Raw genomic sequence first — 71558 nt, 5'->3', positions numbered from 1 at the left:
GCGTGTTCGGCTGGCTACAAGCCGACACTGTTGCAGCTGTTTGGACTGCTGCAGCTGCAATCCATAGAGAGAAAAATACTGTAGAAGCCGCAGCCGCAGCCGGATTGCAGCCGCAGCAAGCCGCAGCGAACAAGCTGGTAATCTTTAGTGCCACTCGTGAGAAAGGGAGAGAAAAAGTTTTAAAGATTCCAACAATGGCTGCAGCCGAACATATGCACTTCAACGATTCCAACAAAATTAATGGCTAATGTGAAGTTTCTATGTAAAGGGAGAGGATGATAATTAAATAAACAAGGGCAATTCAGTCAACATTGAACAGTCAACATTCAACGGGGCTGGTCCGATCCAAATTAAAAAGGACAAAACAAATGCAATCTGCACTAGGGCAATTCCAGATTTCCAACTGTTCCAGGCTATGGCCTATGGTCCACTCTAGAATTCCTGGATTTTTTGGATTGCGGTCGTGATTATTCTATCGGTGGGTGGTGTCGTTTTATCAGCTCCAGGGTTCACCAATTGCAAGTTGAAAACCGTCGCCTACAGATAACCGGCTAATCCTGATAAACCGGTAGACACAGACCGAAATCAAAATCTCTAAAGTTTTGAATTCGAAGCGGTTCGAGATCGATAAATCAGTTGATATGGCCAATTAATCGGCTCCTGGCATGATAAACTAGCGGCATAGAAGCAGAAACCGAGCCATATGTATTTTTTTGCAAATAAAGCATATTGAGGTTACATAATTTAAACAAAAAATGACCCTAAACATTATCGCAAGTCCAATAACAACATTTAGCAGTAACCCACGGAACGTTGCGACAACATTGCATATTCTCCCACGCGATGCAAGGTGTTGCTTGAAACGTGTAGCACCACCCTCTTCTATTGTTTCCTGCAGTACTTGCACTTGAATCCAGAATATTTGTCGTCCTCGTGTAGCCATACTGGATCGATCCAATCCGACAACCCTGAAAATAGCAACAACAACTACTATTTCAAGTATTATTAGCCTACATAACAAGTAGCGGTGCTGATTTCAAAGGATTTGAAGCCCAAACTGAAAAAATCTTCCTAACCATATCCCCTACTCGACAGGCCGGCTTATCGGCCTCTCTGGACGATTAATCGGGCCACACGCTCGGTAATCGGACAAAGCCGATCGATTAGCCGATGGCTCATCTAAGCCGTGATGACTGTGTAAGCTGGTAGCTAGCCGCCCAATTTAACGGACAATCGGCGATTAATCGGTCAAACCAAGCGGCTTACGTACTGAGCGGGGGAGAAGAGCTTACCGTCGGCTTTCCAGCCTAGCTGACGTCAGAGGGCGGCTTCGCGTGCTCCGGCAGTAGACGAACGGCATTTTTGGGTGGACGCGGCGGAGAGGAGGATAAGGAATGCCCTAGCAAGGGTCACGGCGTGTTAGGGTATTGTATGGAGCTTAGCGTATTTTTAAATTTGGTTTCAGTGGAATGTCTTAAAATAATTCATAGTATTTATAAGAAAATTGTCATTAAAATATTTAAAAATTTAAATTTTTTCACAAATTCAAAATATGAAACCGGTCGTCCAGTCTTATCGGCTAGGACTGATTACCAGCTAGCCCGAACGGTTTGGTGAACCTTGATGAGCTCCATGCGATCCCTTTGACTTGTGTTCCCACTTTCAACTACCGCTGCAGGTTTGCTCGCAGGGCAGCATTTAATGCACTTGTTTGCAAGGTTTACTATACCGTTTTTACTAAAAGAAATCGTCGGCACCTAGTTTGGACGTTTCAAATTTATAAAATTTCGTTGAAAAAATCTGCCGGTTTTCCCAGTAAAATAGACTGATTTAAATATTTTTACAGAAAAAATGGCAAGGTTTATTTGTAAATTGCTCAATTTACGTTGCAAAGTACATATTAATTGATCCACTCAAAATATGTTCACCAAAAAGATATACAACATGCATATACAAGCACAAATTCCAAATCTCATGCAACAAACAATCATCGTACTTCGCAATACTCAAATATAAGTTTCTTTATAGAGTTCTCTCACAACATATTGGTCAACATGTTTCCCAATACTTATGTATTCAGCTCAAGTCATAGTACTCAGACATTGTCGGGTACCGTAATTAGGGGTACCCCCAACACTCCTAAACACGGCTGGAAAACATCTTCGGAACAAACCATGAACAGCTGATAAAGCGCGGTTCAAGTCAGGGCCTCGTCTACCAAGGGACGCGACCTCATCCGAGCCCAGCCTCGGCCTCGGGCGGGAACAGTAGTCCCGAGCGGATTCATGCCTCGCCCGAGGGCCTCCTCAGGCAGTGAGCGCACCCTCGGCTCGCCTGAAGCCCAGCTTGGGCAGACTTTGTCGTGCAGCGACCTCGGCCGGATCGCCCTACCAACCGACCGTATCGCATGCGCATTTAATGCAGGGATCGCCTGACACCTTATCCTGACACGCGTGCCTCAGTCGGCAAGGTCGAAGTGACCGCAGTCACTTCGCCCCTTTACTGACCGATCTGACGAGAAAACAGCGCTATTCACCCCGTTCCGACTGCTGTGCCAACCACCAGGGTAAAACTGAGTCACGATCTTCCACGAGTTCGGCCTCGGGCGCAACAGGGAGCTCCGCCTCGCCCGACCCCTGGCCTCGGCCTCATCCTCAGCCTCGGGAGAAGGTCTCCACCTCGCCCAACCCCAGGCCTCGGCCTCAGGAGAAGTCTCCGCCTCGCCCGACCTCAGCCTCGGACCGACTACGCTACGGGGGATACATCATTACGCTACTCCTAGCTAGCTGCCTCAGGCTATGAAGGAACAAGACCGGTGTCCCATCTAAGGTTACTCCGGTAACAGGTAATGATGGTTCCCCGCGTGCGCCCATGACGTCGGTTGCTCTCAAACCCCCTACGGAAGCAAGCAAACGTCAGCAGGATCCATGCCGCCCGACAGTTGTGCTTCTACAGGGCTCAAGGCACTTCTCCGACGGCCACGTTAGCTCGTGTACAGGGCTCAAGGCACTTCCCCGCCAGCCACGTAGCGCATAACTACACCCCGTTGTACAACTGGACATCTCCTTACATCTATAAAAGGGAATGTCCAGGGCCTTCTTAAGAGAGGTGGACGTTCAAGTTGAGGGAGGACACAGGGGGCACATCGAGAGACAGCGGTGGAGATTCACGTTGACACACGCAGACACGTTGACAACAGGGCCTCTCTCTCTCTCGCTCTCGCCCTCGCTCCCTCGCGATGCTTGTAACCCCTACTACGAGCACCCCGGTGCAGGATAACATAAGCCTCATTTTCCCTCTTGTGTTCCATCTTGCATCAACCCATCTGGGCAGGGGCACGCAGCAACAAATTCACTGGTTAGCTGACGGACCTCGCGGGTCCGAAATGCCGACAGTTGGCGCGCCAGGTAGGGGCTCGCTGCGTGTTTACGAATACTTTCTCGTTGAGTTCCAGATGGGTAGCCTTCAGCAGCCTCTTCGGCCGGGGATGGTGCTCCGCTTTGGGAGTCTCGAGTTCATGTCCCACGACGACGGCTATGACATGGTACTCCTCCCCTCGCAGCGCGACAGCAACGACGGTCGTCGGCTCGCCTGCCGGCGGCGAGTTCGACGACGGCTTCCCACCGTGGCAGAAGAGGAACACCCAGGTTTTCCCCGCCACCCTCCTCGCCGGAGGAGGAGGAGATGGGGCAACCGTGGCCATGCAGGAGGCGACACCTCGTCGGCTGTCGGGCCAGAGGGAGTCGACGATGCCGGCACCCCTGCGAGGGCCATGTCGGGTGTTGTCCTCGCACCTGAGACAACGACGGGTGTTGCTTCCCCGCAACGCGCCAACCCCGAACGGATTGATGACGCCAGCACCCTCGCGAAGGACTTGCTGGGCGTCAGCCTCGTACCTGAGATAACGGTGCAGTCCGTCCCCGACGCGACTTCCCCACCGTCCATCGACCAAGAGGTACCGTCCGTTTTCCACCCTGTCCCTTTTAGATTCAGCTTCGATCCACCAAGCGACCCCGCTTCGGTAAGCGCTTTCGTAAAGGCATACCCTAACCTTCCGAGGTACCATATGTGGTCATCTTGGGACCGACCGACGGCCTTCTCAACCTTCGGACTCGCGGGTTCCAAGGAAGACGACGACTCCGACTTCGGTTGGGATTTCTCCGGGCTCCGTGATCCCAGTGCCATGCGAGACTTCATGTCCGCATGTGACTACTGCCTCTCCGGCTGCTCTGACGATGACCACAGCCTCGGCGACGAGGGTTGCGACCCGAGTCGCGAGTGTTTCCACAGGGGGATCACGGCGGAGACAACCACCTCGGCATGCCGGAGGATGACAACGCCCCTGTGCCTGTGTCTCGCGTTGACATCTCGCGGGAGCTAGCTGTGGTCCCAGTCCCTGCGGGGGGTCAGGACACACAGCTCGAGCAATTCCACGAGATGCAGGCCAGGCTCGACGAAGAAGCAGGGCGGCTTGTGCAGCTCCGACAAAACATCGAGCAGGAATGGGCAGGCTGAGCACTCGCCGGAGGAGCATGTCATCGGGCTCGAGACGTCCACCGCCATATCGTTGACGGTGCCAGGGCAGGGCTGCTCCCGGCCTCCAGCGGGGTTGGCCAGAATCTAGCTGCAGCAGCGATGCTGCTTCGAACGATGCCGGAGCCATCCACTACCGAGGGGCGGCGTATCTAGGGAGAGCTCAAGGATCTCTTGGAAGATGCCGCAGTCCGACGAGCTAAGAGATCTGCCTCCCGAAGGCAAGGATGCCCCTCGGAGCATCGCTCAACGCCCTCCCGACGCGTATGGGAGGCCTCGGTCCGCATCGAGCGCACACGGGACGAGACGCCCGCGGCCCCGGATCGCCTCAGCAACGAGCCACACCGCCGCGACCGTCAAGCCCGCCTCGAGGAAAGGGTGCGCCGAGGCTACCACCCCAGACGCGGAGGACGCTACGACAGTGAGGAGGATCGGAGCCCCTCGCCCGAACCGCCAGGTCCGTGAGTCTTCAGCCGGGCCATATGACGGGCGCCGTTCCCGGCCCGGTTTCGACCCCCGATTACCATCACCAAGTACTCTGGGGAGACAAGGCCGGAGTTGTGGCTTGCGGATTACCGATTGGCATGCCAGTTGGGAGGGACGGACGACGACAACCTCATCATCCGCAACCTCCCCCTCTTCCTCTCCGATGCTGCCCGGGCATGGCTGGAGCATCTGCCTCCTGCGCAGATCTCCGACTGGGACGACCTGGTCAAGGCCTTCGCGGGAAACTTCCAAGGTACGTACGTGCGCCCTGGGAACTCATGGGATCTCTGAAGTTGTCGCCAGCAGCTAGGGGAATCCCTGCGAGAGTACATCCGGCGGTTTTCGAAGCAGCGCACCGAGCTGCCCAACATCACCGACTCGGACATCGTCGGGGCATTCCTCGCCGGCACCACGTGCCGGGACCTGGTGAGCAAACTGGGGTGCAAGACTCCCACCAAGGCAAGCGAATTGATGGACATCGCCACCAAGTTCGCCTCTGGTCAGGAGGCGGTCGAAGCCATCTTCCAGAAGGACAAGCAGCCTCAGGGAAGACCAAAGGAAGACGCCCCCGAGGCGTCCGCCCCGTGTGGCACAAAAAAGAAGGCCAAGAAGAAGGCGCAAGCAAAGTGCGACGCCGCTGACACGGATCTTGTCGCTGCCGTCGAGCACAGGAACCCCCAGAAGCCTCCTGGAGGAGTCAACACGTTTGACAAGATGCTCAAGGAGTCGTGCCCCTATCACAGGGGTCCCGTCAAGCACACCCTTGAGGAGTGCGACATGCTCCGGCGCTACTTCATCAAGGCGGGACCCTTGGCAGAAGATGGCAAGGACCAAGGCAACAACAAGAAGTGGGGCGACAAGGAAGAGGAGTTCCCGGAGGTCCGCGACTGCTTCATGATCTACGGTGGGCAGGTGGCAAACTCCTCGGCTCGGCTCCGCAAGCAAGAGCGTTGGGAGATCTGCTCGGTGAAGGTAGCGGCGTCGGTCTACCTAGACTGGTCCGACAAGCCCATCACCTTTGACCAAGGCGACCACCCCAACTATGTGTCGAGCCCAGGAAGGTACCCGCTCATCGTTGACCCCATCATTGGCAACGCTAGGCTCACCAAGGTCCTCATGGACAGAGGCAGCATCCTCAACATCATCTACGCCGAGACCCTAGGGCTCTTGGGGATCGATCTGTCCATGATCCGGGCCGGTGCAGCGCCCTTCCACGGGATCATCCCCGGTAAGCGCGTCCTTCCCCTTAGGCAACTTGATTTGCCCGTCTGCTTTGGAACTCCCTCCAACTTCCGAAAGGAAACCCTCACGTTCGAGGTGGTCGGGTTCCGAGGGACCTATCACGCGGTGTTGGGAAGACCGTGCTACGCCAAGTTCATGGTCGTCCCCAACTACACGTACCTCAAGCTCAAGATGTCGGGCCCCAAGGGAATAATCACCGTTGGATCCACGTACCGCCACGCTTACGAGTGCGACGTGGAATGCGTGGAGTACGCTGAGGCCATCGCTGAGTCCGAGGCCCTCATCGCCGACCTAGATTGCCTCTCCAAGGAGGCGCCTGATGCGAAGCGCCACACTGGCAACTTCGAACTAGCCGAGGCGGTTAAGACCGTCGCCCTCGACCCCAGCAACGACGCCTGCAAGCACGTCATGGTCGGCTCCGAGCTCGACCCCAAATAGGAAGCAGTGCTCGTCGACTTCCTCCGCGCAAATGCCGAAATTTTTGCGTGGAGTCCCTCGGACATGCCAGGCATACCGAGGGAGGTCGCCGAGCACTCGCTGGGTATCCGAGCTGGAGCCCGACCCGTGAAGCAGCACCTGCGCCGCTTTGATGAAGAGAAGCGTAGGGCCATAGGCGAGGAAGTCCACAAGCTGATGGCTGCAGGGTTCATCAAAGAGGTATTCCATCCCGAATGGCTAGCTAACCCTGTGCTTGTAAAGAAAAAGGTGGGAAATGGAGGATGTGCGTAGACTACACTGGTTTAAACAAAGCATGTCCAAAGGTTCCCTACCCTCTGCCTCGCATCGACCAAATTGTGGACTCCACTGCTGGGTGCGAAACCCTGTCATTCCTCGACGCCTATTCAGGTTATCACCAAATCAAGATGAAAGAGTCCGACCAGCTCGCGACTTCTTTCATCACACCTTTTGGCATGTATTGTTATACTACAATGCCATTTGGCTTGAGGAATGCAGGTGCAACCTACCAAAGGTGCATGAACCATGTGTTCGGAGAACACATCGGCAGAACGGTCAAGGCTTACGTCGATGACATCATTGTCAAGACAAGAAAAGCCTCTGATCTCCTCTCTGACCTCGAAGTAACTTTCGGGTGCCTACGTGCAAAAGGCGTGAAGCTCAATCCCGAGAAGTGTGTCTTTGGAGTCCCCCGAGGCATGCTCCTAGGGTTCATCGTCTCCGAAAGAGGCATCGAGGCCAACCCGGAGAAAATCGCAGCCATCACCAATATGGGACCCATCAAGGATTTAAAAGGAGTACAAAGGGTCATGTGATGCCTTGCGGCTCTGAGCCGCTTCATCTCGCGCCTTCGCGAGAAAGGATTACCCTTGTACCGCCTCTTAAGGAAGGTTGAGCGCTTCACTTGGACCCCCGAGGCCGAGGAAGCCCTCGGAAACTTAAAGGCACTCCTTACTAATGTGCCCATCTTGGTGCCCCCCGCTGCGGGAGAAGCCCTCTTGATCTACGTAGCCGCAACCACTCAGGCGGTCAGCGCCGCGATCATAGTCGAGAGACGAGAAGAAGGGCATGCGCTGCTCGTCCAGAGGCCCGTCTACTTCATCAGTGAGGTACTATCTGAGACCAAGATCCGCTACCCGCAAATCCAGAAGCTACTGTACGCAGTAATTCTGACACGGCGAAAATTGCGACACTACTTCGAGTCTCATCCGGTGACTGTGGTGTCATCCTTCCCCCTGGGAGAGATCATCCAGTGGCGAGAGGCCTCGGGTATGATAGCAAAATGGGCGGTGGAACTCATGGGCGAAACAATTTCATTTGCCCCTCGGAAGGCCATAAAATCTCAAGCCTTGGCAGACTTCCTGGCTGAACGGGTCGACACCCAATTGCCGACAGCTCCAATCTAGCCCGAGCTTTGGACCATGTATTTCGATGGGTCACTGATGAAAACAGGAGTAGGTGCTGGCTTGCTCTTCATCTCACCCCTCGGGAAACATGTGCGCTACGTGCTGTGCCTCCATTTTTCGGCGTCAAACAATGTGGCCGAGTACGAGGCTTTGGTTAATGGGTTGCGCATCGCCGTCGAGCTAGGGGTTCGGCGCCTCGACGCTCGTGGCGACTCGCAGCTTGTCATTGACCAAGTCATGAAAAACTCCCACTGCCGCGATCGAAAAATGGAGGCCTATTGCGACGAAGTTCGGCGCTTGGAAGATAAGTTCCACGGGCTGGAACTCAACCATGTTGCTCGACGGTACAACGAGACCGTGAATGAGCTGGCGAAAATAGCCTCGGGGCGGACGACGGTTCCCCCGAACGTCTTCTCCAGGGACATATATCAGCCATCCGTCAAACTCGACGACGCGCCCGAACCCAACGAGACATCGGCCCAGCCTGAGGTACCCTCGGCCGCCGAGGGTGAGGCCTTGCGCATCGAGGGAGAGCAGAATGGGGTTGCGCCAAACCAAAGCTGGCAGACCCCGTACCTGCAATATCTCCTCCGAGGAGAGCTGCCCCTCGACAAGGCCGAAGCTCAGCGACTGGCTCGGTGTGCCAAGTCGTTCATTTTATTGGGTGATGAAAAAGAGTTGTACCACCGCAGCCCCTCAGGCATTCTCCAACGATGCATATCCGTCGCCCAAGGACAAGAGCTGTTATAAGAAATACACTCGGGGGCTTGCGGCCACCACGCAGCACCTCGGACCCTCGTCGGAAACGCTTTCCGACAAGGTTTCTACTGGCCGACCGCAGTGGCCGACGCCACTAGGATTGTACGCTCCTGCAGAGGGTGTCAATTCTACGCGAGACAGACGCACCTGCCCGCTTAGACCCTGCAAACAATACCCATCACTTGGCCGTTTGCCGTATGGGGTCTGGACCTCGCCGGTCCCTAGCAGAAGGCACCCAGGGGCTTCAAGCACCTACTGGTCGCCATCGACAAATTCTCCAAGTGGATTGAGGTCCAACCCCTAACCAGCATCGGGTCCGAGTAGACGGTGGCGTTCTTCACAAATATTATCCATCGCTTTGGGGTCCCGAACTCCATCATCACCGACAATGGCACGCAGTTCACTGGGAAGAAGTTCCTGGACTTCTGCGAAGGCCACCACATCCGTGTGGACTGGGCTGCCGTGGCTCACCCCATGACAAATGGGCAGGTGGAGCGCGCCAATGGTATGATCTTGCAAGGACTAAACCCGAGGATCTACAACGACCTCAACAAGTTCAGCAAGCGGTGGATAAAAGAACTACCCTCGTTGGTTTGGAGTCTGAGGACGACGCCGAGCCGGGCCACGGGATTCTCGCCGTTTTTCCTAGTCTATGGGGCCGATGCCATCTTACCCACGGACTTGGAATACGGTTCCCCGAGGACAAAGGCTTACGACGACCAAAGCAACTAGACCAGCTGAGAAGATTTGCTGGACCAGTTGGAAGAGACTCGGGACGTGGCCTTACTACACTCGGCACGGTATCAGCAGTCTCTGCGACGCTACCACGCCCGAAGGGTTCGGCCCCGAGGCTTCCAAGTGGGAGACTTGGTACTTCGGCTGCGACAAGACGCCCGAGGGCGCCACAAGCTTACTCCTCCCTGGGAAGGGCCCTTCATCATCGCCAAGATTTTGAAGCCCGGGACATTCAAGCTGGCCAACGATCAAGGCGAGGTCTACAACAACGCTTGGAACATCCAACAACTACGTCGCTTTTACCCTTAAAAATGTTTCAAGTCGTTCATGTATCTCGCTTTTCTTTACATGCATAAATAAAGTCTAACCGTCAAGGAAGGATCAGCCTTGCCTCGGCAAAGCCCGACCCTCCCTCGGGGGCTAAAAGGGGGGAACCCCCTCTGCGTTAAAATTTTCCTCGGAAAAGTCTTTTACTAGAACGTCTTTCGTGCTTTTCGACTGTGTTGATAACAGAATCCTAACGACGAGCGAGAGAGACCTTGAACGGCAAGGCCGACCGAGCCAAGGGACTCCTACGCCTCCGGGATATGGATACCTCACTCATCACCTTCCGCGAAAAGTAGCTCACGCTCGGATAAGTGATTCTGCTACCGAACAAGTCCTAATGCTCGGAAACTTTTCTACCAAAATGACTTTCGTGCTTTTCGACTGCGTCGACAACAGAATCCTAAAAACGATGAGAGAACACGTAAGTGGCAAGGCCGACCGAGCCGAGGGACTCCTACGCCTCCGGGATACGGATACCTCACTCATCACCTTCCGCGAAAAGTGACTCACGCTCGGACAAGGGATCCTGCTACCGAACAAGTCCTAATACACGAAATGAGAGGAAAACGCAGCTTTATAATCCGACAATTGCAATGTTTTGGCCTCAGTGGCCGCAAAAAACATACGCATACTTCAAGCAAAATGTTCTTGCAGGCTCAGACATCGGCAGGGGGAGGAGCAGCACGCTCGGCGTCATTTCCACCCTTGGCAGAAACTGGCCCGGCTTCGGACGGTGATACGAGCGGAAGGATCTCCACCTCAAAGGAGGAAGCCAGCGCCGCACTTGGGCCCTCGACAGCCGCGTCAAGCCTCTGGACCTCGGCTAAGGCAGCCTCCTCATCGTCGGGTAAGCAGTACCCCTTGCTAACCCGCTCCAGATCCACATCATAGTGGGAAGCGAGCACGGCGAAGGCCCGCCTAACGTCGTGGTGCAGCGCCCCGCGGAGTCTATCGCGCACATGGCCGCCCAAGGCCCGCAGATGACTCTGGGGGGAGCTACCCGAGGAGACGCCGTCGAGGCCGAAGGCCTGGCAAAAGGACGAGATAGCCTCGGACATGGCCACAAGGTTGGCCTCTTTCTGCTCAGCCGCCTCGGCAAGCGCCTTGCAGTTCTTGACGACCTCGTCAAGAGCCGTCTCGGACCCTGTAGCCAGCAGGACAACATTCTTTAGACGCAAGGAGAAGAATGGAGACAAAAACAAAGTCGCAAAGCGGGCAAAGCATACCTTCGGCCCGGGCACGCTGCTGCGAGGCCTCGGCTTGGGCGGACTCGGCAGACCTGACGGCCTCGGCCAGGCTCTCCGCAAGGGTCCCGGCCCGAGCGGACGCCTCGGCTAACCGCTGAAAGGGAAATAGGCTTACACCTTTTCCTAATTGATTTTGGTGGTTGAATTGACCAACACAAATAATTGGACTAACTAGTTTGCTCTAGATTATGAGTTCTACAGGTGCCAAAGGTTCACAGCAAACCAATAAAAAGGACCGAGAAAGGATTCAAATATAGATAGCAAAAGTCTGCCGAAGTGTGCCCTGGTCTGGCGCACCGGACTGTCCGGTGCACCACTGGACAGTGTCCGGTGCACCACTGGACAGTGTCCGGTGCACCAGGGACTCCAACTCTGAACTGCTCACCTTCGGGAATTCTGGGAGCCACTCCGCTATAATTCACCGGACTGTCCGGTGTGCCAGCAGAGCAACGGCTACTTCAGCGCCAACGGTCACCTGCAACTGCATTCAATGCGCTACAGTGCGCGCAGAAGTCAGGCATGCGCCATAAGGCGCACCGGACAGTCTACAGGACCTGTCCGGTGCACCACCGGACTGTCCGGTGGCCCAGAAGACAGAAGCTCCAACGGTCAGAATCCAACGGCCAGATGACGTGGCAGGCACACCGTACAGTGTCCGGTGGCGCACCGGACTGTCCGGTGCGCCATGCGGCAGCAGCCTTCACCAAACGGCTAGTTTGGTGGTTGGGGCTATAAATACCCCCAACCACCCACCATTCATTGCATCCAAGTTTTCAGACTTTCTACACCTTACAAGAGCTATAGCATTCATTACAAGACACACCAAAGAGATCAAATATCTTCCAAGTCCAAAGATCATTCCCAATCAATTAGTGACTAGTGAGAGAGTGACTTGTGTTCACTTGAGCTCTTGCGCTTGGATTGCTTCTTTTTCTCATTCTTTCTTGTGATCAACTCAATTGTAACCGAGGCAAGAGACATCAATTGTGTGGTGGTCCTTGCGGGGACTTTGTGTCCCGTTTGATTGAGAAGAGAAGCTCACTCGGTCTAAGTGACCGTTTGAGAGAGGGAAAGGGTTGAAAGAGACCCGGTCTTTGTGACCACCTCAACGGGGAGTAGGTTTGCAAGAACCGAACCTCGGTAAAACAAATCCTTGTGTTTCACTCTTTATTTGCTTGCGATTTGTTTTTGCCCTCTCTCATGGACTCGTTCATATTTCTAACGCTAACCCGGCTTGTAGTTGTGCTTAAGTTTATAAATTTTAGATTTGCCCTATTCACCCCCCCTCTAGGCGACTTACAATTGGTATCAGAGCCGGTGCTTCATTAGAGCTTAACCGCTCGAAGTAATGTCGGGAGATCACACCAAGAAGATGGTGATCGGCGGTGAGAAGGCTGCTACAAGCCACGGGAAGGCTCCATCAAGGGAGTCTGCCAACAAGAAGAAGGATGGATCCCCCTCACGCATTCGATCACACAAGAGTGGCGAGAAGAAGAAGAAAATGAAGAAAGTGGTCTACTACGAGACCGACTCTTCATCGCCCTCTACATCCGGATCCAACGCCGCGCCCGTCACTTCTAAGCGCTAAGAGCGCAAGAAGTATAGTAAGATCCCCCTACGCTACCCTCGCATTCCAAAACAAACTCCATTACTTTCCGCCCCATTAGGCAAATCACCAACGTTTGACGGTGAAGATTATTCTAGGTGGAGTGATATGATGAGATATCACCTAACCTCACTACACAAAAGTATATGGGATGTTGTTGAGTTTGGTGTACAGGTACCATGCATAGGGGATGAAGATTACGATGAGGACGAGGTGGCCCAAATCGAGCACTTCAACTCACAAGCTACCACTATACTCCTCACCTCTCTAAGTCGAGAGGAGTACAATAAGGTGCAAGGGTTGAAGAGCGCCAAGGAGGTTTGGGACGTGCTCAAGACCGCGCACGAAGGAGATGAGGTGACCAAAATCACCAAGCGGGAGACGATCGAGGGGGAGCTCGGTCGGTTCAGGCTCAACCAAGGCGAGGACCCTCAAGCCATGTACAACCGGCTAAAGACCTTGGTCAACCAAGTGCGCAACCTCGGGAGCTCCAAATGGGATGACCATGAAATGGTCAAGGTTATTCTAAGATCACTAGTATTTCTTAATCCTACTCAAGTACAATTAATTCGTGGTGATCCTAGATATAAGCTTATGTCCCCCAAGGAAGTTATAGGTAAATTCGTAAGCTTTGAGTTGATGATCAAAGGCTCAAAGAAAATCATCGAGCAAGGCGACTCCTCCACGCCCGAAGCACAACCGGTCGCATTCAAAGCAACGGAGGAGAAGAAGCAAGAGTCTACATCAAGTAGACTTCCAATCGACGCCTCCAAGCTCGACAATGAGGAAATGGCGCTCATCATCAAGAGCTTCCGCCAAATCCTCAAGCAAAGGAGGGGGAAGGACTACAAGTCCCGCTCCAATAAAGTGTGCTACAAGTGTGGTAAGCCTGATCATTTTATTGCAAAATGTCCATTATCAAGTGACAGTGACAGGGGCGACGACAAGAAGGGAAAGAGGAGGGAAAAGAAGAGGTACTACAAGAAGAAGGGCGGCGATGCCCATGTGTGCCGCGAGTGGAACTCCGACGAGAGCTCCACCGACTCCTCCTCCGACGAGGACACCGCCAACATCGCCATCACCAAAGGGCTCCTCTTCCCCAACGTCGGCCACAAGTGCCTCATGGCAAAGGATGGCAAAAGGAAGAAGGTAAAATCAAGATCCTCCACTAAATATGCATCCTCTAGTGATGAAGACAATTCTAGTGATGAGGAGGATAACTTGCTCACCCTTTTTGCCTACCTAAACATGCAACAAAAGGAAAAATTAAATGAGCTAATTAGTGCTATTCATGAGAAGGATGAACTCTTGGACACCCAAGAGGACTTCCTAATTAAGGAAAACAAGAAGCATGTTAAGGTTAAAAATGCTTATGCCCTAGAAGTAGAAAAATGTGAGAAATTATCTAGTGAGCTAAGCACTTGCCATGATGTTATTGTCAACCTTAGAAATGAGAATGCTAGATTAATTGCTAAGGTTGATTCAAATGTATGTGATGATGCAATTTCTAATCTTAGAGATAATAATGCTAGTTTACTTGCTAAGGTTGAAAAATTGAATGCTTCTCTTGCTAGCCTTAGGATTGAAAATGAAAAATTGATTGATAAGGCTAAAAACTTAGATGTTTGCAATGCTTCTATTTCCAATCTTAGAAGTGAAAATGACATTTTACATGCTAAGATTGTTGAACTAAAATCTTGCAAACCCTCTACATCTACCGTTGAGCATGTTACAATTTGCACTAGATGTAGAGATGTTAACATTAATGCTATTCATGATCACATGGCTATGATTAAACAACAAAATGATCATATAGCAAAGTTAGATGCTAAAATTTCCGAGCATGAACTAGAAAATGAAAAATTTAAATTTGCTCGTAGTATGCTTTATAGTGGGAGACGCCCTGGCATCAAGGATGTCATTGGCTTCCAAAAGGGAGACAATGTCAAACTTAATGCCCCTCCTAAAAGGTTGTCTAACTTTGTTAATGGCAAGGCTCCCATGCCTCAGGATAACGAGGGTTATATTTTGTACCCTGTCGGTTATCCCGAGCACAAAATTAGGAGAATTCATTCTAGGAAGTCTCACTCTGGGCCTAATCATGCTTTTATGTATAAGAGTGAGGTATCTAGTTCTAGGCAATCAACCCATGCTAAATTGCCTAAGAAGAAAACTCCTACTGCATCAAATGAACCTAGTATTTCATTTAAGACTTTTGATGCATCTTATGTTTTGACTAACAAATCCGGCAAAGTAGTTGCCAAGTATGTTGGGGGCAAACACAAGGGATCAAAGACTTGTGTTTGGGTACCCAAAGTTCTTGTATCTAATGTCAAAGGACCCAAAACCGTTTGGGTACCTAAAATCAAGAACTAAATTTGTTTTGTAGGTTTATGCATCCGGGGGCTCAAGTTGGATCATCGATAGCGGGTGCACAAACCATATGACAGGGGAGAAGAAGATGTTCTCCTCCTATGAGAAAAACCAAGATCCCCAACGAGCTATCACATTCGGGGATGGAAATCAAGGGTTGGTCAAAGGATTGGGTAAAATTGCTATATCACTTGACCACTCTATTTCAAATGTTTTTCTTGTAGATTCTTTAGATTATAACTTGCTTTCAGTTTCTCAATTATGCAAAATGGGCTACAACTGTCTTTTTACGAATGTAGGTGTTACTGTCTTTAGAAGAAGTGATGATTCAGTAACATTTAAGGGAGTGTTAGAGGGTCAGCTATACCTAGTAGATTTTGATAGAGCTGAACTCGACACTTGCTTAATTGCTAAGACTAACATGGGCTGGCTCTGGCATCTCCAACTAGCACATGTTGGAATGAAGAATCTTCACAAGCTTCTAAAGGGAGAACACATTTGGGACTAACAAATGTTCATTTTGAGAAAGACAGGGTTTGTAGCGCATGTCAGGCAGGGAAGCAAGTTGGTGTTCATCATCCACACAAGAACATCATGACGACTGACAGGCCACTCGAGCTCCTACACATGGATCTATTCGGCCCGATAGCTTACATAAGCATCGGCGGGAGTAAGTAATGTCTAGTTATTGTGGATGATTAGTCTCGCTTCACTTGGGTGTTTTTTTGCAGGAAAAATCTCATACCCAAGAGACCTTAAAGGGATTCTTGAGATGGGCTCAAAATGAGTTCGGCTTAAGGATCAAAAAGATTAGAAGCGATAATGGGACGGAGTTCAAGAACTCTCAAATCGAAGGCTTTCTTGAGGAGGAGGGCATCAAGCATGAGTTCTCTTCTCCCTACATGCCACAACAAAACGGTGTAGTGGAGAGGAAGAATAGAACTCTATTGGACATGGCAAGAACCATGCTTGATGAGTACAATACCTTGGATCGGTTTTGGGGAGGCGGTCAACACCGCTTGCTACGCCATCAATCGGTTATATCTACACCGAATCCTCAAGAAAACATCATACGAACTCCTAACCGGTAAAAAGCCCAGTGTTTCATATTTTAGAGTCTTTGGTAGCAAATGCTTTATTCTTGTTAAAAGAGGTAGAAAATCCAAATTTGCTCCTAAGGCTGTAGAAGGCTTTTTATTAGGATATGATTCAAACACAAGGGCATATAGAGTCTTTAACAAGTCCTCTGGACTAGTTGAAGTTTCTTGTGACATTGTGTTTGATGAGACTAACGGCTCTCAAGTAGAGCAAGTTGATCTTGATGAGCTAGATGATGAAGAGGCTCTGTGCGTCGCGCTAAGGAATATGTCCATTGGGGATGTATGTCCTAAGGAATCTGAAGAGTCTCCACAAGCACAAGATCAACCATATTCCTCCATGCAAGCATCTCCACCAACGCAAGATGAGGATGACGCTCAAGATGTTGAAGGAGAAGATCAAGAAGATGAGCCACCTCAAGAGGAGGGCAATGATCAAGGGGGAGATGCCCATGATCAAGACAAGGAAGATGAACAAGTTCCAAGACCGCCACACCCAAGAGTCCACCAAGCAATTCAACGAGATCACCCCGTGAACACCATCCTCGGCGATATTCAAAAGGGGGTAACTACTAGATCTCGTGTTGCTCATTTTTGTGAACATTACTCTTTTGTTTCCTCTATTGAGCCACATAAGGTAGAGGAAGCACTTCAAGATTCAGATTGGGTGGTGGCGATGCAAGAGGAGCTCAACAACTTCACTAGGAACGAGGTATGGCATTTAGTTCCACATCCTAACCAAAATGTTGTAGGAACCAAATGGGTCTTCCGCAACAAACAAGATGAGCATGGTGTGGTGACAAGGAACAAAGCTCGACTTGTGGCCAAGGGATACTCACAAGTCGAAGGTTTGGATTTCGGTGAAACCTATGCACCCGTAGCTAGGCTTGAGTCAATTCGCATTTTACTTGCCTATGCTACTTACCATGGCTTTAAGCTTTATCAAATGGACGTGAAAAGTGCCTTCCTCAATGGACCAATCAAGGAAGAGGTCTATGTTGAGCAACCTCCCGGCTTTGAAGATAGTGAGTACCCTAACCATGTCTACAAACTCTCTGAGGTGCTTTATAGGCTCAAACAATCCCCAAGAGCATGGTATGAATGCCTAAGAGATTTTATTATCACTAATGGCTTCAAAGTCGGAAAGGCCGATCCTACACTCTTTACCAAAACACTTGAAAATGATTTGTTTGTATGCCAAATTTATGTTGATGATATCATTTTTGGGTCTACTAACGAATCTACATGTGAAGAGTTTAGTAGGATCATGACACAAAAATTCGAGATGTCTATGATGGGGGAGTTGAAGTACTTCTTAGGATTTCAAGTGAAACAACTCCAAGAGGGCACCTTCATTAGCCAAACAAAGTACATTCAAGATATACTCAACAAGTTTGGGATGAAGGACGCCAAGCCCATCAAGACACCCATGGGAACCAATGGGCATCTCGACCTCGACACGGGAGGTAAATCCGTAGATCACAAGATATATCGGTCGATGATAGGTTCTTTACTATATTTATGCGCTTCATGACCAGATATTATGCTTTCCGTATGCATGTGTGCAAGATTCCAAGCCGATCCTAAGGAAGTTCACCTTAGGGCCGTGAAACGAATCTTGAGATATTTAGTTTATACTCCTAAGTTTGGCCTTTGGTACCCTAGGGGATCCACATTTGATTTAATTGGTTATTCGGATGCCGATTGGGCAGGGTGTAAAATTAATAGAAAGAGCACATCGGGGACTTGCCAGTTCTTGGGAAGGTCTCTGGTGTCTTGGGCTTCAAAGAAACAAAATTCCGTAGCTCTTTCTACCGCCGAAGCCGAGTATATTGCCGCAGGCCATTGTTGCGCGCAATTGCTTTGGATGAGGCAAACCCTTAGGGACTATGGTTACAAATTAACCAAAGTTCCTCTTCTATGTGATAATGAGAGTGCAATCCGCATGGCGGATAATCCCGTTGAGCATAGCCGCACTAAACACATAGCCATTCGGTATCATTTCTTAAGGGATCACCAACAAAAGGGGGATATCGAGATTGCATATATTAACACCAAAGAACAATTAGCCGATATCTTTACCAAGCCATTAGATGAACAAACATTTACCAAACTTAGGCATGAGCTAAATATTCTTGATTCTAGGAATTTCTTTTGATACTTTGCACACATAGCTTATTGATATACCATTGATCATATATATTTCATATGCTATGACTAATATGTTTTCAAGTGCATTTCATGCTAAGTCATAGATTGAAAGGGAAAAGGAGTCTTCGGCGAAGACAAAAGGCTTCCACTCCACTCCATCGAATTATTCATCCTTCGTCGTCGCTCCGCGCCACTCTCCATCTTTGGTATAATCTTCACTCATATGTCATTTACCATAAGGAGAGAAAGTAAAAAGGGCTTATATTTCACACTCAAGTATCCGTTTTTGGCGATTCATGCCAAAGGGGGAGAAAGTATTAGCCCAAAGCAAAAGGACCGCACCACCACCAATTTCAAAATTGAAAGTTGTGATTTTCCAATTGGTATTTAAAGTAGTGTTTTTCAAATTGGTACAACCCTTTCAAAACTTATATCTAAAACCCTCTTGAACACTAAGAGGAGGATTTTATTGAGGGGGAGTTTTGTTTAGTCAAAGGAAAAGCATTTGAAACAGGGGGGGAAATTTCAAATCTTGAAAATGCTTCTCAAAATCCAACTCATTTACCTTTGACCATTTGCAAAAGGGCTTTGAAAAGAATTTACAAAAGCATTTGCATAAACAAAACATGTGGTGCAAGCGTGGTCCAAAATGTTCAAAATGAAGAAATCAATCCATGCACATCGTATGAAAATATATTGGTTCAATTCTAAATAACCTTTGCACTTACATTATGCAAACTAGTTCAATTATGCACTTATATATTTGCTTTGGTTTGTGTTGGCATCAATCACCAAAAAGGGGGAGATTGAAAGGGAAATAGGCTTACACCTTTTCCTAATTGATTTTGGTGGTTGAATTGACCAACACAAATAATTGGACTAACTAGTTTGCTCTAGATTATGAGTTCTACAGGTGCCAAAGGTTCACAACAAACCAATAAAAAGGACCGAGAAAGGATTCAAATATAGAGAGCAAAGGTCTGCCGAAGTGTGCCCTGGTCTGGCGCACCGGACTGTCCGGTGTGCCACCGGACAGTGTCTGGTGCACCAGGGACTCCAACTCTGAACTGCTCACCTTCGGGAATTCTGGGAGCCAATTCTGGGAGCCACTCCGCTATAATTCACCGGACTGTCCGGTGTGCCAGCAGAGCAACGGCTACTTCAGCGCCAACGGTCACCTGCAACTGCATTCAATGCACTACAGTGCGCGCAAAAGTCAGGCACGCGCCATAAGGCGCACCGGACAGTCTACAGGACCTGTCCGGTGCACCACCGGACTGTCCGGTGGCCCAGAAGACAGAAGCTCCAACGATCAGAATCCAATGGCCAGATGACTGTCCGGTGTGCCATGCGATAGCAGCCTTCACCAAACGGCTAGTTTGGTGGTTGGGGCTATAAATACCCCCAACCACCCACCATTCATTGCATCCAAGTTTTCAGACTTTCTACACCTTACAAGAGCTATATCATTCATTACAAGACACACCAAAGAGATCAAATCCTCTCCCAAGTCCAAAGATCATTCCCAATCAATTAGTGACTAGTGAGAGAGTGACTTGTGTTCACTTGAGCTCTTGCGCTTGGATTGCTTCTTTTTCTCATTCTTTCTTGTGATCAACTCAATTGTAACCAAGGCAAGAGACACCAATTGTGTGGTGGTCCTTGCGGGGACTTTGTGTCCCGTTTGATTGAGAAGAGAAGCTCACTCGGTCTAAGTGACCATTTGAGAGAGGGAAAGGGTTGAAAGAGACCCGGTCTTTGTGACCACCTCAACGGAGAGTAGGTTTGCAAGAACCGAACCTCGGTAAAACAAATCCTTGTGTTTCACTCTTTATTTGCTTGCGATTTGTTTTTGCCCTCTCTCACGGACTCGATCATATTTCTAATGCTAACCCGGCTTGTAGTTGTGCTTAAGTTTATAAATTTTAGATTCGCCCTATTCACCCCCCCTCTAGGCGACTTACAACCGCTCCGTAGCCTCAGCCAGCTGACCCCAAAGGGCTCAGCCCGGCTCACGGCCTCGGCAGCTTGGCTCCGAGATTGGTCCCGCTCGCCAATAGCCTGGCCAAGCTCCAGCTGCCGCTACCGCATCTCCTCGGTCTGGGAAGCCACCTGCTCCTAGGCCGACAAAGCCTCCGCTCGTGCCGACGCCGCCTCCGACTTCAGCTCATCGCAGAGCAGTTGAAGGTCCGCCACCTCGGCGCTCTGTTGGGCGAGGCGCTCATTAGCCTCGGTAAGCACGGCTCGCTGGGACCGCAGCGAATCCTAGACGTCCCTCTCGCGGCGGAGGAACAGCGACTTGGCGGTGCTCACGTCTGCAAGTTCCTAAGGAGGGAAAACAGGATATTACGAAGAATGCCCTGGTCACGAAAGGTGTACATCCAAATCCTTACCTGGAAGACCCTGGGAACGTCCCTGGAAAGGATCTCCATGGTCGACCGAAGCGACCTCATCGCTGCCTCGGTATACTCACGGAAACTATCCCGAGACCTCTCCTCCAGCTCATCGTTGAGGGAGAGGAGGGGTTCCGGGTCCGAGGTAGCGCGGCTCCAAAACAGGAGTGGCTGCCCACCCCACTCATTGGGGTTGAGCTGCGCGGGATAACGCCGCTGCTCCCCAAGACGGGCCACGGTACTGCACGCCCCTCCACTGAGGCGTCAGGTCCCCCTGCAGCTGATACATCGAATACCACCGCCGTCGACGTGCTGGGCCTCTCCTCGGCTAAGGTGGCGAGCCTCCAATCGCCAACCTCGGCAACGACGGCCGCCCCCTCCTCGTGGCCGAGAACGGGGAGGTCGAGGATGACCACGGGCGGCGGCGCCTCAACCATCCCGACGTCAGCGGCGATGGGCGGCTCCGCGGGCGAATCAGCGACGGCCCCGGCAGGGGTCGATGCCAGCGCCGACAACAAGTCAGGCGGGCTCGGGGCCGCGGCCGCGTCAGCGACCTCCTCCGGCACGATGGCCGCCCCAACAGGGAGGTCAGCCGGGGAGGCTTGCCCCATGGCAACTCGTGCCGCCTGGGCCCCCCGCTGGAGGGCGCCTTGTGCGAAGGCCAACCAACCGGCATGGCGCGCCGCGGCACCGGCCGCCGAAGCCGGCTTTGTCTTAAGGGCCTTCCTTGGGGCCAGACCAGCCAAGCCCTGCCTTCGCTTGCTGAAAGAGAGAAACGACAAGTTCAAGACACAGTGAAAAAACCGAAACAGGGGTATCCTCAGATACTTACCCGCTCCGGACCACGACCAATCGTGCCTGTGGGGAGGCCCCTCGGGCCCCTACCCCCGCAGTCGCTGCCAAAGGTTGCCCCGCCGCCGGCTTCGGCACCGTTTCCGCCTCGGATGCCTGAGGCGCCGAGGGAGCGGCCTGCCCAGGCGTCGTCACGACGGCCGAGGGACCAACCTCCTGTGCGGCCAGCGTGGGCACCTGCTCTTGAGGGACGGGCAGATCGGCCTGACCCCCCGGAGTCACAACAGTTACCTCGGCCAAGGGGTCAAGTATCCCCTCGACCTGCCTCCGCTCCTCGATTGGGACCTTGGTGTCCCGGCCCCAGGCACTGATGGTGCCAGCCCACTTGGAGGCTGGCTCGGCGACCCCTGGCCCAGCCTCGGGTTCGGGCTGAGGCCAAGTCGGGCTGCCATGTCGTCGTCTTCGTCGTCATCATCGTCATCATCATCGTCGTCGTCAGGCGTCTCCGGCGACGACTCCCTCGGGAGCCCATCCCTCGCCTGCCTCCGACGACGCTTCTCCAAGGCTTCCCGAGCTAGCATCCTCTCGCGAGCTCAGGCCTTCTCCGCGTCCTTCTTCTCCTTCTCCTTCTCCGCGGCAAGCCTCCGCGCGGCTCGGTCCACCGCGTCCTCCGGGACCGGTGGCCGGACGGGTTTATAAATCTTCAACCCCTGGGGACGAACAAAAATCCCAACAGTAAGAATCAAGGGCGTAGAAAACTCGGCGCAAAACAGAAGGAGGATCAGACACTTACCAGGGACACATACCCACGATCGGGATGCATCACGGGCTGGCTAAGGACGCCGGCATCCGGTCTCCCTACCGTATTTGTTACCCGCTTGAGGTCGTCGGCGGAGAGGGAGGTCGAGGACATCCGCGAGTCCTCCGAATCAACCCCCGGCTTCATCTCCGCGAGCCGCAACCGCCGCTCGGCCAAAGGGAGCACCCTCCGATGATGGATAGCGGCGACGACCCCGCAGCGGTAAGGCCCGCATCTCGTAACTTCTGCAAGGCCTGCAGAATAGGCTGGAGCTTCTCCTGGTTCTCGCGCGTGGCCCCCCAGCACCAGTTAGTGCCAGCGGCGGTCACCACTCGTTGAGAAAATGGCGGAAGCATCCCGTCGTCGTTCCGAAGATAAAACCACCGGTTCTGCCACCCCTTGTTCGAAGATGCAAGGGTGGCAGGGATGTACTGCTGCGCGTCCCCCGGCCTCAGCTGAAGGGTGCAGCCACCGGCCCGCACCGCCATACGGACCTTCTTCGTCTCCGTCGTCGCGGCAAAGAACTCCGCGGAAAAGAGGTGGGTCCACAGGTCCCAATGAGGATCAATCCCCAGAAAACCCTCGCAAACCGCCGCGAAGATGGCCGCTTGCACGATAGAGTTGGGGTTGAAGTTATGCAGCTCCACCCCGTAGTGGTGCAGGAGCGCCCGCATGAAGCGGCTCGCTGTCACTCCAAACCCCTGCTCATGGAAGGGGATGAAACTGACCACATACCCTGGCGGCGGAGTCGGGTCAGTCTCGCTCGGGGGAGCCATCCACTCCGGCTGCGGCCCACCGGAGAGGGGACGGAGCAGACCATCGGCAACGAGGGTCTCCAGATCCTCCACAGCGACGGTGGAGAAAGGCCACGGGTCGCGCGGCGGAATGACGGTCACCTTGTCAGCCATCGTCGAACGGAGGTGGTGAAGGTGAAAGGGATGAGGTGCGTGGTTTCCGTTTCTCTGGCTACTCTCTTAGGTTGCGGAAACCAAAGCAGAGGGCAAGCGCAAATGGCAGGGTAAAGTACCACCACCGGTCCCTCTTCCGAGTATATAAAGGCCCGGGCGAGATCCACCAAAAGCTTCGCCCGAACCCATCGCGAAATTCAAACTCGAAGGTGAAACGGTCTTTCTGTTCCTCGAACGGCTCGCGCACGCGCAACAGACGCCCCGCGAATCGCCCGTCCCGACGCATTAACTCCTTGGTAGGGCAAGCGACACCTCCGGCAGAAGAAGCGGGCGCCGTTTCACCTCCGTCATGATGACCGCGTCAAAAAAGGTGTGCCGCCTTATTTAAATTCATGTCTTTTTTCTTTCCCTCTCTCTCTCTCTCTCGCCACATGGACCGGGAAAGGGGATATTTCGAAAAAGGATCCTTCCCAACGAAGGAAACGGGCCCCGAGCCCTCCTACTGATCAGGGGTTCGAAGGTTGCGCCCTCCGGGGTTCGGTAACCGCCCCAGAGCACTCGGGCTCCGAGCCCATTACTGATCAGGGGTTCAAAGGCTGGCCCCTCGGAAGGGTTTGACAGTCGCCCCAGAGCACACAGAGTCAGGGATGACCATGGGTACGTCCGTTACATGGCCAAGGCTTGGGCTACGCTCCCGAGGTACCCTAGGACATTTCCGAGACCAGCGGGAACGATTTTGTAACGGAATCCCACCGGAGGGAGGCATCGAGCCCTCGGACCGTATCGAATGGGTCCGGGTCCGGCAAATCACCTGCAGGTACTTTTGGAGCGTGCCTCTGGGCCACTAGCCGAGCCTTATCGAACGGGGCTCGGGCGTCCACTCGGATCACCCGCTAGCAACTCACTGGAAACACCATGTTCGGCGCCCTCCGAGGGCAACATGGCGCTTTCCCCCCCTTCCTCCTTGCGGAAAGGCGACGAAGGGGCGTACAATAAAAGTCGAGATGGTCCTTGATCGTCCTCTCGCTCCGTGCAGAGGCTCGGGGGCTGCTCTCGCACCAGGCTACGGCCGAACCGTTGACCACGTCAACAAACCAGCGTGAAAACTCGGAGCCTGACCGTGCACTCGGGCTACGGCCAGGCCGCATGAGGAAACAACAAGGCCAACCGAGGCATCGCAAAAAGAATTAAGACCTCAGAGGAGTCAAACCACTCCTCCGAGGCCTCGGGGGCTACACCCGGCGGGTACACTCGCGCGCACCCACCGGAACAAAATATAACCAAGAAGGGCCGGTCCCCTTGCAAAAATCCGGCAGAACCTCCAAGCGAGTGCCCGCACTTCCTTTGAGGCTCGGGGGCTACTGTCGGGTACCATAATTAGGGGTACCCCCAACATTCCTAAACACGGCTGGAAAACATCTTCGTAACAAACCATGAATAGCTGATAAAGCGCGGTTCAAGTCAGGGCCTCGTCTACCAAGGGACGCGACCTCATCTGAGCCCAGCCTCGGCCTCGGGCGGGAACAGTAGTCCCGGGCGGATTCACTACTCGCCCGAGGGCCTCCTCAGGCAGTGAGCGCACCCTCGGCTCGACTGAAGCCCAGCTTGGGCAGACTTTGTCGTCCAGCGACCTCGGCCGCATCGCCCTACCAACCGACCGTATCGCATGCGCATTTAATGCAGGGATCGCCTGACACCTTATCCTGACACGCGTGCCTCAGTCGACAAGGTCGAAGTGACCGCAGTCACTTCACCCCTTTACTGACCGATCTGATGGGAAAACAGCGCTATTCACCCCGTTCCGACTGCTGTGCCAACCACCAGGGTAAAATTGAGTCACGATCTTCCACGAGTTCGGCCTCGGGCGCAACAGGGAGCTCCGCCTCGCCCGACCCCTGGCCTCGGCCTCAGCCTCGGGAGAAGGTCTCCACCTCGCCCGACCCTAGTGAGAGCACCTAGAGGGGGGGTGAATAGGTGATCCTATAAAACTTTAAACTTAAGCCACAAAACATGGTTAGACGTTAGCACAGTAATCGCCAAGTGGCTCACTGGACAGTCCGGTGAATTATAGCCGTACGTCGCCGGTGAATTCCCAAGAGCGGCTAGTTCGCTCGAGCCAGTCTGGCGCACCGGACACTGTCCGGTGCACCACCGGACAGTCCAGTGCTCCCAGACTGAGCAGAGTCTTGGCTGCTCGAGCCAAGACAGTTCCAATTCGATTTTTCCTGTTTCCAGCACTTAGACACAATACATTAGTCTCTAAAACAATGTACTAAGTCTGAGAAACATACCTTTATCCTTGATTTGTACTTTGTCCACCATTTTTCACTTAGGCACTTGTGTTGGACACTAAATCACCAAAACACTTAGAAATGGCCCAAGGGCACATTTCCCTTTCAATCTCCCCCTTTTTGGTGATTTATGCCAACACAACATAAAGCAAGTAGAACAAGTACAAAATCAATTCAAATAAGAACTCAAATTTGTTTTGATTCAATTTTGGCATATATGGATCATCCTTTGCCACCACTTGGTTTGTTTTTGCAAATCAAACTCAAATTTCTATCTCTAAGTCAAACACACATGTTGAAACATAAAGAGAGGCATTACAAGAGAAATTAATTCAAGATTTCAAAAACTCCCCCCTTTTCCCATAATCAACATTTCTCCCCACAAGAAGCCAACTTTTGACAAGAGAGACAATAAAGAGTTTTGACAAACCAAAAGCTCTATTCTATATTTTCAAAATCTCTCAAGTGGTAGCTGATCCATTTATCGCTTTGGCCTTTATTTTCTCCCCCTTTGGCATCAAGCACCAAAACAGGATCAAACTTGGCCCCTTAATCCCATTGCCTCACCAAAATCTTCAACTAAGAGCATAAAGGCAATAAGAGTACAAAGATGAACTTGGAAAAGTTACTCTTTCATCGGAGTGCAGTGGAAGTCTTGCATGGTCCAAGTCCACCTTTTCCCTTTCAATTCTCCTTTGAGACTCAATCAAACAAACTCAAGCACATAGTTAGTCTCAAAGGGTCAAGTTGTAACACATCTCCCCCTAAATACGTGCATCACTTGCACAAGGACTTGTGAGGTCCGAGGAGTGCTTTTACAACTTGAGCACCATACATAAGCAACAAAATGCATAAGGTACATGATCAAAGGCATAAATACATGTATGCTACAATTCAATCCAAGTTCTACGAATCTAGGACATTTAGCTCACTACGTAGCCTGCAAAAGGTCTTCTCATCTAGAGGCTTGGTAAAGATATCGACTAGCTGGTTCTCGGAGCTAACATGAAACACTTTGATATCTCCCTTTTGCTGGTGGTCTCTCAAAAAGTGATGCCGGATGTCAATGTGCTTTGTGCGGCTGTGCTCAACAGGATTTTCCGCCATGCGGATAGCACTCTCATTATCACATAGGAGTGGGACTTTGCTCAAATTGTAGCCAAAGTCCCTGAGAGTTTGCCTCATCCAAAGTAGTTGCGCGCAACACTGTCCTGCGGCAACATACTCGGCCTCAGCGGTGGATAGGGCAACGGAAGTTTGTTTCTTAAAGTTCCATGACACCAGGGACCTTCCTAAGAATTGGCACGTCCCCGATGTACTCTTCCTATCGACCTTACATCCAGCATAGTCGGAATCTGAATATCCAATTAAGTCAAAGGTAGACCCCTTTGGATACCAGATCCCGAAGCAAGGCGTAGCAACTAAATATCTAAGAATTCGCTTCACCGCCACTAAGTGACACTCCTTAGGATCGGATTGAAATCTAGCACACATGCATACGCTAAGCATAATATCCGGTCTACTAGCACATAAGTAAAGTAATGACCCTATCATTGACCAGTATGCCTTTTGATCAACTGACTTACCTTCTTTGTTGAGATCAGTGTGTCCGTCGGTCCCCATCGGAGTCTTTGCGGGCTTGGCATCCTTCATCCCAAACCGCTTCAGCAAGTCTTGCGTGTACTTCGTTTGAGAGATGAAGGTGCCATCCTTGAGTTGCTTCACTTGGAACCCAAGGAAGTAGTTCAACTCGCCCATCATTGACATCTCGAATTTCTGCGTCATCACCCTGCTAAACTCTTCACAAGACTTTTTATTAGTAGAACCAAATATTATGTCATCGACATAAATTTGGCACACAAAAAGATCACCGTCATAAGTCTTAGTGAAAAGAGTTGGATCGGCTTTCCCAACCTTGAAAGCATTAGCAATTAAGAAATCTCTAAGGCATTCATACCATGCTCTTGGGGCTTGCTTAAGTCCATAGAGCGCCTTAGAGAGCTTACACACGTGGTCGGGGTACCGTTCAGCCTCGAAGCCAGGGGGTTGCTCCACGTACACCTCCTCCTTGATTGGCCCGTTGAGGAAAGCGCTCTTCACATCCATTTGGAACAACCTGAAAGAATGGTGAGCGGCATATGCTAGCAAAATACGAATGGACTCTAGCCTAGCCACAGGAGCAAAAGTCTCCTCAAAGTCCAAACCTGCGACTTGGGCATAACCTTTTGCCACAAGTCGAGCCTTGTTCCTCGTCACCACTCCGTGCTCATCTTGTTTGTTGTGGAATACCCACTTGGTTCCCACAACATTTTGCTTAGGACGAGGCACCAATGTCCAAACTTCATTTCTTTTGAAGTTGTTGAGCTCCTCTTGCATGGCCAACACCCAGTCCGGATCTAGCAAAGCCTCTTCTACCCTGAAAGGCTCAATAGAAGAGACAAAGGAGTAATGCTCACAAAAATTAACTAATCGAGATCGAGTAGTTACTCCCTTGCTAATATCACCCAAAATTTGATCGACAGGATGATCCCTTTGAATCATCGCTCGAACTTGGGTTGGAGGTGCCGGTTGCGCTTCTTCCTCCATCACATGATCATCTTGTGCTCCCCCTTGATTATACGCCTCCTGTTGAACCTGTTCATCGTCTTGAGTTGGGGGATGCACCATAGTTGAGGAAGAAGGTTGATCTTGCTCCTTTTGTTCCTGTGGTCGTACATCACCAATCGCCATGGTTCGTATAGCGGCTGTCGGAACATCTTCTTCATCTACATCATCAAGATCAACAACTTGCTCTCTTGGAGAGCCATTAGTCTCATCAAATACAATGTCGCTAGAGACTTCAACCAAACCCGATGATTTGTTGAAGACCCTATACGCCTTTGTATTTGAGTCATAACCTAACAAAAACCCTTCTACAGCTTTGGGAGCAAACTTAGAATTTCTACCTTTCTTCACCAGAATGTAGCATTTGCTCCCAAATACACGAAAGTATGATACATTGGGTTTGTTACCGGTTAGAAGCTCATACGACGTCTTCTTGAGGAGGCGATGAAGGTAGACCCTGTTGATGGCGTGGCAAGCCGTGTTCACGGCTTCCGACCAAAAACACTCGGGGGTCTTGAACTCTCCAAGCATCGTCCTTGCCATATCGATGAGCGTCCTGTTCTTCCTCTCTACCACACCATTTTGTTGTGGTGTGTAGGGAGCGGAGAACTCGTGCTTGATCCCTTCCTCCTCAAGGAACTCCTCCACTTGAAGGTTCTTGAACTCGGACCCGTTGTCGCTCCTTATCTTCTTTACCTTGAGTTCAAACTCATTTTGAGCTCTCCTTAGGAAGCGCTTGAGGATCCCTTGGGTTTCGGACTTATCCTGCAAAAAGAACACCCAAGTGAAGCGGGAAAAGTCATCAACAATAACTAGACCATACTTACTTCCTCCTATGCTTAGATAGGCGACGGGTCCGAAGAGGTCCATATGTAGCAGCTCCAGGGGCCTTGATGTGGTCATCACATTCTTGCTGTGATGTGCTCCTCCCACCTGTTTACCTGCCTGACATGCTGCACAAGGTCTATCTTTTTCGAATTGCACGTTAGTTAAACCTATCACATGTTCTCCCTTTAAAAGCTTGTGAAGGTTCTTCATCCCCACATGTGCTAAGCGGCGATGCCACAGCCAGCCCATGCTAGTCTTAGCTATTAAGCATGCATCTAGACCGGCCTCTTCTTTTGTAAAATCAACTAAGTAAAGTTTGTCGTCTAGTACACCCTTAAAAGCTAATGAACCATCACTTCTTCTAAAGACAGACACATCTACATTTGTAAATAGACAATTATATCCCATATTACATAATTGATTAACAGATAGTAAATTATATCCCAGAGACTCAACTAAAAGCACATTAGAGATCGAGTGCTCATTTGAAATTGCAATCTTGCCTAAGCCTTTCACCTTGCCTTGGTTCCCATCACCAAATATGATTGAATCTTGGGAATCCTTGTTTTTGACGTAGGAGGTGAACATCTTCTTCTCCCCCGTCATATGGTTTGTGCATCCGCTGTCGATAATCCAGCTTGAACCCCCGGATGCATAAACCTGCAAGGCAAATTTAGGCTTGGGACTTAGGTACCCAACTCTTGTTGGGTCCTACAAGGTTAGTCACAATTGTCTTAGGGACCCAAATGCAAGTTTTATCACCCTTGCATTTTGCCCCTAATTTCCTAGCAACTATCTTTCTATCCTTTCTACAAATAGCAAAGGAAGCATTTAAAGCATGATATATTGTAGAAGAACCATCCATAACTTTCCTAGAAACATGAACAATATTCTTTCTAGGCACATGATGAACATATCTCCTAGACATATCTCTATCATGCATATAAGAAGAACTAGAAGCAAACATAGCATGTGAATCATAAGCATGTGAATCATAAGCATGTGAATCATGACTTCTATAGTCATTTCTAGCATGTCTTCTATTATGATACATAAAAGCATTGTTCTTTTTAGTACTACTTGCCATAGGAGCCTTCCCTTTCTCCTTGGCGGGGATGGGAATCTTATGGCTTGTTAAGTTCTTGGCTTCCCTCTTGAAGCCAAGTTCATCCTTAATTGAGGGGTGTCTACCAATCGTGTAGGCATCCCTCGCAAATTTTAGCTTATCAAATTCGCTCTTGCTAGTCTTAAGTTGAGCATTAAGACTAGCCAATTCATCATTAAGTTTGGAAATTGAAACTAGGTGTTCACTACAAGCATCAATGTCAAAATCTTTACACCTATTGCAAGTTGCAACAATTTCTACACAAGATGTTGATTTACTATCTATTTCTAACTTAGCATTCAATTCATCATTAATGCTCCTTAAGTTAGAAATTGTCTCATGGCAAGAAGATAATTCACAAGAAAGCATTTCATTTCTTTTAACTTCTAGAGCATGAGATTTTTGTGCTTCTACAAATTTGTCATGTTCTTCATACAACAAATCCTCTTGTTTTTCTAAAAGCCTATTCTTATCATTCAAGGCATCAATCAATTCATTAATTTTATCTACCTTGGTTCTATCTAGGCCCTTAAATAAACATGAATAATCTATTTCATCCTCATCACTAGATTCGTCCTCACTTGAAGAAGCATAAGTAGAGTTTCGAGTACATACCTTCTTCTCCCTTGCCATAAGGCATGTGTGACGCTCGTTGGGGAAGAGGGATGACTTGTTGAAGGCGGTGGCGGCGAGTCCTTCATTGTCGGAGTCGGAGGAGGAGCAATCTGAATCCCACTCCTTGCCTAGATGCGCCTCGCCCTTTGCCTTCTTATAGTTCTTCTTCTTCTCCCTCTTGTTCCCTTGATCCTGATCACTCTCATTGTGGGGATAGTTAGCAATAAAATGACCAAGCTTACCGCATTTGAAGCATGAGCGCTTCCCCTTTGTCTTGGTCTTGCTTGGCAACCCCTTGCGACCTTTTAGCGCCGTCTTGAATCTCTTGATGATGAGAGCCATCTCTTCATCATTAAGTCCGGCCACCTAAATTTGTGCCACCTTGCTAGGTAGTGCCTCCTTGCCTCTTGTTGCCTTGAGAGCAAGGGGTTGAGGCTCGTTGATTGGACCATTCAATGCGTTGTCCACGTATCTTGCCTCCTTGATCATCATTCGCCCGCTCACGAACTTTCCAAGTATCTCCTCGGGCGTCATCTTGGTGTACCTAGGATTCTCACGAATATTGTTCACAAGATGAGGATCAAGGACAGTAAAAGACCTTAGCATTAGGCGGACGACGTCGTGGTCCGTCCATCGCGTGCTTCCATAGCTTCTTATCTTGTTGACAAGGGTCTTGAGCCGGTTGTACGTTTGGGTTGGCTCTTCTCCCCTTATCATCGCGAATCTCCCGAGTTCGCCCTCCACCAACTCCATCTTGGTGAGCATTGTGACGTCGTTCCCCTCATGAGAAATTTTGAGGGTGTCCCAAATTTGCTTGGCGTTATCCAAGCCACTCACTTTGTGGTATTCATCCCTGCACAATGAAGCTAGAAGAACAGTAGTAGCTTGTGCATTTTTATGAATTTGCTCATTAATGAACATGGGACTATCCGTACTATCAAAGTGCATTCCACTCTCTACAATCTCCCATATACTAGGATGGAGAGAGAACAAGTGACTACGCATTTTGTGACTCCAAAATCCGTAGTCCTCTCCATCAAAATGAGGAGGTTTACCAAGTGGAATAGATAATAAATGAGCATTTGTACTTTGAGGAATACGAGAGTAATCAAAAGAAAAGTTTGAATTGACCGTTTTCTTTTTCTCGTAGTCGACGTCGTCTTTTTGGGAAGAGGAAGATTCGTCGCTGTCGTAGTAGACGATCTCCTTGATGCGCCTTGTCTTCTTCTTCTTCCCGTCTCTTCTTTTGTGGCTCGATCCCGAGTCCGTAGGCTTGTCATCTTTCGGCTCGTTGAAGATAGACTCCTTCTCGTTGTTGTTGACCACCATCCCCTTTCCCTTAGGATCCATCTCTTCGGGCGATTAGTCCCTTCTTGAAGAGAACGGCTCTGATACCAATTGAGAGCACCAAGAGGGGGGTGAATAGGTGATCCTATAAACCTTTAAACTTAAGCCACAAAACTTGGTTAGACGTTAGCACAGTAATCGCCAAGTGGCTAGAGAGAAGTCTTAGCAAAACACAGTCACCACAAGAGAATAATCACGGAGATGACACAGTGGTTTATCCCGTGGTTCGGCCAAGACCAACGCTTGCCTACTCCACATTGTGGCGTCCCAACGGACGAGGGTTGCAATCAACCCCTCTCAAGCGGTCCAAAGACCCACTTGAATACCACGGTGTTTTGCTTTGCTTTTCTTAATCCCGTTCGCGAGGAATCTCCACAACTTGGAGTCTCTCGCCCTTACAAAGATGTTCACAAAGAAGCACGGAGTAAGGGAGGGATTAGCAACTCACACAAGACACAAAGATCACAGCAAATACGCACACACAAGACCCAGACTTGAGCTCAAGAGACTAGCACACTAGAACGGGGCTCAAATCACTAGAATGTCGAACAAGTGCGCAAGAATGGAGTGTGAGTGATCAAGAGTGCTCTAGGAATGCTTGGTTATCTTCCTCCATGCGCCTAGGGGTCCCTTTTATAGCCCCAAGGCAGCTAGGAGCCGTTGAGAGCAATCTGGGAAGGCAATTCTTGCCTTCTGTCGTCTGGCGCACCGGACAGTCCGGTGCACACCGGACACTGTCCGGTGCTCGATTTCTTTCCTTAACTGGCGCAGCCGACCGTTGGCAGCCAGAGAGCCGTTGGCGCACCGGACATGTCCGGTGCACACCGGACAGTCCGGTGCCCCCTTCTAGCCGTTGGCTCGGCCACGTGTCCCGCGCAGATCGCGCGACCGACCGTTGGCCCGGCCGACCGTTGGCTCACCGGACAGTCCGGTGAATTATAGCCGTACGTCGCCGGTGAATTCCCGAGAGCGGCTAGTTCGCTCGAGCCAGTCTGGCGCACCGGACACTGTCCGGTGCACCACCGGACAGTCCGGTGCTCCCAGACTGAGCAGAGTCTTGGCTGCTCGAGCCAAGACAGTTCCAATTCGACTTTTCCTGTTTCCAGCACTTAGACACAATACATTAGTCTCTAAAACAATGTACTAAGTCTGAGAAACATACCTTTATCCTTGATTTGTACTTTGTCCACCATTTTTCACTTAGGCACTTGTGTTGGACACTAAATCACCAAAACACTTAGAAATGGCCCAAGGGCACATTTCCCTTTCACCTAGGCCTCGGCCTCAGCCTCGGCCTCAGGAGAAGTCTCCGCCTCGCCCTACCTCAGCCTCGGACCGACTACGCTACGGGGGATACATCATTACCCTACTCCTAGCTAGCTGCCTCAGGCTATGAAGGAACAAGACTGGTGTCCCATCTAAGGTTACTCCGGTAACAGGTAATGATGGTTCCCCGCGTGCGCCCATGACGTCGGTTGCTCTCAAACCCCCTACGGAAGCAAGCAAACGTCAGCAGGATCCATGCCGCCCGACAGCTGTGCTTCTACAGGGCTCAAGGCACTTCTCCGATGGCCACGTTAGCTCATGTACAGGGCTCAAGGCACTTCCCCGCCAGCCACGTAGCGCATAACTACACCCCATTGTACAACTGGACATCTCCTTACATCTATAAAAGGGGATGTCCAGGGCCTTCCTAAGAGAGGTGGACGTTCACGTTGAGGGAGGACACAGGGGGCACGTCGAGAGACAGCGGTGGAGATTCATGTTGACACACGCAGACACGTTGACAACGGGGCCTCTCTCTCTCTCTCTCGCTCTCGCCCTCGCTCCCTCGCGACGCTTGTAACCCCTACTACGAGCACCCCAGTGCAGGATAACATAAGCCTCATTTTCCCTCTTGTGTTCCATCTTGCATCAACCCATCTGGACAGGGGCATGCAGCAACAAATTCACTGGTTGGCTGACGGACCTCGCGGGTCCGAAACGCCGACAGACATGTTGAAAGGATCCTGATATGTGCCCATTCTATATACATAGTCTTATACAAAGATATGAGATAAATTAGTGAGAAAACAATGATGTAAAGATTTAAGAAGACTTGAAAGTTCAATCATTAAGACCTTGGGGGCATGGCGGGCCAGGATCCTAAGGGCATAATTCACATCAAATCAAAATTTAAGAAATACAAAAGGCTATATCACATCAGTACTGGTATCTTGCGCACCTTATTTGAATGGCAAGATGGTTCTCTTATGAAAGAAAATATATATATTTCAACGAGTTCATCGAATAAGTTGAACTTTGAAACAAAATATGCTTACAAGTTTTTTTAAGTTTTGAGATTAAGTCTTTACTATATTAAAACACCAGTTTCAATCGTCGTCCCGTGTCAATATTTTTCAAAAAAAAACCTACATTTATTTAGAATCAACCCGTGTACTCATGTAATCTCTTCTCTAATATTATAATAGGAGAGTTTATGTAAAAAAAAGGTTAAAATTATGTATAAGTGAGTGTTTAAACCTTGGTTGTGACACCACATCCTCCTAATTAATAGAAAACATATATTTTGTGCTTTATTAAAAAAAATTTTATTATATGTCATATATTTAAAAAAACCATAGAAATATATGGTCATATGACTAGCTGTGCATAAGTTTATAGCTTTGATAAACTATTCAGTTGCATAAACGAGAACTACAAGAAGAAAAAGAAAGTGCCGGATGCCTGTCAGGAATTGGTCGTTGGGTTTGCCGCCAGCGATCGGATGGTCTAGCAAGCATCACGAATTCACGATGCGGTCATGTTAGCCGGCGTGGCTCACGTTTATATAAGGAATTTAGGATGATGAATCATGACAAGTAGCTCCCGTGTTGACCCTTCTCATGTGTGAGTATGTGACAACTACACTTTGGCCTCTACTGCCTGTGACAACGATTCACGACTCTGGAAGGGCTGGGTAGCGGCTACCACGACCACGTGTGGCCAGACTGAGGTATCAAGCGTTCAGCGCGGCTCGGCCATGGCGGCCAAGACTTGGCAGCCGATGATACTAGTAGTCATGATCGTTGGAATGGGCGTCGAGGCCTGTGGCGCCGTGGAATTCGCGTACCACGGCTTCGGTGGCGCCGGCCTGCAGCTCGACGGCATGGCGACCGTCACGCCGGCCGGGCTGCTGCAGCTCACCAACGACACGAGCATGCCCAAGGGCCACGCCTTCCACCCGGAGCCCGTGACATTTCGACGGCCGGCGAGCGCGATGTCCTCCTTCTCGACCACGTTCGTGTTCGCGATCGTCTCGGAGTTTCAGGACCTGAGCACGAGCGGGTTCGCGTTCCTGGTTGCGCCGTCCAAGGACATGTCCTCGGCGATGCCGAACCAGTACCTGGGCATGTTCAACGGCACCAACAACGGCGACGCGCGAGACCGCGTCTTCGCCGTGGAGCTCGACACCGTGCGCAACCCGGAGTTCGCGGACATCAATAACAACCATGTCGGCGTCGACGTCAACAGCCTCAACTCCTCCGCGGCCGCGCCGGCGGGGTACTACGACGACGCCACAGGCGCGTTCCGAGACCTGAGCCTCATAAGCCGGGAGCCCATGCAGGTGTGGGTGGACTACGACGGCGCGACCACGGAGATGACGGTGACCATGGCGCCGGCGCCGGCGCCGAGGCCCCAGAGGCCGCTCCTCTCCACGAAGATCGACCTGTCGACGGTCATCACGGACACGGCGTACGTCGGCTTCTCTTCGGCGTCCAGCATCGTGCTGGTCAAGCACTACGTGCTCGGCTGGAGCTTCAGCCTCAGCGGTGACGCACCGGCGCTGGACTACGGCAAGCTGCCAAAGCTGCCCCGCATTGGCCCCAAGCCCCGGTCCAAGGCGCTGACCATCGCGCTGCCGATAGCCACCACGGTATCCGTCCTCGCGGCGGTCGGCGTCGCGTTCTTGTTCCTCCGACGGCGGCTCAGGTACGCCGAGCTGCGCGAAGATTGGGAGGTGGAGTTCGGACCACACCGGTTCGCATTCAAGGACCTGTACGCGGCCACCGGCGGCTTCAAGGACGACTGCCTGCTCGGGGCAGGAGGCTTCGGAAGGGTGTACAAGGGTGTGCTCCCGGGGTCCGGCGCCGAGATTGCCGTGAAGAAGGTGTCTCACGGATCAAGGCAAGGGATGAAGGAGTTCGTCGCTGAGGTCGTCAGCATCGGCCAACTCCAGCACCGGAACCTTGTGCGGTTGCTCGGCTACTGCCGGCGGAAAGGGGAGCTCTTGCTGGTCTACGATTGCATGCCAAATGGGAGCCTCGATAAGCACATACACGGCCGCGCCGACAGGCCCGTCTTGGATTGGGCTCAGAGGCTTCACGTCATCAGAGGTGTCGCCGCCGGACTCCTCTACATGCACGAGGACTGGAAGCAGGTGGTCATCCACCGGGACATCAAAGCGAGCAACGTGCTCCTCGACGGTGAGATGAATGGGCGGCTGGGTGACTTTGGCCTTGCAAGGTTGTACGACCATGGATCCGACCCGCACACCACGCGCGTGGTCGGCACCATGGGGTACCTTGCCCCGGAGGTGGTGCGCACCGGCAAGGCGACAACTCGCTCCGACGTGTTCGCGTTTGGTGTCTTCCTCCTGGAGGTCGCGTGCGGCCGGAGACCCATAGAGGACGTCGCGTGCAGCCGGAGGCGCGTCGAGGAGAACGGTGACATCAACACCGGCGACTGTTTCATGCTCGTGGAATGGGTTCGGGCGCACTGGCGGAATGGATCCATCACCAGTGCAGTGGACGCCAGGCTCGGCTCCGAGTACGACGCTACGGAGGCAGACCTGGTGCTGCGACTAGGGTTGGCATGCCTGCACCCGTCGCCCGCGGCACGGCCGACCATGCGTCAGGTCGCGCAGTACCTCGACGGCAGCGCGCACTTGCCGGAGTTCCCAGCGACGTACACGTCGTCCTTCAGAATGTTCGCTGGCATGGAGAGGCACCGGCGGCTCTTCGACTCGTGGTCAGTTCGGCAGTCCAGGGCGGCGATAAGCGTTGCCACCATGTCTGACATCGGCCTCTCCGGCGGCAGATGACATAGCCACAATTGGGAAGATATGCGTTTCTCCCATTGGATTGATTCGATTTTAAGATTTAACCACACAATTTTTTTGTCATGTAGTTTTCTCCGAAAAGAAGAGAGTTTTATCTAACCGAGTGAATCCATGAACGTTGTCCATGTCCGAAGCAGCCATGGTGACAAAACAATGCAATGTTCAGACCTCAGAGACGGAGGAAATGGAATCACATTTTCTTTAACATCGCCCTGTACATGGGAGCTCCGCGAGCGAGGACATGGCGCTCCCAGTCGGATACCACGCCGAACGGGTTATCGATGCAGTTGCCACCATCGCCGTCCGTGACAAGCTGACCCTTGCTGTAGGAGAGGAACTGCTCCTTCATCACGAGCAGAACGGACTCCACATCTGACTGCAGATAAACCTGCAGCAGCAGTCACAGTATCCGCACTACTATCAGTTTCTCTTCACCAAGAAACAATGCATCGTTATTCAGCTCAAATTTTTGGGGGTCAATCCTATATTGCCACTACACGCGCCTTAGATTCTACAGTGATGAACACAGAATACCTGTCCATTGGTATGAAGAAGGTCGACGATAGCTTCAATGAGCATTCTTCGCACCATTCTCCACCTATTTTGCTCTTTGTTGAAGTCAGGATTTGGGCACTGGAATGAGATAATCAGCAAACAAGATAAATGCCCATATCATGGATATGCAGGCGAGCAATCCAGCTAACAGCAGAACTAAATACGGTAGCATATAAAAGTTGAAGTGCTAGGGTGGTGCGTCTGCTGTGAGCATTGGGTTAATGTAGCAAAATGAAGTTTTTCCCACATTCAAGTTCTCATTAAGGCCTTGTTCGTTTTACATCAAAACCATGTGGACTGAGGTGTATTGGAGTGAATTGATGAGGATTTTGACTAGTAGTGGATTGATTCCCCCTTAATCCCCATGTATTGGGACAACGAACATGGCCTAAACATATAAACCAACTTCCCAGGTAACATTCAAGTTTCACGAGTGGCATTTTTTTAATCCCATTCTATATGGAGATCATCATACACATCCTAGAACATAAGGACAATATAAAAGAACTCAACCTGCCAGGGGTAAGATCCCCATGTATTATATCATATGGACAATATGATGGTTGGATTTTAAGTGACACCAACAATACATTGATGTAGATCAAGAATTTTGCACGAGTTTGCCATAGTTGTACACGGGGAGATTTAAGTTATTTCCCTCAAATAGTTGAATTGCTAGAGTCCATCACTTAACCATGTCTTTTTTTTCTTCAGTATGTGACCACTGTGTACTCTTTTAAATTTATTATAATACATAAATCAGTAGGGTCACAACCCCTCCTGTTTCCTAAGAAAAAAGTAAATCAACCAAAGGAGTAAAGGAAACCTGTATTGTGACAAGAGTCAACCGTCCAGGATAACTTGAAACTATGGAACGAAATGTGGACGTTGCATTTGTTGACACAAAATATCTGTCAGAAAATAAACAGCATCATTGACAATGAAATATAGAAGAAACATAAGATGTGAAACAAAGGAAAATGATAACATTAGTCTCAGCTTCACACGACCATTTGGTAGAACTTGAGCAGAAAAAAAACTACATTTACACAGTACGAGAACTAATAAAGCAAGTCCTGTAATCTGGTTAGAATGCGTAAACAATGCAAAGCATTGCCTCTCATAAATGTTAGCTGTAGTAATATAATATATGTTGGAGCTTTGTTCCAAGCAAATGAATTTTGTCCTTAAAACAATGCTTAAACTTGTGCATTTTATTGACAATTTATTTTTTTAGAATGAGATTTCTGAACAAGGTTTGAAGTTTCATGACAAATTTTGTGGCATCTGCACATTGCAAAGAAAGATCTAATGGGTTATGCACAATCAAAGAAAACAAGCCTTCTTTTTCTCCAGATTAGAATGTGTTAGACTGTTTGTTTCTGTCTAAGTGTTATGGGCCTAGAGCACAACACATTGTAACCGATTAGTGTTGGGTATATGTAATACTCGGCCCATTTTCAAAAAAAAATAGGGTTTCTAACTACCCAACATGGTATCCAGTCAGCTTTCCTCTTCCCCTCTCCTACCCTAACCACCACCACCTAGACATGCAGCCCGCTGCAGGTCCCAGCACCATGGTCAGCACTCCTTCCCCTCTCCAACCGGCTCCCCTCCTCTCCTCCCCTCTCCACTCCCTCGACATTGGACGTCAGTGGTCGCGGCACCTCCTCTGCCACGTCACTGGCCTAGGCGCCCTAGCCGAAGCGTGCCGCCGCCCTAGGGTACCCATACCCAAGGCAATGACAGTGTCGGACTTCAAACGCAATGGGAAAGTCCAAAAAAATGAGAGAAATCATCCAGATCAACAAATAATATTTATACCCCGAGAGACTGAAAACAGGCAATGTCCACATATTACAGTGTACAGAATCAAAAGGCTGAACAGACCGGGAGGAGGAACTGAAGAAAGAAAGACGAGCATGGCGACCTAAATGACAAGCATGACATAGACTATAAAATGGCCCCTATTACAAAAGATCACAGAGTTGCTAGACAATTTGAACATGACATCGGATCCAGAATGTCCGAAACGACGATACCAGGTGGTGGACGAAGTAGTGGTAGCCAAGGCATGCGGAGGAGACGAGTAGCCAAAGAGTGTACAACGGCCCCAAGCTGTCACATCGAGCGAGAAAGGTACTGGTAGCCAGACCCTTCACAGATAAACAAAGGAGTCAAACTCCACAGAACAAGAGTTGTCAACGGTGAACCGACGAACATAAAGAAGATTCTGGATGATGTTGGAAGTAACAAGAACATTTTTGAGGTGGAACGGTCCTGAAAGAATCGAGTCACCCACTAAGGTAACCGGGAGAGTGGAGTCGTTGCCCACACTGATAGAGGAGAAAAAAGACGGGTGAGGCGGGTGAGAGTGAGATAACATGTCAGCATCAATAGTGGTGTCATAGGAGGCTCCGTAATCCACCACCCAATCCGGTGCGATGGGTGGCGGTGTCATGCTAAACTTGCCGGTGAGGGACTGCTGATTCCAACTGCCGCCCCACGGGGACCAAGTGACCGAGGCGGGGGGTCCCCAGGAGCGCAAGGAGAGGCGGAAGAGACGATTGGTGCTGAAGAGGGGGCACCTGAAGTGGAGGAGCACCGTAGTGGAGTGTGGTCAGCAGAGCCGGTGGTGGGGAAAGCATTGAGGAAGTACCCATGGTCGGGCTCGGCTACATGGAGATGGTCCTAGTCCATAGGTTATAGAAAGACGACCACGTGGGACTGCCGCGCCCAAGAGGACCACTATGGGGAGGGCCACCGCCCTTGCGGGGTCAGTAACCGCCTTCGGAGCTCAGACCTAGACGAGGAGCTCTGGGGGGAGTGGAGGCAGGAGGGCATGAAGGAGCCCCCCTCCGCCCCGCGACAAAGGACACGTCATAGAGGGTCATAGCAGATGTTGGGGCGAAGGCAAAGACGCCACCCTTCGCTCGATGCCCTCGCTGCAGTCGCCGGTCCGACGGAGACAAAACGGGCAGGGACACCCTTCGCTTTATTCGGCACCAGACGAAGGCCTGCGACGGCGTCATCCCACCGTGCGGCCTCGTCCATCTCAGAGGCCCACGTGTGATCCGGCCCATTGTAACGGGCCCTGCGTGGCCGCCGCGTGTTACAGGCCTAATTTGTAAAGGCATTCCTGTAATTACAGTCTGTAACCCTGCTTTATGGGAATATTCTGGGGATAACTTAGGTGGCTGAGGGCACATGCGTCCTTAACACAAGGCGCTGTGCGCTCAGATACCTATAAATACCCCCGCACAGTGCCCGTGAGAGGCTAGATTAACAGAGCTATTGCCATCTAGCGCGTAAACTCTGTTAACGTCACTGTTCACCCTTGTTGGCCCCCCTTGCGACCGAGAGCAAGTTCCAACATTTGGCGCCCACCGTTCGTGCTACGAGAAAACCACCCGCGATGGCACCCAAGAGAGCTAACCCGAAGGCTGACGAGGCTGCGAAGGCAGCACTGCTTGCCGCAAGAAAGGGCAAGGCCCTCGCCCTCACCCAATCCACCCACCAAGAGGCCACTGAAGACAACGTTCCCCGCACCTGCGAAGACGACACTCTCCGCACCTGCGGCCCTGAAGGACAATCGCAGCCACCCCCAGGCTTCGCCCCACTGGAGGGCGCGGACCTCACCGAGGATGGTGAAGTCCTCGACGTCTCAGCGGAAGAACAGCTACAGCTGCGCGCCCTGCGCCTCAAGAACCGTAATCTCCAGAGGCAGAAAGAGATACTGGAGGCCAAGCGCCAGCGCGTGTCCGCACTAGCCAAAGTGCGGCAAATGATACGCGACGAAGAGCAGAAGGCCCAAGACCTCGAGCGGGAGATCGCGCTGATGCAGCGCGAAGGCCACCTTGGCCTGCATCGCGGGCCACCCCTCCAGCAGCGCGCACAACTGGAAGACACGCGCGAAGGCCACCTCGGCCTGCAGCATGGGCCACCCCTGCAAGACCGCGCACAACCGGAAGACCCGCGTTTCCCCCAGCGCGACCACACCTTCCCGCACGCCGCGCCATTCCAAGGGGTAAACTATCTCGATGAGCGAAGTCCCCTGGCGCCACACCTGCAAGTGACGCCTTGGCCAGCTAACTTCCGGGCAGGGACCTATCCCAAGTACAACGGCAGCACCGACCCGGCACAGTACATAATGAGTTATCAGGTCGTCGTTGCATCTTCCGGAGGGGACGACGCCACAATGGCGAAGTCTTTCATCATCGCCCTAGAAGGCCCCGCTCTCACCTGGTTCACCAGGTTGCCTCCGCTGTCCATTGATTCCTGGAGAAGCCTCCGGGACAAGTTCCTGCTCAACTTCCAAGGGTACCGCCCAGACACCGACGCCTTGGCCGAACTCTCGCTCTGCAAGCAGCTGGAAAAGGAGACTCTGCGGGAGTATTACCGCAAATTTTTAACACTCAAGTCACAACTGCCCTCAGTCGATGACCAGATCGCTATCCACTACGCTATCAGTGGCCTTCGCGCCGGCGTCCTTTACAGCCACTGCATCAGAGATCCGCCCAGGAACCTCCAGGAATTATATCAGCTGTTTGAAAAATACGCCAAATCCGAAGAGCTCCACCAGCGCAAGGTTGAGTCTCAAAGGAAGCCAAAAGATGCTCCACAGTCCAGCCGCACGTGGACGAGGACTCCGCAGCCGGACTCCGGACGAGACGGACGCAATCAACAGCAAGTGCATAACATCGCCAACCAGCACCCCACTGCTGACGCCCCTCGTCGCCAGGAGTATCCCCCCTAGGGCCGCGGAAATGGAACTCGCGGTAGGGGTCGGGGGCGTGCGCAGCCGCCGCGCCGATTCTACTGCCTCTTCCACGGCGAAGACTGCGCCCACCAAACCAAAGACTGCCCAGAAACGAAGGCCACCAGAGACACGATGGCACGGGCGCAACCAGCCGACAACCCCAGAGTTGTCGCACACACTTACCAGCAACCCCCTCCACCATATATCCACGCCCCCGCCCCGCATCCACCGCACCACGCTTACCAACACCATCAGGAAGTACAAATCGTACCTCCCCCACCCCCACCACCACACCAGCAACATCAAAACATCCCCCATGCTCCAAAGCAGGAAGACTTCGCCGATCAGCCTTATCGCGGAGTCATTCACATGATAACTGGGGGGTCCAGCACTGACTTCGACACAAAGAGGCAGAAGCGGGACCACTACCGCAGCATCAACCACGTCGCCGTCACCGGCCCAGTCGTGCAGACAAAGTGGTCCCACATACCGCTAACCTTCGACGCACGGGACGTCGACCTGCGCAGCGCCCCCCACTGCGACACCATGGTTATCAATTGCAGCGTGGCAGACTGGGACCTGCACAAAGTCCTAGTTGACAATGGCAGTCAGGCGGACATCATCTTCCTCCACGCCTTCGATCGCATGGGCATAAGCCACAGCCTGCTCAAGCCTTCGGACAACCCGTTGTATGGCTATGGCGGCAAGGGCACCTTTCCTGTCGGCAAAATAGAGTTGCCCCTCTCCTTCGGTGTAGCACTCAATGCACGAAGTGAGCAAGTGACATTTGATATTGTGGATATGGTATATCCATACAACGCCATCATGGGCCGGGGCTCCATCAATAAGTTCGAAGCCGCCATTCACGGACTGTACCTATGTATGAAGATACCAGGTCCGTTAGGCGTTATTACGGTCTACGGCAACCAACAGACGGCGCGCAACATAGAGCGGGACTTCGTGCCCGGTCAGAGAAACGTGCACTGCCTCACGGCCCAGCGCGAGGTCCCCGCGCCCGCCAGCCCAACCGACAAACAGCACGACAAGGCACAGCTGCAGAGCAACGACGGGACAAAGACTGTCCCCCTCGATCAGGCCACGCCCAAGCAGACAGTCACTATCAGCGAAGACCTCACTTCGCATGAAGAGGAGAAGCTCCTCCGCTGCCTTTCCAAGAACAAAGATGTCTTCGCCTGGTCAGCCCTCGATCTGGTCGGGGTCAGCCGTTACATAATTGAGCACAGCTTGGGAATCGACCCTTCGGTAAGGCCGAAAAAACAGCGGCTTCGCAAGATGTCCGACGAGAAGACAAAGGCCGCCAAGGCAGAAGTGCACCGCCTCCTGGAAGCCAAATTCATCGTGCCGGTGGCTTACCCCACGTGGCTCTCCAATGTAGTGATGGTGCAGAAAAAGAGCGGGAAGTGGCGAATGTGCATCGACTTCACCAGTCTCAATAAGGCATGCCCAAAGGACAATTTCCCGTTGCCGCGGATCGACAAAATAGTCGATAGCGCGGCCGGATGCGAAGTCATGTCACTCCTCGACTGCTTCTTCGGTTACCACCAGATATACATGAAGGAGGAAGACAAGGCTAGCACCAGCTTTATAACACCCTTCGGCACATATTGCTTCATCAGAATGCCGGAGGGACTCAAGAACGTCGGGTCCACCTTCTCCAGACTTACCAAGACAGTGCTCAACGGGCAAGTTGGCAGAAATATATTCACATATGTGGACGACATTGTCGTCGCCAGCAAGAGCAAGGCGGACCATCTCACTGACCTCGCCGAGACATTCGCGAACATGCGAGACGCACGACTCAGCCTAAACCCGGAAAAGTGCGTCTTCGGCGTTCGCCAAGGCAAAATATTGGGCTACCTGGTATCGCACCGCGGCATCGAGGCCAACCCAACCAAGATTCAGGTCATCATAAACATGACGCCTCCGCAGTCCGCCAGAGACGTCCAGCGCCTGACAGGCAGATTGGCCGCTCTCAACAGATTCATCTCCAGGTCCGCCGAGCGAAGTCTCCCCTTCCTCAAAACACTTCGTGGTGCAAAAGACTTCGCCTGGGGACCAGAGCAGGCGGCGGCCTTCGCCTCATTAAAACAGTACCTGACAGAGTTGGCCGTCCTTACAAGCCCCGACTCCTCGCTCCCCCTGTTGCTCTACGTCGCGGCTTCGCCGCACGCGGTCAGCGCGACACTAGTGCAGGAGCAGACAGTTGAGGGCGTGGTCAGGCAGTGCCCCGTTTACTATGTCTCCGAAGTGCTGACACCGTCCAAGTGCAACATGACAGAGCTGGAGAAGATTGCCTACGCAGTCGTTATGTCTTCGCGCAAATTGCGCCATTACTTCGAAGCATTCAAGGTCCGAGTCACTTCAGACAGGGGACTCGGCGAATTATTCAGAAACCCGGAGGCATCGGTGAGGATTGCCAAGTGGGCGGCCGAACTCACCGGCTACCACATCAGCTTCGAGCCCAGGACAGCCATCAAGTCGCAAGTCCTGGCAGACTTCGTCGTCGACTGGACTGGGCCAACAACGCAGCCAGACCCGTCCGCAGAGAAGGTTTGGACGATCCATTGCGACGGCGCATGGTGCCATGCGGGGGCAGGCGCCGCTGCAGTCATCACCTCACCAGCCGGGGTCAAGCACAGATATGCAGCACACCTCAGCTTCGCTCTGGAATCCGACAGATGCACAAATAATATAGCAGAATACGAAGCAGTCATCCTCGGCCTCCGCAAGCTAAGGGCCCTCGGAGTCACCACCTGCATCATCAAAACAGACTCCAAGGTAGTTGCCGGCCAAGTCGAGAAAGACTATGCAGCAAAGGACCCCGCGCTTATGCAATACCTCGCGGCCATCCGAAGCCTCGAGAGACAATTCAAGGGATTCACCTTGCAGCATGTGGATCAAGCCAAGAATGAAGAGGCCGACGCATTGGCCAAGGCCGCCGCCAGGGACGAGTCCTTGCCTTCCGACGTATTCTTTCATGTCATCGGCACGCCAGCCGTCCGGAGCCCCGAAGGGCTCCAAATAACTAATGACAGCGAGGGCCACCGCATAGTCAACCTTATCATGACCGAAGACTGGCGGGCACCAATAACCCTGTTTCTACAGGGGTACTATCATCCAACCGACATCAGTGAGGCCAAGCGCCTCAGACATCGAAGCCGAGACTTCGCACTGATTGAAGGCCAACTCTACAAGAAAGGGGTCAGTTAGCCAATGCTTAAGTGCGTCACCGAAACCGAGGGCATCCAGATCCTACGCGAAGTCCACAGCGGCACGTGCGGCTCGCACGCAGGGCCAAGGGCCCTAGCTGCTAAGGTGATCCGCCAAGGCTTTTACTGGCCCGCAATGATCTGCGCCGCAAATCGGGTCACAAGGTCCTGCGAAGCCTGCCAGAAGTTTTCTCCTCGGTCAAGCAGCCTCTCGTAGTATACAAAGCTGATTGCCCACACATGGCCTCTCCAGCGCTGGGGCCTGTACATTGTCGGGCCCCTACCCACCGCTCAGGGGAACCTTAAATTCGCCTTCGTCGCTGTCGAGTACTTCACCAAATGGATCGAGGCAAGGGCTGTTTCCACAATAACATCAAAAACTGCCCAGAAATTCTTTTGGCAAAACATTGTTTGCCGCTTCGGAGTACCGTCCGAACTAACAGTTGACAACGGCAAGCAGTTTGACAGCCAAGACTTCAAGGATTTTTGCTTCTCCATTGGCACCAAGCTTTCCTTCGCCTCAGTCTATCATCCGCAGTCCAACGGAGTTGTGGAACGCGCCAATGGGAAAATCTTCACAGCCGTCAAAAAGATGCTCCTCGATGAAAAAAAGGGCAGATGGACCGACTTGTTACCCGAGGCAGTCTGGGCACTAAACACGACTGAGTGCAGGGCGACCGGGTTTACTCCTTTCCGCCTTCTATACAGATCGGAGGCCATGACCCCACAAGAAATAAAACATGGGTCCCCGCGAACAGTTCCGTCAGCCGTCCCCGACGTGGACGAGCCAACTTCAAAGGATCTCATTGACGGAGACCGAGTCTTCGCCCTACAGGCCCTAAACAAATACCAAGCCCAGACAAAAGCATGGCACGACCACACAGTCATCCCGAGGGAATTCAGCGAAGGGGACCTCGTACTCGTCCGAACAGCTCGGACAGAGTCCAGGGGCAAGCTGGAGCCCAAGTGGGAGGGCCCCTTTATAGTTAAGACGAAATCTTCCCCCAGCGCTTACAGGCTTACAACGCCAAACGGCGAAGACCTGGAGCACTCCTGGAACATCGACAACCTCCGCAAATTTTTTGTTTGACTCATCAGGGCTGATTCGCCCTTGTAATTCGCAAAAACAATCTTATACTGGCCCGCACTCTTTTCCTCCCGGGGGGTGAGGTTTTTAACGAGGCGGAGCCATGTAATATATGTGTGAAAAATCCCCCGCAAAAACATGCGTCGAAAAAAGACCGCGACGACGGTCTTCGACATTCGACCACTACGAGGTCACCGCGAGGCTCAGCGCTAGCCACCCTCGCGTGCGACAAATCCGCGCAGAAGTCGCCTAAGGGTGCAGCCGGACTAGCGCAACAAGTGCGAAAAAACCGAAGTCTACCGCGAAGACTATCCGCGCAGAAGTCGCCTAAGGGTGCAGCCGGACTAGCACAACAAGTGCGAAAAAAACCGAAGTCTACCGCGAAGACTATCCGCGCAGAAGTCGTCTAAGGGTGCAGCCGGACTAGCGCAACAAGTGCGAAAAAACCGAAGTCTACCGCGAAGACTATCCGCGCAGAAGTCACCTAAGGGTGCAGCCGGACTAGCACAACAAGTGCGAAAAAACCGAAGTCTACCGCGAAGACTATCCGCGCAGAAGTCGCCTAAGGGTGCAGCCGGACTAGCACAACAAGTGCGAAAAAAACAGAAGTCTACCGCGAAGACTATCCGCGCAGAAGTCGCCTAAGGGTGCAGCCGGACTAGCACAACAAGTGCGAAAAACCTCAGTCTACCGCGAAGACTATCCGCGCAGAAGTCGCCTAAGGGTGCAGCCGGACTAGCACAACAAGTGCGAAAAACCTCAGTCTACCACGAAGACTATCCGTGCAGAAGCCGCCTAAGGGTGCAGCCGGACTAGCACAACAAAAGCAAAAACGACAACACCAAACTGTCCGCGCCAAGACCGACTATATGCGCACCAGCACAGCATAACAAAACACACCAGACCAAGTACATAACGCCTTCGCAAGCATAGCCAAGTGTGCGGGGGCACACAACCTCATCATACAAGCCTTTACACATGTACAAGCGAGGGCACCACACTCTACATCGGCTCAACCTTAGGAATAATTCCCATCTCCCTATAATTAAATAACATTATCCTAAGCTCCTCACCCGCAAAAATACTTCGCAATTCCCCTTCACCTGTACTCGCGGCGGCTGGCAAAGACAATAGTTCCTGCCGGCCAGCCCTACTCACGCGAAGCCGACCTCCCTCCGCTTCACTCACTCTGCGCTTCGCAACCGCCCTTCGTCGCCGGCGCCCGGTACTAGGACCAGGCACATCTTCTGTGTCCGCAGCGTGCGGTGAAGCCTCCGCCGCAGCCACATCCAAGGCCGCAAAGTAGTCCAAGTCCTCCTCCGACGACTCCTCAGTCCACTCAACCGAGCTCCCAGAGTCAGCAAAATCAGAAAACTCAGATGCAGAACCATCACATTTATTACCACCATCCACGGTCGAAGCCGCCAAAAATTTAGTAGTGGCGGTTGCGTGCGCAGGCCCAAAATCTTGAACCTGCGCAGCAACCAAAATTCAGCAACATATCCAAAATTCCCTAACTATCTACACCCACTACGCCACCTGCGAAGACCCAGCCGTTGCGGGAGCCTCCGCCGTTGCCTCCGCTGTCGCCTCCGCCGCCACCGTCGCAAGATCCTCAGCACTCGACGCAGCGGCTGCGGGGGCATCTGGCGCGCCTTCGGCGGTCTCTGGGGGCAGGTCTCCGACGGCCGCAGCAGATGCGGGGGCATCCGGAGCGCCTTCCGCAGTCTCCGGGGGCGGCTCCAGGGCGGCCCCGGACACGGCCTCCGCCGGGATCGGCTCCGGGTCAGGCAGCGCGCTATTCAACGCCCCGAAGTCATCCACCCTCTCGCCACGCGCCGCCTAAGACACAGCACACAAATTCAGCAAACCCACACATAGCCCACATCCAGCAAACGCCAAACAAACGCCAAACGTTACCTGAGCCCTCGCTGTCTCGGCCCGCTCCCTGACCACCTCGCGACCGTGCGGACCCCACATCCGGTCGTAGATGGCTCCGGCGGATTCCTTCACTATAGGGTCCTCAACCTTGTAGATATCTCGCTCAAAATCTTCATCGGCTTGGTCGAAGACCTCGAAGTGCCGGCACCCTTCGCGGGAGAGCGCGTTCATCGCCCCCTCGCAGGTGACCAGGGAGGCATACGACATAAACCCCTCCACGATAGTGGGGAGTGCCTGCAACTCCTCCTGCACCCACTCCAGGCAGCGAAGTCCGGGCTCTCGGTCCGGCACTTCGAAGTCACCGGTCCGCGCGCCCAGCTCATGGTATGAATCCATAAGCTGTTTGCGCGTCCGCTCTGCCTCCGCGCGCGACGCGGCCTCGACCCTCTCCACACGGCTCTCCAGGGCGGTGAGCCACTTCTACAGCTGCTCGGCGCGCTCCCTGGCAAGATTGCCCTCCGCCCGCGCCAGATTGGCCTCCGCCTGCGCAGCCTACGCCTGGGCGAGGGCCTCGTTGGTCTCCCTCCTCTCCCCCGCCAGTTGGCGTCGGAGGTCAGTCTTCTCCCTCTCCAGTGCGGCCACCTTGTCCGCCAGATTGCGGCACTTACTGTCGGCGGCCGATTTTTCACGGACGGCGTCAGCATGTTGCGTCCGAAGTCTCTCGACTTCGGCAGACACAACTGCCGTGAGGGCCCCCGACGCTGTGCGGTCGGCGAAGTCAGCCGCCTGCAAAACACACGTAAGACCGCGGCCCCAGCAAAGCCGACAAAAAAAACACCGAAGTCTAGCTCAACGGACCTGAATTAGTGCCTCCTTCACCTCCTTCAGCCGGCGGGACACAGCGCCCGCCTCATCCCTGACAGCCGCGAGTGCCGACATCTCGCCTCCGGCGCTAAGAGCCCCGCCCTTCGCCTTCGGCACTGCGGCAGCCGTCGTGGTCGCCGCGGCAGGCGCAACTATAGCAAGTTGGCCTTTGTCCGACCCTGCGACGTATCAACGAATAAAAAAAACGAGCCAACGGCTTACCACCAAGATAGTCGTCCACACTAATATCGGTGGCGAAGTCGGCGACGCGCTTGCCAGCCGACGGCAACACTCGGGCAGCCTTCACGGCCTCCGGCACCCTGCTGGACGGCGGCACAGCCTTCGTCGATTTGGAACCACCGGCGCCTGCCGCTGCCTCCGGCGCCTTGCTAGATGCAGCGACGCCCGACTTCGCCGCCAGCGGAGGCTTGCCTCCGCCGGGGGCCGCAGCCTTCGCAGCCCCCCGCTGCCTCTTCGGCCTGGCTTCATGAAGCCTGACAACCGCCTGGCGCTTTTGTGCAGCTCCCTGGCGATCCTTGTCCATCACTGCCGACACAACAGCAGCAATATTCCGCCCGTAAGGAAAAACTCTCCATTCACGAACCATGCGAGATGTAAAAAAGTCTTCGCCGGCCGCGCGGGGGATAGGAACATTCCTAGGCCACCAACCCCCGGTAACCCTCAGCATCCACGCCGAAGACTCCCGGAGCTCGGGCGAAGACATCCTTCCCCCCGGGGCCGCGCATGTCCTCATCAACTCTCTAGCAAAACTATCGGAAACCCCAAGTCCTCCCATAGCAGTACCTAATTTCCTCTTTTTAGAGGATGGGGCGGCCGCCGGCGCAGGGACGTCTCCAGTCTCCACCACCGGCTTCTTCCCACGGCGGTCCACATCGTCTTGGTCGGGATAGCCGTCATACGGCAATTGATTCAATTCAAAAACCCTGTTCAAACGGTCATTCGACCCGCGGATATCCCAGTTGCGCTGGCCCTCTGTCCTCGGCACGTAACGACCAACGAGCCGCACCGCCCCATCCTCCGCCTCACGCACAAAGGCGGCCGGATCGCGGTTTTGCAGATTCAGCGCGAAGGCAGGACTTCGCACCATCTTCCCACCATGGGAAGGCATCTGACGAGGGCACACTTCGCCCAACGCCCAGCCATGCGCCAAGGGCCATACCCCGTACGCCACAAATTCTTCAACCAAATCGCGCCCACTGCTCAGGCCGGCGGCGCACCGAAGGGCCCCTTCGTCCGCATCATCCTCCGCCACCTCAAAGGGCGGGTATGCTGAGTAAAAATGAGAACACATCTCGGACACGGGGAGCCCCTCATGGTCTTCGACGGTACCCTCCGCGACGTAAAACCAAAATTCATTCCAGTTGCCCCACTTGTTGCGGGCGCAAGGAACCAACTCGACTACCTGCATCGTGGTCTTGCCGGTCTTCGGCGTAAACGTACAGGACCCAAATTGGGCAACTTCGTCTCCAATCATCCTCTTCTGCCAGTGCAGACAATAGTACTTCGCAAAGACTTCGACTGATGGATGTCCGCCGTACGAAGTTGTCGCCCAGACATACTTCGACAAAGCCACCACGGCATTCGGAGTCAGCTGATGTATCTGAACATTAAACCTGCGCAGGACTTCGCCAACAAATCGGTGCGCCGGCAGACGGAGACCGGCGGCGAAGAACGCCTCGAACACAACCAACTCGCCTTCCGGCTCGGGGACTTCCTCCGTCCTCGGGACACGAGCAACTCCGCCGCCAAAGTAACCCAGCCTCTGCATATCTTGCACGCGGACCGACGACATCCGCGACACGCCAAAATCCACAGAATCGCCGGCGCGCAACTCCTCCGCCTCCAAACTACTCAGCGTCTCCTCAGACGAGGCGTCGGCCGGCGGCGTAGCGGCAGCGGAAGAAGAGGAGGTCGGCATCGCTACGTACCGTCGGCGGCGGCGGGCGGTCTGCTTCACTCGAGCCAGATCTCCGGCGAACAAGAGCACGGCGGGCAGACGAGCAGCAAGACGGTGGAAAAGGCGGCTAGGGTTTTCATGGAGCGCGGAAAGTGAAGTTCAAAAAGCGCCGACCCCCGCCCCCTTTTATAGACAGGGCGCGGCTCTTCGGGAAACCCGCAATCCAACAGGGCGCGGCGCTTCGGGAAACCCGCAATCCAATAGTACGGTGTCAATCAACGGTCATGTCAAAAACCCCCGCGGAACCACTTCGAGCGAGGGCAGCGTCTCCGCCATCTAGCGACGTCTTCGACACCAGGTGACTTTGTCGAACTGGTCCCTCGGAGGGCAAATGTTGGGGCGAAGGCAAAGACGCCACCCTTCGCTCGATGCCCTCGCTGCAGTCGCCGGTCCGACGGAGACAAAACAGGCAGGGACACCCTTCGCTTTATTCGGCACCAGACGAAGGCCTGCGACGGCGTCATCCCACCGTGCGGCCTCGTCCAGCTCAGAGGCCCACGTGTGATCCGGCCCATTGTAACGGGCCCTGCGTGGCCGCCGCGTGTTACGGGCCTAATTTGTAAAGGCATTCCTGTAATTACAGTCTGTAACCCTGCTTTATGGGAATATTCTGGGGATAACTTAGGTGGCTGAGGGCACATGCGTCCTTAACACAAGGCGTTGGGCGCTTAGATACCTATAAATACCCCCGCACAGTGCCCGTGAGAGGCCAGATTAACAGAGCTATTGCCATCTAGCGCGTAAACCCTTTTAACGTCACTGTTCACCCTTGTTGGCCCCCCTTGCGACCGAGAGCAAGTTCCAACAGCAGACGTTGCAGATTCAGCGTCCAAGATGAGCGTCCAAGAGGAGCATCCGCGACTGATGCAGGGGCTGTCAGGGTCGGCGCAAATGGCAGGTGGGGCTACTCGCCGGCAGACCCCATCCAACAACAACGCACGAAGCATGTTGAGATCGATCTTCACTTCGTCTATGAGCGCATTGCTCTCGGAGATGTCCATGTTCACCACATCCTGACGAGCTCACAGTTTGTCAATATCTTCACTAAGAGTCTTCCCTCTTCATTGTTCTTGGAGTTTCGGTGTAGTCTCAACATCTGTCGTGGCTAGAGTTTCGACTGCGGGGGTGTTAGACTGTTTGTTTCTGTCTAACTGTTATGGGCCTAGAGCCTAGCCCTTGTAGCTCACTAATGTTGGGTATATGTTATACTTAGCCCACTATCAATGAATTAGGGTTTTTTACTCTAACAAAATGTGATGCTTTCATAAGAAAACTTACATTCCTACAGGTGTACAGTTCCCCCTCAAAATGTGCCAAACTAATAAGCTACACTAGCAAAGGAATGTTTCAATTCAAGGTGAACATAAGTACAAGAGGCTATTCTGTTATTTTGTTTCATCACTTCTTTTATTTTTGTATTAAAAAACTGTTGCAGGAACTGAGATCACTAGCTTATAGAAAGAAAAGGCAAACGAAATACAAACACAAGCAAGTCTTACAGGTTCCTTTTCTCATCTGAAGCCATACCTTGGAGGCACCTAATGACAAGCTAAAGAAAGGTGAGTTACTGAAAAGGATGAAGCCAAGAATGGGATTCCATAGAGATTAAAAGACAGTTACTACCTTTTCATTCATCTCAAACCCAAGGAAATTTGAACTTTCACAACTTTTAGCCATTTGAAAAAGAAACAAACCATTTCCTGTATTAAGAAAGAGTGTTTGCATGACAAGAGTGGAAAAAACAATAAAGCAGAGATAGCCTATAATTAACGTTCGAGAGTTTGGTTTGCACTCTGATCAAACATACAGATACCAATACTATCACAATACACAAACTACACTTTCTGGTCATTTACCATGGATTATCTAAGATCAAGAATACGAGTATAAATTTATGAAATATTTAATGGAAACAACAATATAGGTGTGTGGTCTGTAAATATTGAGATCGAATACTAAACATGTCACTGCTTTCTCGGTGTTTGAGTGCGGGTCCGGTGGGGTGTATGTGTGGCCTTTGTCAGCTGAAATTCGATTTCCTTTTTGTGATGTTCAATCTTTCACTGATGTCAGTGAGCTAATACGTTTTTACTAAAAGAAAAAAGCATGTACACCACAATTCCCAATGGATTTATATACCATTCCCCTTCTTTTGAACTCCCTGCGCTCCGTTCCAAATGTAGGTCGTTTTAGTTGTAGTCACCAGACCGCTGGACCTTGGTGGACTTGGTATCCCAAATCTGATATATAAGAGTTAGGCGCTGCAAGCTAAATGGCTTTGGCTCATCAAGACTGACCCGAATAGGCCTTGGAGTGGATTGGATCTCCCTGTTCAGTCACAAGTAAGGAAACTAGTGGCCAGTTCGATGTACACTAATGTGGGTAATGGCAAAAACACCCTTTTTTGGAGGGACAGATGGATAAATGGGTGCTCTATCGCTGAGCTGGCACCTGAAGTGATCTCAAAGGTGGATAAAAAGGTTGCCTCTACCAGGACAGTGCATCAAGCCTTAGAGGGCATGTCGTGGGTCAGGGACATCAAGCCAACCCTCTCCCTTGTAGGGATACAGCAATATCTTACGCTATGGGACACCCTGGGTGAGATCGTGCTCACTCTTCAGGAGGATCACCATGTGTGGAGATTCGAGTCGTCGGGCCTTTTCTCTTCTAGGTCCTGCTACAAGGTTCTGTTTTTGGGCTCCATCACCTTCGAACCTTGGAAAAGACTTTGGAAATCTTGGGCTCCTCCTAAGTGTAAGACCTTTTTATGGTTAGCCATGCAGAATAAGTGTTGGACAGCTGACAGGTTGCAAAAAAGAGGTCTTCCCCATTCGGAAGCATGCCCTTTCTGTGAACAAGAGCAAGAAACAGTTCAACATCTGTTGACTGGTTGTGTCTTCGCCAGGCAGTTTTGGTATAGCATCCTCTCCCCCTTTGGTATGGGCCACTTAACTCCAGGACCAGAGGATACTAATTTTGCTGATTGGTGGGGACTAGTGACCATTCAGGTGCACAGAAGCAAGAGAAAAGGAGTCAACAGTGCCATTATTTTGGGAGCATGGTGCCTTTGGTTGCATAGAAACAGAGTTATTTTCGATGGAGATTTACCAACCATTGGCAAGGTGCATAGAAGCTTCGTCGACGAGCTATCCTTATGGGTGCTGGCTGGTGCCAAACACCTCGGAAGCCTTGGGCTTGCTGCTGCTCTAGGCGCAGCAGGCCCGACTTAATTTTTTCCTTGGTCGTCTTTTTGTATCTTAGTCCTATGGATAGTTTTATTTATGCTTGTTGCTGGCCACCATAGGGTGGTTTTTTGTACTGGTCCTCTTGGACCTTAATTTTCCCTTCTTCTTAATATAATGATGCGTAGCTCTCCTGCATTTTTCGAAAAAAAAAAGTTGTGCTAAGTCAATCTTCTCTAACTCGACCGAGTTTATAGGAAACTATATTAAAAATCTACACCAGATAAATGCACTATCAATACATATTCCAGTGTGCATTTAATGAGCCAAATTTGATGTTCTAAATATTGGTGCATTTTCCTATGAACTTAGCTAAAGTTAGAGAAGTGACTTAGGACAAAACCGAAACAACCTACATTTTGGAATGGAGGAAATAAACATATATGAAACAAATCCTATTTTTCAAATATTTAAAGAGGCATACCACTTCCGATATCAACCACTAAGGGTAGTGTAGGTTCACAGAAGACAGTACTCCATGGAATCCGGTAGGGGTAACACTGTAAAAGTAAAACGATATGAAGAACCAAATATATCTATATAACTTAGGCGGAGAGGGTAAGACCACCCTCGTGGTATTATATTAATAAAAGGCAGCGGTAACGTCCCGACCGAGAAACCCCCGAACCCTGTGCCGATTCAAGCTGCCCACTCTGCAAAAGCCCACCCAGGTCTGAGGGTAGCACACAGCCGAGTCGTAACCCGAGAGTGAATGAGGAACAACGATGGATTATTTTGCAAGACTAGGTTTTGAACCCGTGACCTGGTGAAAGGGACCCTGCCGCCTTCACCACTGGGGTATTACTCTATCTGCAATATATCTATATAACTGAGACTAGAGGGGCGCTAAGCAAACAGTGCTGCCTCGGTTTTCCATCTGTCACATCAAGCAACGCCCTCAAGGCGGTTCACCGGATGGTCGAGGGCAACGTTCGTCCGCCTCTAACTTAAGACTTCGGGAATGGCCCATCAGGATGAACCACTCCCTCGGGGAGGGGGGCTACTGTTGGGCGAAGCCCGAACATGCCCTCAATCAAAGAGCGAAGACTCCACTTTCTAACAACTTTCACAGATCCTCAGGCGGAGGGGCTTTGACGAAGGGCCTTCGATTCGGTGGACAATCATACGGAAGGACGGCGTTGGGCGAAGGCCTCAAGACGCCTGAGCGACCAAGGCCCCCGCCACAACCCAGACACAGAGACCTCACCATCGCCGGCCCGAGTCAGACAAAGGGCACCCGGTGCGAAGACTGCAAGGCTGACAGCGAAGACCACGTGGCGGTCAACACATCGTCGGTCCGCCAAGTGGCGCCTCCCGAGGCCCACTTGTCAGCGTAGTTTGCGGGTGTGTAATTTGGTGCGCACTGTTTACTGTACGCGCAGTGTTGTATTTACTCCGTTAGATTGGATATTCCCGGATATAGTTGGTGGTCGGGGGTAGGACCGTACTTTGGACCACCTACCCCCGGACGGGCCTATAAATACTCACATCCTGTAGTGGAATAGGACACGCATAACGAGAAGCTACATTTCCCACCAACCGTCTTTTCGCTCTCGTGCTCTCCATCTGTCTATGAGTGCTTGGGCCCACCTGACCACGTGTCAGTACCCAACAGGGTGGAAGCACCAGATCCATCTCATCAAAAACTCAAACTCATTAGATAGAGGGTGAGAGGTGGTGAAAGGGAAGCACACATCATAAAACACAACATGCCTAGAGATCAGGTAAAGGTTTGTAGACAGATGGAGACAACTATATCCTTTATGGTCCGGAGAATGCCCTAGAAAAATACACAGAGTTGAACGAGGAACAAGATTGTGGGGAACCGTGGCGGAGAGGTTAGGATAACAAGTGAACCCAAAAACCCTAAGATGCTCATAAGTGGGAGGGGTGTTGTATAGAGCGATGTGCGGGCAGGGAGAGGATATGGTTTTCGTAGGTAGGCAGTTAATTAAATATGTGGTGGTGTGAAGGCTCTCGAGCCAATAGCGCGGTGGCATAGAGGCATGAAACAGTAAAGTGTGAACCATATTATTGATGGTGCGCAGCATGCGTTCAGCTTTATTGTTTTGCGTTGAGTTGTATGAGCAGGTCATACAAAGAAGCACATCGTGGGTGAGAAAGAAAGCCCACGATGAGGAGCTATCAAACAGACTCCTGTCCATTGTCACACTGGACACCCTTGACCATGCACCTGAACTGAGTATTGACATAATAAAAAATTGGGTAATAGTAGTGAAAGTGTCAGACCCTGCAGAGAAGTCTAAGAGTAGTGGGAGAAATCATCAAGAATGAGAAGATAATACTTATATCCCAAAAACTAGCTACTGAAGAAGTCCACAAATCACAATGTATAAGATCAGAACATTGAGTAGCTCGAGAATTTGACAACGTGAAGGGAAGCCGAGTGTGTCAACCTAGCTGACAAGCATGGCAAACAGGAATATTATCTGGCTTATTGCAAGAAATGGCAGCAGCACTAGATAACTTAGACAGAGCGCCAGGGCCGGGGTGACCAAGACGCCAATACCAGAGGGGATGGGTGTGGTTGTGGCAACAAGCGCAAAATGTGTGGATGCCAAAGGAGCGCGGAGGACTGGCAAGCGCACAATGTAGAGAGGCCTGGAGCTATTGGACCTGATGATCACGTTTCCTAGTAGCAAGATCCTTCACAAAGAGACCAAAAGGGTTAAATTTCATAGAGCAACTGTTATCAATGGTGAATTGACGAACAAAGATCAGGTTCTTGATAATTTCAAATGTAACAAGGACATTGTTTACATAAAAAGGGTCGGGGAGGACCGTGTCGCCTACTGAGGTGACAGACAGAATAGACTCATTTCCAACAACAATTGATGAAGGGATAGCAAAATTAGGGGGGGCGAAAAAGTGAGATATTACCAGCATAAGGTGTCATGTGGTTAGACGCACTAGAGTCAGCTACCCACTCGGAGGTGAGCGAAGGTGGCTGCTGTAGTGACATCGTGTTGAAGGAATTTGCAAGAGACTGTTAGTCCCAGGCGTCCTGCCATGGTGTATAGGGCTGTTGCGCAGCCTATTGCTGGGCAGCATACAATGGTGGTGCAGCGAGGATTAGCGGCAGGGGCGGTGTGAAGGGTGGGCTAATCAGATGCCTTGGCTGGCCGAAAACACCTGGGGCATAGAACAACACTTGTTGCTACTGAGGATGATGTTGACCCCCCCAGCCGGTTTGAGGTAGATGGCAATGGTGCCTGCATGGGATTGTAGAAGGAGGGCCACCCGGCCGAGGGAGCAATAGCAGTGCCACGACCTTGGTCGTGGTTGGGGGCACCCTGGCCAAGGGCACGACTGCCATGTCCGTAGTTGCCGCCTTCACCCCCTTTATCGCGGTTGCCTCCTTTGCCCTGGCCACCATTGCCAGGGGCAGGACTAAGCAGAAGGAGTGGTAGCGTTGGAGGTGTTGGAGAAGAACACTTGCGGAGCGTTTGAAGACGACCCGAGGCCAAGTTGTAGCTCCTCTAAGACTAGATCATCCCTGACCTTGAGGGAGGTAGGGAACGGCCTGCTCCGCATGATGATGGGTTGAAGATGCCCGTACCGCTTGTTCAAGCCGCGAAGCACGTTGAGGACGAGGTTGCGGTCGAAGACCTCGAAGTCGAGATTGTGAAGGGAATCGGCCATAGCCTTCATCTTGCGGCAGTAGTCGGTCATCGGCAGGTCGCCCTGGACGAAGTTGCAGAACATGGCATCAAGATGAAGCGCCTGTGTCGCATTGTTGCCAATGAACTAATACTCCAACGTTAGCCAGGTCTGACAAGCGGTGATGTCGCGTTCCCAAGCGATGTCCTGCAACTCAGCGGTGATCGTGTCGAAGATCTAGGAGATGACGATGTCGTCCCATCAGAGAGGGTGTGGTCATCAAGGGCATAACGCTTGAGGGTCAGCAGGCAAGAATAACAATAAACTCCCAACGACACCCTCAACCATAAGGACAGGCTCACAGGCGGCCATCAAAAGTAACACCCTTGGCTTCATTATGTTTTTATCTCAAACACGCAGGAGAACTACACATCAATATATTAAGAAGAGAAAAAAGGTCTAAAATAGACCCAATACAAGGTGCTAGTTATGGCAAAAGGGGGGAAAAGAAACAAAAAAAACTTAAGGGGAAACCCCAAAAAACTTAAGGCCAGAACTGCTTCATTATGTTTTTAAGAGGGCTTCATACATCACACATGGAATAAATACCCGTGGATGAACATGAACTGAAACAATACTTTGCAGAATGAAAAATTACTACTATACAAAAAGCACTAGTTATAACCCAATAGAATTGTTATTCTTGTTGTACCATGGCTTACTTTATCCAATGCTGCTATACCAGGCAATATCCTTCCTTTGAGGAATTCCCAAACAACAGTGGACTTTTGAAATTCTGTATATTGCGGTGAGGAATCTGTTTTTCTTTTTACTGCCTTGCATGCTGCATCCCCCACTAAAATAACATCACAGCCATCAGAGCTTGCACTTTCCAGTATTTCACCCAACTGTGTTCCACCAACTGAATTTTTTTCTGTCAAACCGTAGTTTGTAGGGCCAATCCACAGTATCTTCTGTACAAAAAAAATGTAAAAATGTCATAAGTTGTCCAGGCTGCAAAAGATTATGGTTATTTCTCAAACAAAAACATAAGAGAACTGCATGTCATTGATTAATAGGGAAGATAAAAGGTCCAATTGCATGCCAATTCCATAGCTTGGGTTCTCACAAAAAGAAAGGAATGAAGGTGAAATCCAATCCATGGCAGTTCACAAGCACAAATTATCACATCGATCAAAATGAAGCCTTCAAATTAATCTGGATATATTTTTTATCTTGAATATTTCCCTTACACCACATAGTTCATTACTGACAAAAATATTGCAGTTACACGAGAAGCAAAAAAAAATATGAAATAACTAATGCTTTTAAGTAAAAACTAATTACGACGATTGCACAAAACCCAGAAACTAACTGAAACAACGTTTCCCGTAATACCATTTTCTTACCTTGTATGATGTAATTATAGAAGAAATCTTCTCCAATGTCGATGGTCCTATATCAGCTGGTGTCCAGCCTAAACAAAGTGTTGAAAAATCACAGGTATTAGAACTGCTTCAAGTAATTGTTTATCTGCCCCTTCCAACTTCAACTCTTAACACAATCACCCCTTGAGGTGTTTTTAATAAATGGCTAAAGGGCAATGGAAATGCTAGAATTTGCAGATGGAAAAAACTCTACAGACACTGACTCACTGAGACACATGCAGATCTATAAATTGCAAAAAGGAGTTAAATGCATGAACGGTCCCTAAATTTATCAAGTGGTGCCTCTTAGATCTACAAACTTTGAAAATGCATTTCTAGGTCATTGAACTTGTTAAATGGCACACTGCAGTAGTCGGTATGGTTCAGAAATAGACCTGTGATGCACCATTTTTACAAGTTTAGGGATGTGAGGTATATCACTTAACAAGTTTAAGGATCTAAAAATGCATTTTTAAAGTTTATGGATCTAAGTGACATTCCTTGACAAGTTCAGGGGCTACCGATGCATTTAACTCATTGCAAAATGCAGATCCCTTACTCCCTTTGGCAACTGGTAGCTCATTTTTTTTAGAGGGAGGGAGAGAGAGAGATAAAGAAAAAGGAAATTGCATTAGGCTCAGTTCCTAGAAGTCAGTATTATAAACATGTTGCTGCAAACTATCCAATTCAGCATGTTTCTGCATGGTGTAATTTGCCAGCATGCAATAGAGCTCCACTTTTACTAGTATATATACTTTGACAGGTAGTTTTGCAAACCGGGTGTCCTAAACTAAAGGGAAGCACAATTTCAGAGATGTTACAAGAGGAAAGTTAGTTGAGATATGTGAATGACATGAAAAGTTGCTAGTAATTCTCACCAGCCAATTGTCCGGTAGAGTTGATGACCCCTGATATTTCACTGTCGCCATTTTTCAAGCACCAGAGATCTGTTGGATAATAAATAGGAATATTCCTATCCCTAGCAACTTGAATAATTTGTAGTACTTCCTTAACTGCATTTCTTTCTATGAATTGAGAGGGCACTGTCATTCCAAAACCATTCATTATTTGAAATGATAATTTTCCAACAAAGAACAACCCATCGCATAGACAGGTTAACGTCTGAAGAGCAGGTGCTTTTCTCAAGAAATTACTGCCTCCAATCTGCAATAACCAGAAGGAATCAGAAATAAAGAATCCAGGAAATAGGAGGCGATTACATGATTTTGGCTATAAATGGTACTTCGTAGTGACATATGGATCCTCTAGTTGCACATGCTTCATATGGAGCACAAGCTGCTAGGACGGCTTTTTTTAATTGCCATTATTCATCTACTGTAATCAGTAATCAATTGTTTTCAGGTGAATAAATCTCCAGCATAACTGAAAGTGACAGCGGAGGATATTTACTTATTTAGCTATTTTTTACCCATTAGCAGATGAGCTTGAGAATGCAGAAGGAAAAAATGTATTATACCATTTCATAGCATCGGTCTTTCTAACAAAAACTTAAGAAAAAGAATGCTATTATCTTATTAGCATATGAACTACGCTATAATGCCTAAAGTGGCATTCACTCACTTAAAAGAAAAACAACACCAGTATACAATACTTCTGGCTAATTGGGTACTTCACAGAGCCTCAGGGAAATTCTACTCTATATAAGTACACAGTGGGGGTCGCACATTAGTAGTACTTGTTGTCTAATTCCAGAGACTTATGATATGTGAAGGATAAGAAAATGAAATTTTGGTTGTTCTTAATAAGTCATTCATCTTTACAGCCTGAATTAGCATACTTTACAGACATTGATAGAATACTGGAAGTAAAGCTGCAACATATTTCATTAAAAAACAATAGGCAACTGCTTTTTGATAGCTAGATCTTGAATAAAGACTGTCAGCTACATATACATCGGGAAAAAATAGGTTAATGATTACAATGGCAATATATGGGCGCCTCGTGGAGTCCGTGATCTTTATCAATTTCATAAGCTCCTCTTCAAAATGGAAACCAGCAAGAGACGCATAGCAGAAGCACGTGATCCCAACAGTTGATGCAAGAATCTTATGAGACAGTGAGAAAGAATCATTGACAAATATCATGGCACCTGAAGCAAGCTTCTGAGAAAAATCTTTGCAATTAGCAACTTCTCCTGTGAAGTTCAGAAGATTTTCAAACAAAATAATACTGTTCTGAGCCCACTCTTCTTGCTTAAATGATGTTGAACTAGGTGCACCATCTACTGGGATGACTTCTACTTGAAGAAGGGATGACATGTACTCTGACAAAACAGAATTTATGATGTGTCAAAAGGAACAACCAGAATTTAAGGCAAATCATTTTAAAGCTACAAACTAAACTGAAAGAGAATGAGATTGTGTGGATTGATTGATTGAGAGACCTAGTGTACATATATAAAGGGATGAGATCTTATGGTTTATGGAAGCAACATCAATTAGATCTCAAATCTCTCCAACCAAATATACACAGGGCCAGTCGGCGGTAAACACCTGGCACAGAACCAACACACGCTAGCCATATTGGTTGTCAAACATGCCCCTGCAGTCGAAGCATCGATAGAACAAACGTTTAGACTAGATCGAAACTCCATGAAGACTGACGAAGGCAGACCCTTGGTGAGATGACGGCTAACTGAGATGTTGTGGGGACATGGAGGACATGGACATCACTAAGTGCAACGTGACTCCGGACAAAGTGTAGATCAATCTCTACATGCTTGGTGTGATGGTGCTAAACGGGGTTCAAAGACATGTTGACAACACTTATGTTATCACATTATATCAAGGTTGTATTACGCAAGGGAGTGTGCAGCTCAGACAACAGTTGGTGTAACCAGATGGCCTCTATGACGGTGTTGGCAATAGCTCGGTACTCAGCCTCGACACTGGAATGTGAGATAGTGTTCTAACATTTGGAACCAGGAAACCGGGTTGTCACCAAGAAACACGGCGTGATTGGACAACAAAGCTGAGTACTCGACTTCCATAGCAACGCGCCAATTCGTATCAGCAAGGGCAGCCATTGGAGACAACAATGTGGTCGCGAAGAGTGTCGGCTCACGAAAGTTGTGCTTCCCGCAGGTAAACATGGCATGCTGATTTACCACAAGAGGGATGGGTACAACACCAGCAGGGAGAGGCGCAGTCGAGGTTGCAAGCGCTGAGGTGGACACCATATCGCGCGCCATGGACGTGGGCACCGGGGGTGACACCATGGGTAGATGGACCAGCACAGAGGGTGGGTGTCGGACGTAGACAACTCCAAGGAAGTTGCGGAGGGGCCGACAATGAGGCCTCCAGCTACAGCTTGGAGGCTGCGTCGCCTAACCGCTCAGAGACTAGGATGCCGTCTGGGCGTCCAAGCTAAGTGATGCAGCTGGCAACATGGTTGGAGTCGTTGTAGAGACCATGACCCACGAGGCGAGCACAACAGTGGACTAGCAGGCGTCGAAGGCAGCCAACCGACTGGGCGTGAGAGTAGAGTAGGGAGCTGAGGTGATTGCAACCTGACTGGCAGATGGGCTAAGGGTGGTGAGTCTGGGCGCTAGGTCCCACACGCGGCTATGCGATGGTGCCGAAAACCGCATGTGGTAGTGCGGTAAGAGATGTTCCTGCAGTCAACAAACACGCTGACAATGCAAATTGGACCGACCCAAGATTAGTGAAATCCTCCAAGAAATCAAAAGCCACTTGAATGAGAGGAGGGTCGTCGGCATGAGTGCCAGTGTTGGTGACAACATCGTCATTGGCAATGTTATCATCCTATTTGGGCCCGACCGTCACACGCTCACAAGCAACACAGTAAAGGACGGCCCAAAGGTGTGTGTCAGCCGTATCGTGCTCCTGCTAGGCAAGAGTAGACTCGCACTCGACTTCCTAGGTGCGGGCAGGAGCAGCGTCACGAGCGAGTTGTGTCACACGCTTGTTGGTCTATTTGGCGATATGGGAGTCCTCCATGCACTGGAGATCAACAGCAGTAGAGGGGTGGGTGACAGGGCCATCGAGATCGACAGTGGCGCCAGAGGAAGGAGCTTTAGGCAGGGTCACCATTGAGCAGTAGCGCTAGGGACAGAGGCACACCCTAGATGGAGAAAGTGAAACAAGTGATTAACCTAGACTCGTGATACCATGAAGGAGAATAAGATTGCGTGGAATTGGTAGATTAATTGATTGGTTGAGAAACCTAGTGTGTGTGTATAGGGGTGAGGAGATCTTATGGTTTATGGAAACAACACCAATCAAATCTCCTCAAATCTCCCTAACCAAATATACACAGGGTCAGCCAGCGGTTAACACCTAGCGCAAGGCCCACACACATTAGCCATATTTAGGTGACAACATAAACAGGTAAATATGTTGCTTTGATTTTGTAGTTGTTTAGAAAATTGGTGAAGTTGTTTGTGTTATAAAAATGTTGAGGCAATGGGTACAGAGACTAATTTATCATCATAAACAATGGCAAAGGATTGTAGTTGTGCAGATTCCCGTAACGAGATATCTGGTATGTAGGAACTCAACATCTCCTTTTTACAAAAATCAATAGTTTTCCTTCTTTTGGTTAAGACTAAATGAAACCAAACGAAGTAATTTAAGAAGAAGAAAAGCCATGTAATCCAAGTAGAGGCAACTGAAAAAACAGATGATATGTCAAGAAATTGATATTACACAACAAATAATGGACTAACCTGCAAAAGAGGCAACTGATTCAGTCACTGGATTATCATACTGAAGAATTGTATCCCAGCTGGTGGCTATGGCCACTTTCGCTCTTGCTTTGCACAAGTATTTGATAGTTAGCAAAGCTCTTTCAAGTGAGGAAGTGCATGGTCCTAAGTGCCCCAAGATAAGTGAAGAATCAAGACGCACCACAACTACCTCTCCAGAAAGTTTTTCAGTCGGGAAGTCCCTAAGACATTGTACATGCAGATATGATGTTGACTGATCAAAACAAGAATATTTCTCTTTCTGCAATGATGTAAAAGCAAATATTACATGTCAGCGGCAACTGAGGCATAACATTGAAACAGCCAAAAACCATAGAAAAAAATTCACTTGTAGAAAAGTATTGCATCACAACAATTGTCTGATATGTAGATCTTCTCAAGCAGATCCAGAAAACCTGTAAACCCCTGCTCCACTCATGCACAGCAGCACTATAGCCCATGTGAGAACGACCGCGACCGGAACGGAGTTTTAGACCGTGCTTTGATGTGGTACAAATGAGGGATATTTTTTACCCCAATCTAAAATTCGCTCCTACGAAGTAAAACTCAGGACCTAAGGGGTGCTATTCAGACCACCTAACCAACTCAGCTAGAGGCTCTTTTGCAAAACAGCATGATCATGGTGATAAAAATGATCAACATCCAGCTCATCAGACCTGCATCTCATTATTCTTGCTAGCCACAAAAGAATATGTCCTTAGCATCAGAGGCGGATCTAGACCTGGGGCTAGCCCCGGACGCGAGCCGTGCGCGCCGCCAAGCGCCAGCCCCCGTGGCTCATGCGCAGTAGGGTAGACCTAGTCCTAGCAGCAGGCAGCAGCTAGCTCGCTGCAGGCCTATCAATTAGCGTCTAGCCATGCACCACCACCACTCAACTACCGTCTAGCAACCATGGAGACAGACCGGAGACAGCAGCAGTAGTGCAGCTCGCAATATGCAAAGCACACAACAGCGCACACGCCAGCATCGATTTAAATTTATTTTTATGTTTATAGGGATAGGATGGATATATTTCTCGTCAAGAAAAAAAAATGATTCTAATACAACACTTGGACTAATAAAAGCCATGTAGAGCGAAATTTCTCCTTTTACAGGCTCTTGCTTTTCATGGACATGATGAACTATATGATTTAGCATTATCTTAGTTCAGTCTAAAAAATTAGCCTTATCTTATTTCAGTTTAATTTTTTATCTTTATCTTAGTAGACCCTCCTTTAATCCATTCCTAGATCCGCCACTGGTTAGCATCCAGTATTACTTTACAGAGCATACGCTTGTATGACAAATAAGATGCAATATCACCGTAGGACTAAAAACAAAATTCAAATATGACTATAGCTAGTAATTACATTATGTACTATTTAGTAAATATCCAATTATCTGGTACTATCGAGGATACCTCTTTCTTATTATGAACTGAATTAGTAGAAAGCTGTAGCTGAGAGCACCGTACTCTAAATTTCAATGTGGATAGTCCCTGTCCCCCTATACAAGAGCAAGTTAAGAAAAATTGACGTGATGTTAGAATCACAATGCATCAACAGAACAAAAAAACATCTAAAAACAGAGCACATCCACCTCACCCAAAAAGTAGCTACTATTCATGGCGACTGGGAATCCAGGAGGAAGCAGCCATGACTCTAACCAAGGAAGCCTTGATGATCTTAACTGAAAATTACTAGCCTTCATACAGCCTTCCTTTCTAAATGCCTGGTGATGCTGATGCTAGCAAGCAGTGGTCGATCCAGTATAGAAGAGGGTCGTAGCGTATACATGTATGACAGAATTAGGTCAGTTCCGGACACAGATAGTTTATATTGGAGTTTGGGTGCACCGTGCACGGTTTCGCACAGCATGAAGGGAGAAGGGGCGAGAATACCTGGTGCGGGTTCTCGCCGACGAAGAACCCAATGAAGACCTAGCGAAGGGCTCAGTCGCTCGACCAGCGTCGCCGCAATTGAAGGGGCGAGTTGAATCAAGTGCGAGGCGGCGTCGCCTGCAGCCGTGCGCCAGCCTTCGCCCTCGCCTGCAGCCGCGCGCCACACGCCGGCCTTCGCCCTCGCAAGCAGCGGCGCACCGGAGTCGCCGTCGCTCCTGGTGAGAATCGGGGAGGGCCGGAGGGAGAGAGTACACGCTGGCTAAGGTGAGCTCAATCGAGCGCGAGGCGCGCGACGAGCGAAAGCGAAGTAGGATGAACCCCCGTCTGTCAGAATTGGAGGAATGGCGCCTACCCGCGAGGTATATCTCTTTGGCTGGCTGGCCCTATATCCTCGTCTTTCTCACCATTTTTTTAGGAATACCGTTTGAATCCCTTATGAGTTGCTTTTTTTCAATTATTCATATAGTCCCCGACTAAATTTTAGTATATAATAGTGGATGTTTGATGCTAGTTAGAACCGTTAAATATAAGCTAATTATAAAAAAAACTAAGTACACAGATGATAACTAAACAGTAAGATAAATATATTAAACCTAATTAGTTTATGATTTGTCATGTGATGCTACGGTAAGCATTTGTTAATCATGAATTAACTAGGCTTAATAATTTTTTTGTCGTTTAGTTTTTAACTGTATAATTAGTTTTATAATTAAACTATATTTAATACTCGTAGTAGACATTCAAACATTCGATATGACACAAGACTCTAGTCCCGATAACCAAACATCTTGTTGGGGACTTATTCTCAAATGTTATGAGTTAAGAACAAGGCAACACAGAAATATTAAATGTTATTGACCTTCGTCATTCGAAACATTATTTCCCTTAGTATATTATGATCTTCAGACGAAGGTCATGAAGGACATACCTTCATTATCACAGCATAGGTTGATAAAAGGGGAAACATATGAAATAATAAGAGATAACATGAACAATTACATGACATAATCAATTTGTTCTCACTTTATTATTATGGAGAAATAGAAATGATATGGAATTACAAAAGTACCTTCGGCTTGACAGAAGATAAAAGTACAAGAGTGACGCACGAGCAAATACTGATCAGCGTGAATAGTACGGGGTATTGTTCATCTATTTATAGGCACAGGGCGCAGCCTGTGAGAAATTACATTCATGCCCTTTACATTTATTATTGACTCATATACGAATTTATGAGGACTAAATAGCCTTTTCTCCTTTAAGCCGGTTCTTTTTCCCGCGAATGAGCCGAAGCTCCCTTGCGCGTAGCTTCGGAGCAACGGCAACCTTCATCACGATCATGCTCTTCTCATCGTGTAGGCTTTTATTATGAATCCGAAGGTACCTGTCCATAAGCCATACTTGGAAGACATTGTTAAATTACGTTTTTGAGGACCTTCGGAGGACGAAGGCCCCCAACACATCCCATTATACTCTACTCACTTTAATTAACTCGATACCCCGTTTGGATGTCGATATTGTAGCATAGAATTAGGAATTGAAATCAGTTTTCCTGTTGTTTGGTTGCACACGGAATTGGGATTTGGAATCAGAGAGTGGAATTTGACTATAACTAGAAATTCACTCTCCCAATACAGAGTGTCACCCCCTCTATATTGTGTGAAATTAGACCACACAATTCTAAATCCCAATTCAACGACATCCAAACAATAGAATTGGAATTACATCTCATTTCAATATCATGGCTGATTTGATATTGAATTCAATTCAATTACATACTCTCCAATATCAACATCCAAACGGAGCATGAGTTTTTTCAACGTCACAACACTAACTAATCAAGTTGTCTCTAGCGATGTCGCGGTTGAGGATACTCACTGTTTGCGAGGTCGCGGACATGAAACGAGGAATTTTCCTCACGGCTCCCACGTTGTTGAACACCATAGGAACTGAGCGTCTACTCCACATTCCGCAGTCGGGCTTCAAACTATATGAGTGTGCCGGAGTACGGCGTCGTTGCCTACCTCGCCGACGTCTAGCTAGATTTCGGCGGCTCCTTTCGTGTCTCGCTCCACCAGCATTCCTCCACTATTGGTTCTGCGACTGTATCCGACCTTGCGGACTGCAAGAAAGTCGGCTCAACCTTCTTCGACATCCATGACTGAGTCCGAACCAATGAATCTGTCGGAGGGTGCGAAGCTAAACTCCAATTCCTCCATGGTTTCGACTAGAAACAATTGTAGGAACCTACATTGCAATTTGGTTATGTCTGCATGTTGAGTTTTTCACGTCCAAGATTCAATTTACTCACCAATGCAATGCCTCAAAACCCTTCCTACCCACCCACCCTAGCAATATGGTCAAATCCATCATTTAGTGACAAACCCCTATCATGTCCCTCATTTTCCCCAAAAATGATAGATTATTGCATTGAAACTCAATTAAGCTAACGGACAAATATGTTGACATTTTGAATTGTTGAGCCCCAACCATCTATTGGTTATGCTTCTATTGAGGCAGAGGTTCACCCTTCCAAAGCTTACATCAATGTCATGTCTTTACTTTTACTCGAAACAACCAATTCATACCTAAGTACATGTTAGCAATTGGGTTTTTATTCAGTTTGTGTCATACCTTTGTGTTCCATGCGATGGAAGTTGCTACCTGAAAGTCGCCTAGAGGGGGGGTGGATAGGCAGAAACTGAAATTTACAACTTTGAACACACTACAAGCCGGAGTTAGCGTTAGAATAAAATCCGAGTCCGAGAGAGAGGGGGAAACAAACCAACCAAGAAAATAAAGCGGATGACACGATGATTTGTTTTACCGAGGTTCGGTTCTTGAGAACCTAGTCCCCGTTGAGGTGGTCACAAAGACCGGGTCTCTTTCAACCCTTTCCCTCTCTCAAACGGTCACTTAGACCGAGTGAGGCTTCTTCCTTAATCTCACGGGTCACTTAGACCCCGCAAGGATCACCACATAATTGGTGTCTCTTGCCTCGCTTACAAAGAACTTGAGAGTAAGAAGTGAGAAAGAAATGAAAGCCAAGACAAGCAAACAAGAGCAACAAGAAACACAAGTGATCCTCTCAAAAGTCCTAATGCGCTAGAATTGAATTGGGGACTTTGATCAGATCGGTGGCTTTGATTTGTGTCTTGGAGTGTTGCACTTTGCTCTTGTATTGAATGAAGAGTAGTGAATGCTTGGATGGTTGGAGTGGAGGTGGTTGGGGGTATTTATAGCCCTCAACTACCAAAACAACCGTTGGGGTGGCTACTGTCGATGGGCGCACCGGACAGTCCGGTGCGCCACCGGACACTGTCCGGTGCGCCAGCCACGTCACCCAACCGTTAGGGTTCGGACGCAGACGACCGTTGGAGCTTTGTCTTCTTGTGGCATCGGACAGTCCGGTGCCGCACCGGTCAGGCACTGTTCACTGTCCGGTGCGCCTCTGACGGCTGCGCTACTCTGCCGCGCACTGTTCGTGCATTGTTCATCTGGAATTCAGCTTTTGCAGGCGACCGTTGCATGAAGTAGTCGTTGCTCCGCTGGTGCACCGGACAGTCCGGTGAATTATAACGGAGTGGCGCTGGAGAAACTCGAAGGTGGCTAGTTTAGAGTTGTACGGTCCTGGTGCACCAGACACTGTCCGGTGGCACACCGGACAGTCCGGTGCGCCAGACCATGGCACCCTTCGGTTTCTTTTGCTTCTTTCTTTTTGAACCCTAACTTGATCTTTTTATTGGTTTGTGTTGAACCTTTAAGCACCTGTGGAATATAATCTAGAGCAAACTAGTTAGTCCAATTATTTGTGTTGGGTATTCAACCACCAAAATTATTTATAGGAAAAGGTTAAACCCTATTTCCCTTTCAATCTCCCCCTTTTTGGTGATTGATGCCAACACAAACCAAAGCAAATATGTAAGTGCAGAATTGAACTAGTTTGCATAAGGTAAGTGCATAGGTTGCTTGGAATTAAACCAATTTATACTTTTACAAGATATGCATGGTTTGCTTTCTTTTATTTAACATTTTGGACCACGCTTGCACCACATGTTTTGTTTTTGCAAACCCTTTTGGAAAATCTTTTCAAAGTCTTTTTGCAAATAGTCAATGGTATATGAGTAAGATTTTAAGACGCATTTTCAAGATTTGAAATTTTCTCCCCCTGTTTAAAATTCTTTTCCTTTGACTTAAACAAAAAACTCCCCTCGAATCAAAATCTCCTCTTAGTTTTCAAGAGGGTTTTAATAGATACCAATTTTGAAATATATTTAGAGGCTAATTTTGAAAATATACCAATTGAAAATCATACCAATTTGAAATGTGTCAATTAAAAAAATTCGAAAGGTGGTGGTGTGGTCCTTTTGCTTTGGGCTAATACTCTCTCCCCCTTTGGCATTAATCGTCAAAAACGGAGACTTTGTGAGCCCTTTTTAAACTTTCTCCCCATTGGTACAAATAAATAAGAGTGAAGGATTATACCAATTTGTAGTGTGGAGTAACAACGAAGGATAAAAGATAATGGTAGAGTGGAGTGAAAGCCCTGTCTTCGTCGAGTACTCCATTTCCCTTTCAATCTACGACTTAGCATAGAAATACACTTGAAAACACATTAGTCGTAGACATAAAAGAGATATGATCGAAGGTATATAAATGAGCTACGTGTGCAATGTTTCGATCAAAATTCCGAGAATCAAGTATATTTAACTCATTCCTAAGTTTGCTAAAAGTTTTCTCATCTAATGGTTTGGTAAAGATATTGGCTAATTGTTCTTTGGTGCTAACATAAGTGATCTCGATATCCCCCTTTGTTGGTGATCCCTCAAAAAGTGATATCGAATGTCTATGTGCTTAGTGCCACTGTGTTCAACAGGATTATCCGCCATGCGGATTGCACTCTCATTGTCACATAGGAGAGGGACTTTGCTCAATTTGTAGCCATAGTCCCTGAGGGTTTGCCTCATCCAAAGTAATTGCACGCAATAATGGCCTGCGGCAATGTACTCGGCTTCGACGGTAGAAAGAGCTACTGAGTTTTGTTTCTTTGAAGCCCAAGACACCAGGGATCTTCCTAGAAACTGACA

The 71558-nt window shown here is 50.1% G+C and overlaps 3 protein-coding genes across 14 annotated transcripts in view; 2 read left to right on the top strand and 1 right to left on the bottom strand.

Moving 5' to 3' along the window:
- LOC100383079 (uncharacterized) overlaps positions 1–264 on the top strand; it is a 2519-nt gene extending 2255 nt beyond the window's left edge. Inside the window, exon 1 of the mRNA NM_001175750.1 lies at positions 1–264. This exon is cut by the window's left edge and continues 2255 nt beyond it. The gene's annotated coding sequence lies outside the window, so the exon portion shown is untranslated.
- A 34719-nt stretch (positions 265–34983) lies between these two features.
- On the top strand, positions 34984–37326 carry LOC103643528 (L-type lectin-domain containing receptor kinase SIT2). The gene has a single exon (XM_008666702.2). It carries the CDS (start codon positions 35123–35125, stop codon positions 37181–37183), a length of 2061 nt encoding a protein of 686 aa, XP_008664924.1. The 5' UTR covers positions 34984–35122; the 3' UTR covers positions 37184–37326.
- On the bottom strand, positions 37224–66852 carry LOC100383528 (phosphoglycerate kinase). 12 transcript variants are annotated; one of them, XM_035959531.1, is made up of 15 exons: positions 66472–66850; positions 66176–66317; positions 65992–66077; positions 64744–64833; positions 64554–64640; positions 61786–62129; positions 60724–61009; positions 59828–59895; positions 59141–59392; positions 55222–55297; positions 53179–53255; positions 53055–53104; positions 38583–38667; positions 37736–37834; positions 37224–37589 (listed from the first exon to the last, which is right to left on the bottom strand). In XM_035959531.1, exons 6-15 carry the CDS (start codon positions 62122–62124, stop codon positions 37392–37394), a joined length of 1530 nt encoding a protein of 509 aa, XP_035815424.1. In that variant the 5' UTR covers positions 62125–62129; positions 64554–64640; positions 64744–64833; positions 65992–66077; positions 66176–66317; positions 66472–66850; the 3' UTR covers positions 37224–37391. The 12 variants fall into 12 exon arrangements, with proteins under 12 accessions (XP_035815424.1, XP_020394284.1, XP_008645148.1 ...); XM_020538695.2 differs by having other exon boundaries at positions 66176–66311; positions 66472–66834; NM_001176176.1 differs by having other exon boundaries at positions 37274–37589; positions 64735–64833; positions 66176–66311; positions 66472–66796.
- Between the last annotated feature and the right edge of the window lie 4706 nt (positions 66853–71558).

The sequence above is a fragment of the Zea mays genome, chromosome 1, assembly GCF_902167145.1.
Source record: "Zea mays cultivar B73 chromosome 1, Zm-B73-REFERENCE-NAM-5.0, whole genome shotgun sequence".
NCBI classification, from domain to species: domain Eukaryota; kingdom Viridiplantae; phylum Streptophyta; class Magnoliopsida; order Poales; family Poaceae; genus Zea; species Zea mays.
This window is presented reverse-complemented; position numbering and strand designations above follow the sequence as displayed.

Coding starts and splice junctions, on each gene's coding strand:
- LOC103643528 (XM_008666702.2), top strand. CDS start 35,123: ATGGCGGCCAAGACTTGGCAGCCGATGATACTAGTAGTCATGATCGTT.
- LOC100383528 (XM_008646926.4), bottom strand. CDS start 66,281: ATGAAGGCTAGTAATTTTCAGTTAAGATCATCAAGGCTTCCTTGGTTA. Junction 53,256..55,221: donor AGTGGTTGATATCGGAAGTG/GTATGCCTCTTT, acceptor TTCTTAATACAG/GAAATGGTTTGTTTCTTTTT. Junction 37,590..37,735: donor TTCTTCATACCAATGGACAG/GTATTCTGTGTT, acceptor CTGCTGCTGCAG/GTTTATCTGCAGTCAGATGT.